Source organism: Dama dama, chromosome X (genome assembly GCF_033118175.1).
Source record: "Dama dama isolate Ldn47 chromosome X, ASM3311817v1, whole genome shotgun sequence".
In the NCBI taxonomy this organism is placed as follows: Eukaryota; Metazoa; Chordata; class Mammalia; order Artiodactyla; family Cervidae; genus Dama; species Dama dama.
The window spans coordinates 143,977,419-144,049,507 of record NC_083714.1 but is presented as its reverse complement, the minus strand read 5'-3'; the positions used below and the strand labels follow the sequence as shown (position 1 = coordinate 144,049,507).

The following is a 72,089-nucleotide window of genomic DNA, read 5'->3' as shown; positions in this document are numbered from 1 at the left end:
GCAGGTGGAGAAGGGGAAAACAGAGGATGAGATGGCTGGATGTCATCACTGACTCGATGAGCATGAGTTTGAGTAAGCTCCGGGAGTTTGTGATGGACAGGGAGGCCTGGCGTACTGCGATTCATGGGGTCACAAAAAGTCGGACACGACTGAGCAACTGAACCTTACAAAAGGCCCAATTAGAACAACATAAGGTATTTCAGGATTTTCCTACTAACCCTGCCCCGGTTTCTTCAAGTGCTCCTCCCCTGCTGGAAGGCACATATCCCAAAGTCTCTCCCTCGACAGAACCTAATGATTCTGACAACGACTCCCTTAAGACACCTTTTAGCATTAAAACCGACAACACCTTTCTGAATAACAATCACCTACCCACTTTGTGACAGAGGCTCTCTGAATTACTGGCTTTGCAATCAGAAGTCTCTGAAGCCGATGGTTTCTCTGCCTTTCCAGTTTTAAGAAATGTTGATGCTTAAGGGCAAATAACACCTAAATATGAAGGTATTAACCTTTTTCACATGCAACAAGTGAAAAAGGCCGTAAATTTGTATGGTCCACATTTGACTTTTACTAGAGAAATTCTAAATGCTATGGCATCTTCTATTGGAACCTTTATTTCCTATGACTGGCAAATTTTAATAAAAGCTCTCCTTAAACCAAGATAGTATCGTCAATGGACAATGTGGTTTCAAGATATAGCCAGAGATCATGCTAACAAAAACACTTGAGCTGGCATTCCCCAAAACCAAATTACTTTTGAAATGTTAACTGGCACCAGACAATTTGACGCCATAGAAGCTCAAATACGATGCCTTCTTTTGTTGCATGATCAATTACAAACAGTGACCTTTGAAGCTTGGGATCGAATTACTCCTCAAGGGGACCCTACAGGTGGCTACACTAAAATATTGCAGGGACCTAATGAAACATATGCTGATTTCTTAGCTAGATTAGAAACTTCTATTTCCCATACAGTAATTGGAGAAGAAGCTAAAAGGCAACTAGAGAAATTACTTGCTTATGAAAATGCAAATTGGAATGTCAAAGGGCTATAGCCCCAATTTGTGATACAGGGACTATTTTTGATTATTTGAAGGCTTGTCTCAATCTAGGAACAGAAACTCAAAAAAATGCGAATGCTAGTTGAGACAATGGCTGCTTGCTTTAAAAAGGGAAATGAAGGATGTTTACATGTGGAGATAAGAACCATTTAAAAAGGAACTGCCCTAAGAAAGTTAATAAAAAAACCTCCAAAAGTCTGTCCCCGCTGCCGTAGAGGAATGCATTGGGCCAAAGAATGTAAATCTAAATTTGATACTGAAGGAAAACCTATTTCAGGAAACTCCAAGCAGGGGACCCCCCAGGTCCCCTTTAACAAAAACCAGGGGCAAATTCCATCTTTTCCCTCAAACCCTCAAAATCCGGCAGTGCTGCCGTCGATATACCAGCCCTAAATGACTTTCTCCTTTACCCTCAAGCAGTCCCCTCTAGAATACCTACCGGACTTTTTGGACCCCTGCCCCCACAAACCTTTGGTCTTTTGCTCGGCCAATCTAGTTTGACTTCTAAAGGAATTACTGTTCACCCTGGAGTAATTGATTCAGATTATAAAGGGGAAATTCAAATAATGATGTCATCTCAGATTTTATGGCAATTTAAAAGGGGGGATAAAATCGCTCACTCATTCTGCCTTACATTTCTATTGATTCTTCTAATGATATACGGATGGGCGGATTCAGCAGTACAGATCAAAAACAGTCTTTATGGACATCATTGGTATCTGAATTTTCCCGACCAAATATAAATATCAAAATTAATGGTAAAAGATTTTCTGGTCTCCTCAATACTGGATCTGATATTACCATTATATCAAAACATTTATTGCCCAAATCCTGGCCTATACAAAAAATCTCTTGCCAAACTGCAGGGATTTCTCAAACCAAAGTACAAGAGGTTTATCAGAGTACTCAAATTTATCCACATGAGGGACCAGAAGGCCAACCTGCAACATTAAGCCCTTATGTGATAGATGCACCCCTTAATCTAATAGGAAGGGACTTACTTATGCAATGGCAAACTCAGATATACATTCCACATTTTTCCTCGGGGTCACTGCTCACTTAGCAAATAATACAATTATTAACTTGGAAGAATGACAAGCCTATTTGGACAGAGCAATGGCCCCTCACGAAAGAGAAATTACAGGTGGCTAAGGAACTCATAGGTATACAACTAGAATTAAAGCATATTGAGAAATTTTGTTCTCCTTGGAACTCTCCTATTTTTGTTATAAAAAAGAAATCTAATAAATGGGGTCTCCTAACAGATCTTAGAAGAGTTAATCCATCTATGAAACCTATGGGTGCACTACAACCAGGAATCCCATCACTTACCACTATTCCTCAAAATTGGCACTTATTGTTATTGATTTACAAGATTGCTTTTTTAATATACCTTTAGACCGAGAGAGATCTGCCTTCTCTCTCCCTTATCCTAATCATATTGGACCTCATAAACGACACCAATGGACTGTACTGCCACAAGGGATGATGAATTCTCCCACCATGTGCCAGTATTACGTAGCTAAAGCCCTTGAGCCTGTGAGAAAACAATTTCCTGACTTTCTTGTTATCCATTACATGGATGATATTTTGTTTTAAGCTCCATCCATTTTAGAAACACAACACATGTTTGATATAGCTCAACTATGCTTTCAAAACTCTGGATTAACCATTGCCCCTGAAAAAATTCAAACCTCTACACCTTACCATTACCTAGGGTCTGTTGTTAATAGACATCGTATTACTCCCCAAGTAACCCAGATCTGTACTGATAAATTATCAACCTTAAATGATTTTCAAAAGCTCTTAGGAGATATAAATTGGTTTAGACCTTCTTTAGGCATTGCTAATTATCAACTGAATAACCTATTTAATACTTTAAAAGGAGATCCTGATTTAAATAGCCCTCGTTCACTTTCTCAAGAGGGACAAGAGGAACTTTATTTGGTGCAAAATAAATTACAAAAATAATTTCTTACTCGCATCAAACTAGATTTGCCTCTAGTATTATTTATACTCCCCTCTCTTCATTCTCCCACAGGACTTCTTGCCCAACAAGAACACCCAGTAGAATGGATCTATACCCATTTTAGGGGAATAAAGTCACTTACACCCTACCTTGATTTAATTGCTCTAATTATTATAAATGGAAGAAATAGGACTAAAACTCTGATTGACTCAAATCCTCATAAAATTGTAATACCTATCAATAAATCTCAATTTAAGAACACATTACAAACTTCTACCAATTTTCAAATAGCTTTTCTGGAATATTTTGGAGAAATTTCATTTCATTATCCTTCTGGTAAGCTGTGGAATTTCTTCAAAAACACTGAATTTATTATTTCTTGCATTATCAGCTCACAGCCTGTACCACAAGCTGAGGTTTTATATCATCATATATATATATATAGATGGGACTAAAAATGCCAAAGTTTCTTTCTGGTCTCTTAGGGAATATAAAGTCTTTTATACTAAATTCCATTCTGCTCAGCAAAATGAATTATATGCTCTTATTCAAGTTATTTACCTACATCCTTACCCCATTAATACAGTCTCTGATTCTATATATTCAGTTTTTGTATTTAAAAAATATAGAAACCTCCACCATAAACTCCAATCAACCTACTATTCAACAACTCTTTTTTGAACTACAATCTGTTGTTAGAAACCACAATTCTCCCATTTATATTACACATAGTGCAGTGCATTCTTGTCTGCCCAGCCCCATGACCTATGGTAATGAGCAAGCTGATAAACTGGTCTCTTTTGCTACTCCGGAGGAACAACATGCTCTGTTGCAAAACAACGCTTGCTCCCTACACCAGCTATGGAAAATCCCATACCACCAGGCTAAATAAATCGTTAGTAATTGCTCAACTTGTAGACCCCCACATCTTCGACCTATCATACATGGTATTAATCCTCGCGGTTTGCAACCTGATGAACTATGGCAAATGGATGTAACTCATTGCTCTGAACTTTCTCCATCCTCTTTCCTACATGTCTGTATTGATACAAATTCCTCTTTTATCTGGGCCACGCCTCTTCGTGATGAGGTTACACAACATTTTATCACTCACTCGTTAGCTTATTTTGCTGTAATGGAAACACCTAGCTCTATTAAAACAGACAATGGCCCTGCCTATATTTCTAGACACTTTAAACAAGTTTTACAATCTCTTTCTATTAAACATATTACAGGTATTCCTTATAATCCACGGGCACAAGGCATAGTCCAACGAGCACAGCACACAATAAAGTTACAAATAAAAAAATTAAAAAAGGGGAATACACAGAACACTGCTGTCTTCCTTATCCAAAGCAGACTTTACTAGATTCCAACATAAGATATTTTCTAAATCCATAAGTATTGTTAATACAGCTTTATTTGTTTTAAATTTTTTAAACCTGCCACAGGGAAATATTTTAACAAGGGCAGAAAGGCATTTTGAGGAATTGAAGGACACTTCCCTTCCTCTGCCCATTTGGTACCAAAACGGGTTAACGAAACAGTGGAAATCTGGGAAACTAATCTTGTAGGGAAAGGGATATGCTTGTGTTTCCTCAGATGGATCCAACAAACTCACATGGCTTCCTCTCTGAAAGATTCGACCTAAGGGGGCCCCCAGCATTCAAAATGGGGACGAAACAACAAGAACCCCAGGAGGAAGAAATTCCAATACAGGCCATGACGGCTCTAAAGATCTCCAGGAAGTGCCACCTTTGGCGGCATCAACCCTATTATCTCCCCACTCGGGGACAAATAAAAACCCTTACTAATAAAGCTGAAGATTTGATCTCTCAACAGGGAATGCCTCGGAGTCCTGAATACATTTTCCTGGAAATGCTCAACTTGTTAGCCTGTGCCTCCCCCCATTCGAGCTCTGATTAATCGGACTCAACTGGACTGACTTACCCAACCCCTCTTTTTTGCAGGTCATAAAATAGGGGGAGAAAAGACTGATCCTATCAACTAATGACTCCACCCATATGCCCCCTCCCTGGAACCCTCACACCCTGGGGAGAAAGAAAAACTAATTAACATTTCTTTAGGTTATGAAGTCCTTCCTCTGTGTATGGGCCCAGCAGAATTATGCATAAACGTCAGCCAACAAACTTGGGCTTTCGTCTTGCCTCCAAAAGAAGACTTTCAGACATTGCTGCCCTTTCTGTTTGTGAACCATGTTTACTAATGAAACTTTAGGGAAAGAGTTAGGGAAAGAACAAAAACCATTTTGTAAAATGTTACTAACACTATGTTGAAACATTACCAAGACAAAGGACTTCATGGCTGGCTTCAGGGTGGAATGGCACCTCCTCCTCCGCCTCCTTGAATTGTCCTCAATAAACACATTGGGCCTGAACAATGAGACATTTGGAAACTCGCTGCCAGCACCGAAGAACTTGGGACTTAGACTCGACATTTCACAGGGACCAGTCGTGGTTATAGTAACTATTTCTTTTGCTCTAATCAGTCATATTTTATACAGGCCTGTGTCCCACTTCCTTCTGTTATAGCCATAAGAAATTTAAAATTTAATCTGTAACTTGTATTAATTGCCAATTTTGTGTTACTCCTATTCAATTCAATCATAGTACCTACAACTGGGAGCAAATCAAATTTCATTTACATGATAATGCCTCTCTGAATGGACAATTACTGCAAAAGGAAATCTTTGAAACTTTCTCTAAATGTCTGCCCTCTTCCACTAATTTGAAAACTTTTAGCTGGACAGTTCGCTGATTGATTGTCTGGCCTAGACCCACGAGGATGGTTTCAAAGTATTACCCACAGCATAGGGTCTGGAACTGTAACTTTGGTGATTGTCTTGATAATTATATTTGTTGTTTATTGTCGCCTTTCTATAAGGTTGATTAATACTAACCAAACTTTGGTCAGGACCTTTTTTAACAAATATAATAAAATAGAGGGAAGAGATTATTACCACAGAGACAGACTTATTACAGTAGGGAGTGGACTATGACAGTAGACAGGGACGTTTACTGTAGAGGGAGATTATAGCAATGGAGGACTTTTACTCTAGAAGGGGGATAGTATAGACAGACTATTATCATTTAAGTGTAGTACTCCAATCAAGGAGGACTATTATTGCAGAGAGGGGACTACGACAGTACTACTGTAGAAGGGGAACTTGACAATAGAGGAGGGACTATCACTATGTAGTAGGACTATGATATTAGTTAGGGGGGTTATTTCAGTAGAGGAGAGGTTTTTACTGCAGAGGGGGGACTATTACAATAGAAAGTGAAGTATGACAACAAAGACAGGACTATGAGTGTATGGGGTGGAGGACTATGACAATAAAGGAGCACTATTACTCTATTAGTTCTCTAATAGAGAATTGTTACCCTACAGGGGAAACTGTTACTATGACATTAGAGAGGAGCTAATATTGTAGAAGAGGAACTATTACTGTGGGGGGCAATGACAATAGAAGGGGAGTAATACAATTAAGGAGGACTATTATCACAGAGGGGGGACTATGGCAGTAGAGGAGCACAGTTACTGTAGAAGTGGAATTTTGAGAATAGAGGGCTATTACTCTAAACACTATGACATTAGTGCTGGTCGTTCAGTCGTGTCCAACTCTGTGACTCCATGGACTCACCACACGGAGCCCGCCAAGCTCCTCTGGCCATGGGATTCTCCAGGCAAGAATACTGGAGTGGGTTACCATGCCTTTCTCCAGCTATGATATTAGAGGGGGCTATTACTATAGAAGGGGAACTATTACTCTGGAGGGGCCAGTATGGCAATAGAAGGGAAGTATTACTGTAGAGGGGGGAACATGACAACAGAAAGGAACTATTACTATAGAGAGGGGACCTTGAGAATAGGGACAAACCCTGTCTGTGGAGAGCAATAAACACAAAAATAAAGGCTCAGGCATGTGTTCACCATGAAAGCAGGCTTGATGGCGCGTGGACCACAGGCCCTGACTCAGGAGGAGCTGTGAGGGGAGGCTTCTGAACAGGCAGGGACAGTGGCTGAAGATGGGGCTGGACAGGCAGAAGCAGTGGGTCATAGGCCCATGTTCTGACTGGTCCTGGGAATGACTGGGTCAGCCTCAACTGATGATTCTGGGGAGGGACTGGGCTGTGTGGCCAAGTCATGGAAGTGAGGATCTGAGTCTCTATAGGGAGGGGTCTTTGTAGAAGCTGTTTCCAGGACATGGTGGGTGAGGGAGGGTGGTTCCTAGACATCAGATCACCTTCAACACCATGAAGAGGGCTCTGGCCCCTCCCCCACATGGAAAGACAAGGCACAGAGGCTCGGGAGTGAGATCAGGGTCTGGGTGGGTGGACAAAAGTCCACAGCCGCCACTCAGAAGTCATAGTTCATGTCTCCAGGTGATTGTGTTTTAGATCATCTCCTTGCATGATGGGATGGCCATGCTTGGCCCCATGTGGGTAAAGTCTCTATAGTGTTTTTACTCATCTGTCCCCGCTCCACCAGGACACCCACCAGAACAGGTGAGAGGGGACACTCAGACCCTGACCAGAGGCATTCCCAGCTTCTTAGCTGCTCAGGTGGGTGCTTCATCCTGGGAGCCTGTCCAGTCACTTTTACTGCAGCAACACCCACCCGATGGAGAGAGCGCCTCTGGGGAGTGAAGGGGGTGTGACCTAGTGTCTGGGCTCCATCGCCCCTAGGATGGAAGCCCCCATACCTGGAGACCCCACAGGCTCAACTGGGCCCCTCTCAGCCCCAAGTGGAGGGGGCTGGTGCACAGCGTGAGGGTGGGGCACCCTCTGGAGGGACACGCCAGCTCTAGCCTCAGGGAGAACAGACTTGAGCTGCTGGGGTCTGTCTGTTGGTCCCTGTCTCCTCCCTCCCTTGCTCCCCCTCAAACCCTCACTTCACCTCCTGTGTCTCTCTCTCCCCTCGCCCTGCTTCTGTCTGTCTCTCTTCATGTCTCTGTCCATTTCTCTCTGTGTCTTAGTCTCTCTGTCTCTAGAGCTCTTCTCCCCTCTCCACCACCCAATCCTCCTTTCTCTTGGAGAGAAGTCCGCTGTTTCCCTTTTCTCAGAGCCACGCCTCCACGCCGCCATCACTGGGTCTTCTGCACGTCCTGATTTAATTATGCAAAGCCCCATTTCCTCCCCCAGATCTCCCAGGCTCGACCTCTGATGGGCTGGCAGGTGAGCTCTCCCAGCTCCTTCCTGTGCCACCAAGGCGAACGCGGACTGGATGTCAGCGCTGAGTTCTCAACTCTGGGATGTGCCCCTGCACCACCTCTCCATCCTAGGTGAGGCCCCGCAGGCTCGGCTCGGCGGGGATGCGGCTGCGAGACGGGTCCGAGTGTGGGAAGCCTCAAGGCCAAACATGCACCCATACAGGCACACTGAACACACACACACATCAAACACACATGCACACTGAACACACAAAGACACATGCACACACACACATACATGCACACCAAACACACAGCAAACACACACGCACACATACTGCACACACATACATACACACACCAGCACCTTCCCTTCTCTGTCCACTTTATCCCATTCAACCCGGAAGGTATGTGAACCTCTAAGAGCCTGTCTTGAGGACACATGCCAGCCACCCTGGGGGGGATTGTGCTTTCTCAGCCACTCTGTCCTACTCCTGGGGACCCCTCACCTTTCCACCCATCTTTTCCATCAGAGCTTGTGCTGTATCTTCTGCACTTGAGCCTGGAGGGCTGAAAGTTTAAGGTGTCCACCCACCCCCAAAAAACTCCATAAGTAGTACCAGAAGTATCTGATTAAAATGAGAAACCTTTGACTCCAGCCAGTTTGGTTGCAAAAAGTGCTGCAAAGCTCAGCCATGGGTGGGCATCTCGACATGGGAATGCCTTGTGGGGACCAGGTAGGCGGGCACTTCCAGGGTGACACTCCTATGCTCAGGTCATCAGATGGGCAGCCACCAGACACCATGGCCTGGGAGGGGAGGGTTCCTGCCAGACAGCACCACCCTGCTCACCTCCTCAAGGTGCAAGCGCACCCCATTCTCCACCAGCACTCCTCTGGCTATGTGGACACAGGGCCCTGCCCTGGCTCTGTGACCCTGGGCATTGCCCACTGGGAGTGCACATGGACAGCTGGACAAACAGGAAGTGCTGTTTTCTATGGAAGTCAGCTTTAGACTCTTTCTCACCCTCTTGATAGTTACAGGGTTCTATGTCGGCCACCCCACCCCTGGGAGGAGGGGCCCCCACACGGCCCTGCCCTTGAGGGTATGGAGCAGACAGGGAACCATGGACCTGGTCTCTCAGCCCTTCCGGGTGCTTCCCCATGGGGAAGGCTATGGGGTCCCCACATGGAGGAGGCTTCCACGTCTTCAGGCCTCCTCCATCCACAGAAGGGCCCTTGACCGCTCTCCTTCCCGTACCCCTTTCATAATAACCCTTGATGCTTCTCCCCCAAGCCCAGGCACCACTCATCTGCTTCTGTCTTTGTAAATTTGCCTATTCTGAACATCTCTTATAAGTGGACATGTAAAATGTGTCCTTCTGTGTCTGCTTCTCTCACTGATAGTTGTGTGTTCAAGGTCCATCCACAATGTAAGGTGTGTCAGAACTTCACTCCTTTTCATGGTGAGTCATACACCACTGTGTGCATGGACCACATACTACTGACCCACCCATCCGTCCATCCATCCACACACCCACCCACCCACTCACCAATCCGTCTAACCACCCACCCATCCATGCATAAATCCACCCATCCATCATCCATCCATCCATCCACCGACCAATCCATCATCCACCTATACACCGATCCAACCCCACTAACCCATCCATTGTCCATCCTTCCCTCTATCCATTTATTTATTCACCCATCCATCCACTTTTCTGTAACATCATCAAATCAAATTATATTATGAACTTGTAAATCCTCCTTCCCATCCCTTGACCCTGAGAATAAATAAGAAAAAAAAAGAGAGAGAGAGAGAAATAAATAAAGGTAGTCCAAACCTACGTTCAGAGATGGAAAGGAAGGATTTCTGGATTGTCCCTAGCTGACCACTAAAGTGTGAACCTTTCCACATTGTCTCTGAAACAGATCACACCGATTTAAAAGGAAAAGAATAAATGAAACTACACATGACCCACAACACTGGCATCATAAAGAGCCTGAAAACAATATAAATAACTTCAAAGTACTTGTAACTAGGGAGTGTCTGTCTGTGCTCAGTCGTGTCTGACTCTTTGCAACAATATGGACTGTACCCACCAGGCTCCTCTGTCCATGGGATTCTCCAGGCAAGAATACTGGAGTGGGTTGCCATGCCCTCCTCCAGGAGATGTTCTCCACCCAGAGAGCCTCCCAGAAAGGTAGGAAAGGACATGGCTTTACTGGGGAACCAGCCTGGAGTCAGAAGGGGGACCCATGGACTAAGAGCATCACAGCCTGAAGTCACAGAAGCTGGGGGAGCTGGGAGAGGAAGCGGAGGCTTGGTCTTGCCCTTTGTGCAGCTGAGCTGACACCAGAGCTCCTTCTTGGTCCCAGATAAGCAATAGTTGAGTTCCCATGTCCTCTGAGGTGGGTCTGTGTTTGCACCCCGGCACCTCCTCCAGGGAGACTTTCTTGGTGGCTCAGACAGTAAAGAATCAGCCCGCAATGCAGGTGGTGGGAGCACTAGGCTTCACTCTAATCAGACTATCTGCTCCCTGCATGAGGCTGATTCAGACACCAGCTTATACCGTTCACAGAAACCCAGTAATCAACCCACCACTGTCTCCACACAAACACCCCAATAACCAGCCCATCACTGGTCACAGGCACCCCCAATAATGCACCCTGCCCGGTCTCTACTCAGACACTCCTAAAATCCATCAACCACGCATCAAGATGCCCCAGTAATCCACCCGCCATTTCTTAGCACAGATTCCAATAATCCACCCACCTCTGTTTCCACTCAGGCACCCCAATAATTGACCCATCACTTCTCAAGACACCCAAGTAATCTACCCACCACTGTCTCCACTCAAACACCCCAAATATCTACCAATCACTGCTCAAGACACCCCATAACCCACCCATCACCATCTCCACTCAGACACCCCAGTAATTTACCCACTAGTGTCTCTATTCAGACATGCCATTATTCCACCCATGACTGTCTCTTCTCACAGAAAACCCAATAATCAGCCCATCACTGCTCATAGACCCCCCCCCCAACAATCCACACACCACTATAGATTCTGGGACACCCCCAATAACTGACACATTGTGTCACAAGGCACCCCAATAACCCCTGTGCACACGTCTCACGGGCACCTGGGTGATTCTCCCCCCAGGAGGTGCTGACTCTGCATCAGCTGTGGTCCTGGGGCCATCAGATCATCCTGTTGTACAAGGACAAGGCATCCATGAGTCAGCATGCAGAACTGTGGCCCAGTATCCCCTACTGGTGGGGGAACCAGGTGAAGCCCTGAGACCTAGTCCACTACCTGGAGCACATGAAGAGTGGCAGCCAGCCAGGTGAGTGCCACCTTCACACTGGGACACCTGGTCACACGCATGTCCTAGCGAATGGGGCTGGCTTTGGGTTCAAGAGGAGAAATGGAACAGGACATATTACAGGACGTTATTCTGTTCACCACATGGGGACCAGGGTGTGGACATTCTTGGGGATGTTACTGTGTCCACCACAGGGGGTCAGGATGTAGACAGGACATGGACATCCATACAGACATTATTGTGTCCACCACACAGGGTCAGGACATGGACATCTCTGGGGTCACTGTCAGGCAGAGGGCTGAGCCCGCCTGCCCTCTGTAACAGGAGAAATTCGTTAGTCAACACCCCTGTGAGCCCCCTGCTGTCTGAACCTTGGTCTCTGTCAGACATCTGAATCTCTGACCACTGCAGAGGCCAGAGTCTGGGTGGGTGATGGCACAGTGACTGTGTGGGCAGGTGACCCCAGGGGTTACTGGTCACATGGGCGAAAGACCCTGTGGGTTGGTGACCCGTGGGTGGGTGACCACGTGGGTTGGTGGCCACGTGGAGGGATCATTGCATAGGGTAGTGACCCCATGGGGGTTGACCATGTGAGTCGATGACCACATGGTTTGGTTGGCCACATGACTCTGTGGGTTAGTGACTGCACACGTGGGCGGCTGACCCCACAGCTGGCACCATGAAGAGCTGCCCCTCTCTTGTCCCAGGCAGGCTGTTCATGGCCAGCATCAACCTCACGGAGAACCTGGAGTTTGTCCTCGTCCACCCGGCCTGGTCCCTGGAGAAGCTGACCCAGTGCGGGCTCCCCTACCTTTGCACATGGGTGCGAGGTCAGTGACTGGGGTCAGCCGCCGGCTGTACCAACACCATCGCAGGTGACTTCATCTGGGCTGACGGGTTTGTTGGCGACGACATTAGGTTGAACCAGAAGCCGCTTTGGGGCTGATGGACGGCGCATGTGTGGAGCTGGGCATCGCGGAGGCTGCATCACAGTCACGTGCTGCGACGTTTCCGGCCTGAACCGGAACCAACCTCGGGGCTGACGGACGGCACACTGAGGGGCTGGGCATTGCGGAGGCCGCTCCTAGTTCGCATCCTGTGATGTCACTGGGCTGAACCGGAAGCTGCTTCGAGGCCTACGGACGGCGCATGGGTGGAGCTGGGTATCTCAGAGGCTGCATCTCAGCCACATCCTGTGACGTCACCAGCCTAAACCGGAAGCTGCCTCAGGGCTGACGGACGGCGCTTTCAGAAGCTGGGCATTGTGGAGGCTATTCTCAGCCCTGTCCTGTGGGGCTGGTCATCCGTCCGCCAGTCCACTGAATGTTGGTGACTGCAGAGGTGGGTCCAGGTGGCAGGGTCCGTGGTCTCCTCGGTCCTCCGTGTGTCTCTCGGCGAATGCAGTGTGTGAGATGATGATGAAAGGTGAGTGCATAATTTGTATGATCACATCCTCAGGGAGACACACCTGGTTCTCCGGTCTGTGGCTTCCCCATGGGAGAGCCTGGGGTGCCCCCTCCCCCTGGCCCTGAGAGCAGCAGACAGTGACCCCCAGCTGGGGAGGCGGGGGAGGCACTATGACAGTGTCCATAGGAGGGGACTGAGCGCTTTGCGATCCCGCTGAGAAATCCCTTTTATTAGATAAGGGACTTCCCTGGTGGCCCACCTAAGAAGGCCTTCTTATCTCTCCTTGCTAGTCTTTGGAACTCTGCCTTCAGGTGGCTACATCTTTCCGTGTCTGCTTTGTCTTTCTCTTCTCTTCTCATCTATTTGTAAGGCCTCCTCAGACAATCACTTTGCCTTTTTGCATTTATTTTCCTTGTGGATGGTTTTGATCACCACCTCCCGTGCAATGTTAGGAACCTCCATCCATAGGTCTTCTGGTACTGTGTGCCAGGCCTAACCCTTGAATCTATTTGTCACTTCCTATGTATACTCACAAGGGATTTGAATAAAGCAAAGAAACAGAGGAACACAATAGAATGGGAAAGACTAGAGATCTCTTCAAGAAAATTAGAAATGCCAAGGAACATTTCATGTAAAGACATGCACAATAAAGGACAGAACCATTATGGCCTACCTAAAACAGAAGAGATTATGAAGAGGTAGCAAGAATACACATAAGAACTGTAAAAAAAACAAAAAAACAAACAAAAAAAAACAGATAGCCAGCCCAGGTGGGATGCATGAGACAAGTGCTCGGGCCTGGTGCACTGGGAAGACCCAGAGGAATCGGGTGGAGAGGGAGGTGGGAGGGGGGATCGGGATGGGGAATACGTGTAAATCTATGGCTGATTCATATCAGTGTATGACAAAACCCACTGAAATGTTGTGAAGTAATTAGCCTCCAACTAATAAAAAAATTAAAAAAAAATAAATAAATAACCTGGATAACCACGATGGTGTGATCACTCATCTAGAGCCAGACATCCTGGAGTCCAAAGTCAAGTGGGCCAAAGTCAAGTGGGAAGCATCAGTATGAACAAACCTAGTGGAGGTGATTAAATTCCAGCCAAATACTTTCAAATCCTAAAAGATGGTGCTGTTATAGTGGTGCACTCTATATGCCAGCCAGTTTGGAAAACTTGGCAGTGGCCACAGGACTGGAAAAGGTCAGTTTTCATTTCAATCCCAAAGAAGGGCAATGCCAAACAATGTCTGGTCTGCCACACGGCTGCACTCATTTCACATGCTAGCAAGGTAATGCTCAAAGTCCTTCAAGCTAGGCTTCAACAGTATATGACCTGAGTACTTCACAGACCCCACATTCAATCAGTTGATTCTAAATGCACAGTGATACCACAAAGATGGTCAAGGTAAAGACACAAAATGTGATTTTATTTATGTCTAAGTCAGTGAATCAAAATATGTACTGCAAGGTACAAAGATTTTTAGCTTGAAAAATCTTATATTGGTATATAAAATATCCTCCTGAAATTGAAAAATATGTTTTAAAGTGAAATTCATTGTTAATTGTCAATTATTTTGAGCCTATGGAAAAAAGAGAATAAAATTACATTCAGTGGGACTGCTTCAGTTCAGTCGCTCAGTCGTGTCCAGCTCTTTTCATTGGGGGCTGCTTAAACTTTCACAGACATTTTTTCTTAAAAATTCCCTTATAGTTTTATAGTCTTAATTAGATATAAAATGATCAGTAGATTTTATACTATGTTTGTTTTCTGGATATTTTCATTTCCTTTAATTTATGAATGTAACTAGAATGCTTTTCTATTGAGTGAGTATTAAAAATTACTCCTCTCTCTTGAGTGGAACACACTGTTTACACTACTGTTGGGAGACATTTTATTGCCTAAAACCTTTTATAATTCAGCTCTACAATCTAGGTTTTTCCTTTGGTTTTTTTTTTGTTGTTGTTGTTTTTTTTTTTTTTTTTTTTTTGCTTTAGGGTGAGAATTTTCTCATCTATTTTTAGTATCTTCAGAGTTTCTGTTAGGAATATGTGTCTGCTGTTGTTTACTTGCACAGTCGTGTCCAGCTCTTTTCCACCCCATGGACTGTAAGCCCACCAGTCTCTTCTGTTCACGGGGATTCTCCAGGCAAGAATGCTGGAGTGGGTTGCCATGCTCTCCTGCCAGGGATCTTCCTGACCCAGAGATGGAATTGACATCTGCTACAGCTCCTGCATTGCAGGTGGATTTTTTACCACTGAGTGAAACTAGATCTTGTATACATGAAACACACTTTAATTATGAAGATTCATAATCAGTGAAAAGCAAAGATGGAGAAGCCCAAAGAAGCATTTATCTTTAACCAATTAATAATAAGAAAAAAACCTTTCATTTCAATTTGCCTTTATTTTTTCAATTAATTTTTCATTGAAGGATAATTGCTTTCCAGAATTTTGTTGCTTTCTGTCAAACTTCAACATAACAGTCTTTCTGAACTCATAGTTTCTCTTCAATATCATCTTATTCTGTGTAAATAACTCCTTAACATTTCTTACAGACAAGGTATCTGCTGAGAATGAATTCCCCAATTTTTTGTTCATATGAGAATATCTCCTTCTCCTTTGTTTTTGAAGGATGAAGGATAATATTCCTGGACGTAGAAGTTAGTTTCAGTATTTTTTTTTAATCATTTGATTTATTGACATGTTGTACCTCTACCATGAATTTACTAGTTAAGCTGTATAATTCATTGATTTGTAACTTATTCATAGGTTGAATAACCATTACCATAGCCTCATTCTAGAATATTTTCGTCACTCCAATGGGAAACACTCTCCAGTTGGCAGACACTTTCCGTTTCCCCCTTCATCTGGGCCCTTGAATTCACTACTCTATTTTTGGTCTTTAGAGAATTACCTAATCCTGGACATACACATTCACAAGAACAGAATAATTCAATACACAGCCTTTTCTTCCTGGCTTCTTTTAATTAACATAATCATTTCAGAGCTGTAGCATGTTACAGCTTATATAAGAACTGCATTCATTTGATGGCCAAATAATTTTGCATTGCGTGTTTTATTGATTTGATCACCGGTTGATGGACATTTGAGTTATTTCAACTTTTTTTCTTTTTTTAGTTTATTTCTTTTTACACTTTATTTATTTTTAATTTAAAAATTTTAAATTTAATGGCTTTTTCTTCATCTATGTAGATTATCATATTATTTTGCTTTCCTTTGGTTAATATGGTCTGTCACATTGATTGATTTGCAAATATTGAAGAATCCTTGCATCCCTGCAATAAACCCAACTTGATCATGGTTTTTCATGTGTTGTTGAATTCTGTTTGCTAAAAGTTTGCTGAGGATTTTTTGCGTCTATGTTCGTCAGTGATATTGGCCTGTAGGTTTCCTTTTTGGTCTTGTCTTTGTCTGGTTTTGGTATCAGGGTGATGGTAGCCTCATAGTATGAGTTTGGAAGTGTTCCTTCCTCTGCAATTTTTTGAAAGAGTTTTAGAATGATATGCATTTGCTCATCTCTGAATGTTTGATAGAATTCAACTGTGAACCCATCTGGTCTTGGGCTTTTGTGTTTTGAGAATTTTTTTTTTTTATCACAGCTTCGATTTGGAGCTTGTAATTGGGTGGTTCACAATTTCTATTTCTTCCTGGTTCTGTCTTGGAAGATTGAGTTTTTTCTAAGCATCTGTCCATTTCTTCCAGGTTATCCATTTGGTTGCCATAGAGTTATTCAAAATAATCTCTTATAATCCTTTGTATTTCTGCATTTCCTGTTGTAATCTCTCCTTTTTCATTTCTAAGTTTGTTGATTTGATTCTTCCCTCTATTTTTCTTGATGAGTGTGGCTAAAGGTTTGTAAATTTTGTTTATATTCTCAAGAACCAGCTTTTAGTTTATTAATCTTTGCTATTGTTTCCTTCATTTATTTTTCATTTATTTCTGCTCAGATCTTTATGATTTCTTTCCATGTACTAATTTTGGCTATTTTTTGTTCTTTTTTGTTGTTGTTGTTCTTCTTTATCAGTTGTTTTAGGAGACAATTGAGGTTGTCTATTCGATGCTTTTCTTGTTTCTAGATTTAGGATTGTATTGCTACAGACTTACCTCTTAAAACTGCTTTTCCTGCATCCCATAGGTTTTGAGTTGTCATGTTTTCATTGTCATTTTTTTTCTAGAAAATTTTCGATTTCTGTTTTGATTTCTTCAGTAACCTGTTATTTAGAAACATTTTGTTTAATCTCCATGTGTTTGGGTTTCTTACAGTTTTCTTTTTTTCTTCTAATTGATATTTAATCTCATAGTGTTGTGGTCAGAGAAGATACTTGATACAATTTCAGTTTTGTTAATTTTACAGAGGTTTGAGTTGGGCCCCAAGATGTGGTCTATCCTAGAGAATGTTCCCTGTGCACTTGAGAAGAAGGTGTATTCTCCATTTGGATGGCATGTTCTGAAGGTATCAATGAGATTCATCTCATCTCATGTATCATTTAAGACATGTGTTTCTGCATTACTTTTCTGTTTTGATAATCTGTCCATTGGTGTGAGTGGGGTGTTAGAGTTGACTATGGTTGTTTTACTGTCAATTTCTCTTTTGATGTCTGTTAGTGTTTGTCTTATGTATTGAGGTGCTCCTATGTTGGGGGCAAACATGTTTACAGTTGCTATGCCTTCATCTTGTATTGATCCCTTCATCACTATGTAGTGTCCTTCCTTATCTATTGTAATCTTCTTTAGTTTAAGGTATGATATGAGGATTGCTATTCTATCTTTCTTTTGATTCCCATTTGCATTGCAAATATTTTCCATCCTATCATGTTCAGCCTATATGTGTCTTTAGGTCTGAAGTGGGTTTTTTGTAGACAGCATCTACATGGGTCTTTTTCTTTTAAGTTAATGTATTTATTTTAATTGGAGTCTACTTACTTTGCAGTACTGTGGTGATTTCTGCCATATATTGAGTTGAATCAGCCATGGGTGTACATGTCTTCCCCATCCTGAAACCCCTACCACTTCTCTCCCCATCCCATCCCTCAGGGTTTTCCCAGTGCACTGGCTTTGATTGCCCTATGTCATGCATCAAAGTTGGACGGGGGATCTATTTCACATTTGTAATATACATGTTTCGATGCTAGTCTCTCAAATCATCTCACCGTGGCCTTGTCCCACGGAGTCCAAAAGTCTCTTCTTTATATCTGTGTCTCTTTTGCTGCCTTGCATATGTGGTCATCATTACCATCTTTCTAGTTGCCATATATATGCATTAATATACTCTATGGGTGTTTTTCCTTCTGACATACTTCACTCTGTATAATAGGCTCCAGGTTCACCCACCTCATTAAAAGTGATTCAAATATGTTCTTTTTAATAGCTGAGTCATATGTATCATGGTTTTCTTTTCCATGTGTATGCTGAAGGAAATCTAGGTTGCTTCCATATCCTAGCTATTACAAACAGTGCTGTGATGAGCATTGGGGTACATGTGTCTTTTTCAGATCTGGTTTCCTCAGTGTATTTGCCCAGCAGTGGATTTCTAGGTTGTACGGCAATTCTATTTCCAGTTTTTTAAGGAATCCCCACACTGTTCTCCATAGTGGCCATTCTAGTTTGCATTCCCACCAACGGTGTAAGAGGGTTCCCTTGTTCTCCATCTTCTCCAGCATTTATTGTTTGTAGACTTTTTGATAGCAGCCATTCTAACCAGGAGAAGATGATCCCTCATTGTGGTTATGATTTGCATTTCTCTGATAATGAGTCATGTTGAGCATATTTTCTTGTATTTGTTAGCAATTTGTATGTCTTCTTTGGAGAAAAGTCTCTTCAGTTCTTTGTCCCATTTTTTGATTGGGTCATTTATTTTTCTGGTGTGGAGCTGCTTGTACATTTTTTAGATTAATTCTTTGTCAGTTGCTTCATTTGCTATTATTTTCTCCCATTCTGAAGGCTGTCTTTTCACCTTGCTCATAGTTTCCTTTGTTGTGCAAAAGCTTTTAATTAGGTCCAGATTGTTTAATTTTGCTTGTATTTCCACTACTCTGGGAGGTGTGTCATCGAGGATCCTACTGTGATTTTTGTAAAGGAGTGTTTTGAATATGTTCTCCTCCAGGAATTTTATAGTTTCTAGTACTGCATTTGAATTTTTCATCCATTTTGAGTTTATTTTTGTGTATGGTGTTAGAAAGTGTTCTAGTTTCCTTCTTTTACATTTGGTAGACCCGTTTTCCCATCACCACTTCTTAAAGAGATTGTCTTTACTCCGTTGTATATTTTTGCATCCTTTGTTAAAAGATATGGTGTCCATAGGTGCGTAGATTTATCTCTGGGCTTTCTATTTTGCCACTGGTCTATATTTCTGTCTTTGTGCCAGTACCATACTGTCTTGATCACTGTAGCTCGTAGTATAGTCTGAAGGCAGGCAGATTGATTCCTCCTCTTCCATTCTTCTTTCTCAAGATTGCTTTGGCTATTCGAGGTTTTCTGCATTTCAGTACACATTGTGAAATTATTCTCGTTTTGTGAAAAATACCATTGATAGCTTGATAGGAATTGCATTGACTCTGTAGATTGTTTTGGGTAGTATACTATGTTCACTATATTGATTCTTCCTGTCCATGAACATGGTATATTTCTCCATCTATTTGTGTCATCTTTGATTTCTTTCCTCAGTGTTTTAATGTTTTCTATATATAGGTCTTTTGTTTCTTTAGGTAGCTTTATTCCTAAGTATTTCATTCTTTTCATTGCAATGCTGAAAGGGATTGTTTCTTAATTTCACTTTCTGTTTTCTCATTGTTAATGTATAGAAATGCAAGGGATTTCTGTGTATTAATTTTAATTCCTGCCAGTTTTCTATATTCATTGATTAGCTCTAGTAGTTTTCTGGTGGTGTCTTTAGGGCTTTTTGTGTAGAGGATTATGTCATCTGCAAACAGAATTTTACTTCTTCTTTTCCAATTTGGATTCCCTTTAATTTTTCTCTTCTATGATTGATATGGCTAAAGCTTCCAAAACTATGTTGAATAGTAATGGTGAGAGTGGGCACTCTTGTCTTGCTCCTGACTTTAGGAGAAATGCTTTAAATTTTTCGCCTTTGAGGATAAAGTTTGCTATGGTTTTTATCATACATGACTTTTATTATGTTGAGTTGTGTTCATTCTATGCCTGCTTTCTGGAGTGTTTTTATCATAAATGCATGCTGAATTTTGTCAAAGGCTTTCTCTGCATCTATGGAGATAATCTTATGGTTTTTAATTCAGTTTGTTAATGCAATTTATCACGTGATTGATTTGCAAATATTGAAGAATCCTTGCATCCCTGGGATAAACCCACTTGGTCAAGATGTCTGACTATTTGAATATGTTGATGGATTCGGTTTGCTAGAATTTGTGGAAAATTTTTCATCTATATTCATCAGTGATATTGGCAAAACAAAGAAAAGTAGTTTTCTTTGTTTGTGGCATCTTTGTCTGGTTTTGGGATTAGGCCAATGGGGGCCTCATAAAATGAGTTTGGGAGTTTACCTTGTGCAGTTTTTTGGAAGAGTTTGAGTAGGATAGGTGTTAGCTCTTTAACTGTTTGGTAGAATTCACCTGTGAAGCCAACTGGTCCTGGGATTTTGTTTGTTTGAAGATTTTTTATTACAGTTTCAATTTCCATGCTTTTGATGGGTCTGGTAAGATTTTTTATTTCTTGCTGGTTCAGTTTTGGAATGTTATACTTTCCTAAGAATTTGTCCATTTCTTTCAAACTGTCCATTTTATTTTAATATAGCACCTGATAGTAGTCTCCTGTGAACCTTTGTATTTCTGTGTTTGTTGTGATTTCTGCATTTTCATTTCTAATTTTGATTTGATTCTTCTCCCTTTCTTCCTGATGTGTCTGGCTAATGGTTTGTCTATTTTATTTATCTTCTCAAAAAATCAGATTTTAGTTTTGTTGATTTTTGCTATAGTCTGCTTTTTTTCCCCCTACTTCTTTCTGGCCTAGTTTTATGATTTCTTTCCTTCTACTAAATCTGGGGTACTTCATTTCTTTTTCTAGTTGCTTTAGGTGTATAGTTAGGTCATTTATTTGATGTTTCTCTTGTTTCTTGAGATAGGCTTTTATTGCTATCAACTTTCCCCTTAGCACTGCTTTACTGAATGGCATAGGATTTGGGTTCTCATGTTTTAATTTTCATTTGTTTCTATGCATATTTTGATTTCTTTTTTATTTCTTCTGTAATTTGTTGGTTATTCAGAAGCACATTGTTTAGCCTCCGTATGTTTTTATTTTTAATAGTTTTTTTTTCCTGAAGATGACATCTAATCTTACCTCATTGTGATCAGAAAAGATGCTTGAAATGATTTCGTTTTTTTTTTTTTTAATTTACTGAGGCTAGATTCATGCCCCAGAATGTGATCTATTCTGGAGAATGTTCCATGTGCACTTGAGAGAAAGGTGAATTTCATTGTCTTGGGGTGAAATGTCCTATAGATATCAATTAGGTCTAACTGGTCCATTGTATCATTTAAACTTTGTGTTTCCTTGCTAATTTTCTGTTTGGTTGATCTATCCATAGGCATGAGTGGCACATTAAAGTCTTCTCCTCTTATTGTGTTAGTTAATTTCCCCTTTCCTACTTGTTAGCATTTGCCTTACGTAAATTGAACTTCTCCTATGTTGGGTGCATATATATTTATATTTGTTATATCTTCTTCTTGCTTTGATCCTTTGATCATTATGTAGTGCCCTCCTTTGTCTCTTCTCACAGCCTTTCTTTCAAAGTCTATTTTATCTGATATGAGTATTGATACTCCTGCTTTCTTTTGTCTCCATTTGCATGAAATGCATTTTTCCAAATCTTTATGTTCACTCTGTATGTGTCCCTTGGTATGAGGTGGGTCTCTTGTAGACAGCATGTGTAGGGGTCTGCTTTTGTAATGATTGTACAATACTGACTTTGTCATGTATCTATCCATTTGCTGATGCCTCTGTCCAATCATCAATTAACCTTTTTCCTTGGTGCATTTTCTGGTAAATTGCAGACATCAGTATGCCTCTCTGTAAGTATTTCAGCAAGCCTTCCATTCAGTAGTGGGCCATGTTTGTTTACAGCAATTTTCTTTGGATATAAAATTTACATACAATGAAATATACCAATCTTTCCTTTTCCCAGTCATGTTACTTTTTAATTGAAGTATAGTTGATTTACAATGTTGTGTTCAGTTCAGTCGCTCAGTAATGACTGACTCTTTGCAACCCCATGAACCAGAGCATGCCAGGCCTCCCTGTCCATCAACAACTCCCAAAGTTTACCCAAACTCATGTCCATTGAGTTAGTGATGCCATCCAACCATCTCATCCTCTGTCGTCCTCTTCTCCTCCTGCTCTCAATCTTTCCCATGATCAGGGTCTTTACAAAGGAGTGAGCTCTTTGCAACAGGTGGCCAAAGTGTTGGAGTTTCGGCTTCAACATCAGTCCTTCTAATGAACACCCAGGACTGATCTCACTTAGGATGGACTGGTTGGATCTCCTGGCAGTACAAGGGACTCTCAAGAGTCTTCTCCAACACCACAGTTCAAAAGCATCAATTCTTCAGCACTCAACTTTCTTTATAGTCCAACTCTCACATCCATACATGACTCCTGGAAAAACCATAGCCTTGACTAGATGGACCTTTGTTAACAAAGTAATGTCTCTGCTTTTTAATGTGCTGTCTAGGTTGGTCATAACCTTTTTTCCAAGGAGTAAGCGTCTTTTAATTTCATGGCTGTAGTGACCATCTGCAGTGATTTTGGAGTCCCAAAAAAATAAAGTCAGCCACTGTTTCTCCATCTATTTGCCATGAAATGATGGGACCAGATACCATGATCTTAGTTTTCTAAATGTTGAGCTTTAAGCCAACTTTTCACTGTCCTTTTTCACTTTCACCAAGAGGCTCTTTAGCTCTTCTTCACTTTCTGCCATAAGGGTGGTGTTATCTGCATATCTGTGTTTATTGATATTTCTCCTGGCAGTAATGATTCCAGATTGCGCTTGTTCTAGCCCAGTGTTTCTCATGATGTACTCTGCATATAAGTAAAACAAGCAGGGTGACAATGTACAGCCTTGACGTACTCCTTTCCTGATTTGCAACCTGTCTGTTGTTCCATGTCCAGTTCTAACGGTTGCTTTTTGAACTTGCATACAAGTTTCTCAAGAGGCAGGTCAGGTGGTCTGGTATTCCCATCTTCTTCAGAATTTTCCACAGTTTACTGTGATCCACATAGTCAAAGGCCTTGACATAGTCAATAAAGCAGAAATAGATGTTTCTCTGGACTCTCTTGCTTTTTTGATGATCCAGTGGGTGTTCGCAATTTGATCTCTGGTTCCTCTGCCTTTTCTAAAACCAGCTTGAACATCTTGAAGTTTACAGTTCACATATTGCTGAAGCCTGACTTGGAGAATTTTGAGCATTACTTTACTAACATGTGAGATGAGTGTAATTGTGTGGTAGTTTAAGCATTCTTTGGGATTGCCTTTCTTAGGGATTGGAATGAAAACTGACCTTTCCCAGTCCTCTGGCCACTGCTGAGTTTTCTCAATTTGCTGACATATTGAGTGAAGCACTTGCACAGCATCATCTTTTAGGATTTGAAATAGCTCAACTGGAATTCCATCACCCCCACTAGCTTTGTTCACAGTGATGCTTCCTAAGGCCCGCTTGACTTCAGATTCCAGGATGTCTGGCTCTAGGATAGTGATCACACCATCGTGATTATCTGGGTTGTGTAGAGCTTGTTTGTAGATTTCTTCTGTGTATTCTTGCCATCTCTTCTTAATATCTTCTGCTTTTGTTAGGTTCATACCATTTCTGTCCTTTATTGACCCCATTTTGCATGAAATATTCCCTTGGTATCTCTCATTTTCTTGAAGAGATCTCTACTCTTTCCCATTGTATTGTTTTCCTCTATTTCTTTGCCTTGATCACTGAGGAAGGCTTTCTTATCTCTCCTTGCTATTATTTGGAACTCTACATTCAGATGGGTATATCTTTCATTTTCTCCTTTGCTTTTAGCTTCTCTTCTTTTCACAACTATTTGTAAGTCCTCCTCAGGAGCCATTTTGCTTTTTTTGCAGTTCTTTTTCTTGGAGATGGTGTTGCTCCCTGCCTCTTGTACAATGTCACAAACCTCCATCCATAGTTCATCAGGCACTCTGTCTATCAGATCTAGTCCCTTAAATCTATTTCTCATTTCCACTGTATAATCATAAGGGATTTGATTTAGGTCATACCTGAATGGTCTAGTGGTTTTCCCCACTTTCTTCAATTTAAGTCTGAATTTGGCAATAAGGAGTTCCCTAGTGTTCCTCACATTATTGACTGTGATCTGAGTCAAAGTCAGCTCTCAGTGATGTTTTTGCTGGTTGTATAGAGCTTCTCCATATTTGGCTGCAAAGAACACAATCAGTCTGATTTCAGTGTTGATCATATGATAATGTTCATGTGTAGAGTCTTCTCTTGTGTTGTTGGAAGAGGGTGTTTGCATGACCAGTGTGTTCTCTTGGGAAAACTCTAATAGCCTTTGCCCTGCTTCATTCTGTACTCCAAGGCCAAATCTCCCTGTTACTCCAGGTGTTTCTTGACTTCCTACTGTTGCATTCCAGTCTCCTATCATGAAAAGGATATCTGTTTAGGGTGTTAGTTCTCAACGGTCTTGTAGTTCTTCATAGTAGTATTCAAATTCAGCTTCTTCAGTGTTACTTGTCAGGGCATAGACTTGAATTACTGTGATATTAAATGGTTTGCATTGAAAACAAAGAAAGATCATTCTGTCGTTTTTGAGATTGCATCCAAGTACTGCATTTCGGACTCTTTTGTTGACTATGATGGCTACTCCATTTCTTCTAAGGGATTCTTGCCCACAGTAGTAGATTTAATGGTCATCTCATTTAAATTCACCCATTCTGGTCCATCTGTGTTCGCTGATTCCTAGACTGTCGACATTCACTCTTGCCATCTCCTGTTTGACCACTTCCAAACTGCCTTGATTCATGGACCTAACATTCCAGGTTGCTATGCAATATTTTTCTTTACAGCACCGGACCTTGCTTCTATTACCAGTCACATCCACACCTGTGTGTTGTTTTTGCTTTGGCTACATCCCTTCATTCTTTCTGGAGTTATTTCTCCACTGATCTCCAGTAGTATATCAGGCACCTACTGACCTGGGGAGTTCATCTTTCAGTGTCGTATATTTTTCCCTTTTCATACTGTTTATGAGGTTCTCAATGCAAGAATACTGAAGTGGTTTGCCATTTCCTTTCTGCTTTAAGCAAAGTGATTCAGTTATACACATGCTGCTGCTGCTGCTAGGTCATTTCAGTCGTGCCCGACTCTGTTCGACCCCACCCCTGGGATTCTCCAGGAATGTGTATATATACATTGTGTGTGTATGTGTATGTATGTATGTATGTATGTGTGTGTATATATATATATATACATTCTTTTATTTCATCTTTACATTTTTTTTCCTTTGACTACACTTTTAATCATGTGGGATTAGTTCCCTGACCAGGGATTGAACATGCATGCCCTGCAGTGGAAGTGTGGAGTTGTAACCACTGAACTGCCAGGGATGTCCCATATATATTCTTTTCCATCATGATTTATCATAGGATACTGAATATAGTTCTCTGTCCTCGACAGTAGGAACTTGTCAATCCATTCCATATACTCTAGTTTATATCTCTTAACCCTAATTTCATACTCCATTGCTCCCCCAATTCTCTCAGCCTTGGAAACCACAAGTCTGTTCTCTATGTCCACGAGTGTGTTTCTGTTTCATACATGTGCTCATTTGTGTTATATCTTAGATTCCACATTTAAGTGATATCATTTGTTGTTTGTCTTTCTCTGTATGCCTCCCTTGAGTTAGTATGATCGTCTCTCGGTCCATGCATGTTGACCTAAATGGCCTTATTGTTGTAGCTGTACAGATTCTTGTACCCTATAACCATACATAGAGGTATTCACCTGAGGTTATTTTCCCAGATATATTATGAAAACTTGTGTATTACACCACTCGTGGAATAGCACGTCCATTTTGAAGCTGTATTAGTATTTTATACGTTTGTGTCAGTCAGTTCAGTTCAGTCAGTCAGTCGTGTCTGACTCTTTGTGACCCCATGGATTGTAGGACACCAGGCTTCCCTATCCATCACCAACTCCTGGAGCCTGCTCAAACTCATGTCCATCGAGTGGGTGATGCCATCCAAACATCTCATCCTCTGTCTTCCCCCTCACCTCCTGCCTTCAGTCTTTCCCAGCATTAGGGACTTTTCCAGTGAGTCAGTTCTTCCCGTCAGTTGGACAAATTATTGGAATTTCAGCTTCAGCATCAGTCCTTCCAATGAATATTCAGGACTGATTTCCTTTAGGATGGACTTGTTTGATTTCCTTACAGTCAAAGGGACTCTCAAGAGTCTTCTCCAGCACCACAATTCAAAAGCATCAATTTTTCGGCACTCAGCTTTCTTCACAGTCCAACTATCACACCCGTACAGGCCCCTGGAGAAACGATAGCCCTGACTAGACAGACCTTTGTTGGCAAAGTAATGTCTCTGCTTTGTAATATGCTATCTAGGTTGGTCATAACTTTCCTTCCAAGGAGTAAGTGTCTTTTAATTTCATGGCTGAAATCACCATCTGCAGTGATTTTGGAGCACCCCAAAATAAAGTCTGACACTGTTTCCACTGTTTCTGCATCTATTTGCCATGGAGTGATGGGACCAGATGCCATGATCTTATTTTTCTGAATGTTAAGCTTAAGCCAACTTGTTCTCTCTCCTCTTTCACTCTCATCAAGAGGCTCTTTAGTTCTTTTTCACTTTCTGCCATAAGGGTGGTGTCATCTGCATATCTGAGGTTATTGATAATTCTCCTGGCAATCTTGATTCCAGCTTGTGCTTTTTCCATCCCAGCATTTCTCATCATGTACTCTGCATATAAGTTAAAAAAGCAGGGTGACAATATACAACCTTGACGTACTCCCAACCAGTCTGTTGTTCCATGTCCAGTTCTAACTGTTGCTTCCTGACCTGCATACAGGTTTCTCAAGAGGCAGGTCAAGTGGTCTGGTATTCCCATCTTCTTCAGAATTTTCCACAGTTTATTGTGATCTGCACAGTCGAAGGCTTTGGCATAGTCTATAAAGCAGAAATAGATGTTTTTCTGGAACTCTCTTGCTTTTTTGATGATCCAGTGGCTATTGGCAATTTGATCTCTGGTTCCTCTGCCTTTTCTAAAACCAGCTTGAACATCTGGAAGTTCTCGGTTCACGTATTGCTGAAGCCTGGCTTGGTGAATTTTGAGCATTACCTTATTAGTGTTTAAGATGAGTGCAATTGTGTGGTAGTTTGAGCATTCTTTGGGATTGCCTTTCTTAGGGACTGGAATGAAAACTGACCTTTTCTAGTCCTGTTGCCACTGCTGAGTTTTCCAAATTTGCTGGCATATTGAGTGCAGCACTTTGACAGCATCATCTTTCAGGATTTTAAATAGCTCAACTGGAATTCCATCACATCCACTAGCTTTGTTCATAGTGATGCCTTCTAAGGCCCACTTGACTTCACATTCCAGGATGTCTGGCTCTAGGTGAGTGATCAGACCGTTGTGATTATCTGGGTCATGAAGATCTTTTTTGTATAGTTCTTCTGTGTATTTTTGCCACCTCTTCTTAATATCTTCTGCCTCTGTTAGGTCCCTACCATTTCTGTCCTTTATTGAGCCCATTTTTGCACGAAATGTTCCCTTGCTATCTCTGATTTTCTTGGAGAGATCTCTAGTCTTTCCCATTCTGTTGTTTTCCTCTGTTTCTTTGCACTGATAGCTGAGGAAGGCTATTCTTTGGAACTCTACATTCAAATGGGAATATCTTTCATTTTTTCCTTTGCTTTTCGCTTCTCTTCTTTTCACAGCTATTTATAAGGCTTCCTCAGACAACCATTTTGCCTTTTTGCATTTCTTTTCCATGGGGATGGTCTTGATCCCTGTCTCCTGTACAATGTCATGAACATCCGTCCATAATTCATTAGGCTCTCTGTCTATCAGATCTAATCCCTTAAATCTATTTCTAACTTCCACTGTATAGTCATAAGGGATTTGATTTAGGTCATACCTGAATGATCTAGTGGTTATCCCTACTTTCTTCAGTTTAAGTCTGAATTTGGCAATAAGGAATTCGTGATCTGAGCCACGGTCAGCTCCTGGTTTTGTTTTTGCTGACTGCATAGTGCTTCTCCATCTTTGCCTGCAAAGAATATAATCAATCTGATTTGGGTGTTGACCATCTGGTGATGTCCATGTGTAGAGTCTTCTCTTGTGTTGTTGGAAGAGGGTGTTTGCTATGACCAGTGCGTTCTCTTGGCAAAACTCTGTTAGCCTTTGCCCTGCTTCATTCTGTACTCCAAGGCCAAATTTGCCTGTTACTCTAGGTGTTTCTTGACTTCCTACTTTTACATTCCAGTCCCCTATAATGAAAAGGACATCTTTTTTGGATGTTAGTTCTAAAAGGTCTTGTAGATCTTCAAAGAACTGTTCAACTTCTGCTTCTTCAGCATTACTGGTTGGGGCATAGGCTTGGATTACTGAGATATTGAATGATTTGCCTTGGAAATGAACAGAGGTCATTCTGTCATTTTTGAGATTGCATCCAAGTACTGCATTTTGGACTCTTTTGTTGACCGTGATGGCTACTCCATTTCTTCAAAGGGATTCCTGCCCACAGTAGTAGATATAATGGTCATCTGAGTTAAATTCACCCATTCCAGTCCATTTTAGTTTGCTGATTCCTAGAATGTCAACATTCACTCTTGCCATCTCCTGTTTGACCACTTCCAATTTGCCTTGATTCGTGGACCTAACATTCCAGGTTCCTATGCAATATTGATCTTTACAGCATCGGACCTTACTTCTATCACCAGTCCCATCCACAACTGGGCATTGTTTTTGCTGTGGCTCCATCCCTTCATTCTTTCTGGAGTTATTTCTCCACTGATCTCCAGTAGCATATTGAGCACCTACCCACCTGGGGAGTTCCTCTTTCAGTATCCTATCATTTTGCCTTCTCATTCTTATCATGGGGTTCTCAAGGCAAGAATACTGAAGTGGTTTGCCATTCCCTTCTCCAGTGGACCACATTCTGTCAGACCTCTCCACCATGACCCGAACGTCTTGGGTGGCCCCACATGGCATGACTTAGTTTCATTGAGTTAGACATGACTGTGGTCCTGTAATCAGATTGGCTAGTTTTCTGTGACTTTGGTTTTAGTGTGTCTGCCCTCTGATGCCCTCTCACAACACCTAACGTCTTACTTGGGTTTCTCTTACCTTGGACGTGAGGTATCTCTTCACGGCTGCTCCAGCAAAGCACAGCCACTCCTCCTTACATTGGAGGAGGGATATCTTCACAAGGCTGCCCCTCCTGACCTTGAACGTGGAGTAGCTCCTCTCGGCCCTCCTGCACCCGCCGCAGCAGCCGCTCCTTGGAGGTCAGGTAGCTCCTCTCGGGCGGGGCCCCTGACCTCCGGGGTGGGGTAGTTCCTCTTTGCCGCCGCCCCTGACCTCGGGCGTGTGGTATCTCTTGTCGACCCCTGCCCCTGACCTCGGGCATGGGGAAGCTCCTCTCAGCTGCTGCTCCTGCGCTGTCACAGCCTGGTGCTCTTGGTCGCTACCCCTGACTTTGGGCGAGGGGTAGCTCCTCATGGCCACACTTCTGGGTAGTCAGTGCTAACTGCAGGGTTTTAATCTGTTGCACCTGTCACTTCCAGAGCTGTTCCCTCTTTGTTTATTTTGGCTTCCTCTGTTTGCAAGTCTATTCAGTGTCTAATTTCCACCTTGACACAAGGTGGCAAAGGGGTCACTTATTTAGGCTTGCTTATTCAGTTGTATTGTGGGGAGGGAGATGAGTTCAGTTCATTTCAGTCGCTCAGTCATGTCCTACTCTTTGCGACCCCATGGACTGCAGCACGCCAAGGACTCCCTGTCCATCACCAGCTCCCGGAGTTTACTCAAACTCATGTCCTGTCCATTGAGTCTGTGATGCCATCCAACCATCTCATTCTCTGTCAGCCCCTACTGCTCCTGCCTTCAGTCTTTCCAGTATCAGGGTCTTTTCAGATGAGTCACTTATTTGTATCAGGTGGCCAAAGTATTGAAGTTTCAGTTTCAACATCAGTCCTTCCAATGAATATTCAGGACTGATTTCCTATAGGATGGACTAGATGGATCTCCTTACAGCCCGAGGGACTCTCAAGAGTCTTCTCCAACACCACAGTACAAAAGCAACAATTCTTCAATGCTTAGCTTGCTTTATAGTCCAACTTGCCCATCCATACATGACTACTGGAAAAATCATAGCTTTGACTTTACAGATCTTTGTCTGTAAAAGAATGTCTCTGCTTTTTAATATGCTGTCTATGTTAGTTATAGCTTTTCTTCCAAGGAGTAAGCATATTTTAATTTCATGGCTGCAGTCACCATCTGCAATGATTTTGGAGCCCGAGAAAATAGTCTCTCACTGCTTCTGTTGTTTCCCCATCTATTTGCCATGAAGTGATGGGATCGTATGCCATGATCTCAGTTTTTTGAATGTTGAGTTTAAAGTCAACTTTTTCACTCTCCTGTTTCACTTTCATCAAGAGGCTCTTTAGATCTTTGCTTTCTGCCATAAGAGTGGTGTCCATCTGCATATCTAAGGTTATTGATATTTTCCCAGCAATTTTGATTCCACCTTTTGAGTCATCCTGCCCAGCATTTCACATAATGTACTCTGCATATAAGTTAAATAAGCAGTGTGACAATTTGTGGCCTTGACATACTCCTTTCCCAATTTTGAACCAATCCATTTTTCCATGTCCAGTTCTAACTGTTGCTTCTTGACCTGCATACAGATTTCTCAGGAGGCATGTACAGTGGTCTGGTATTCCCATCCCTTTAAGAATTTTCCACAGTTTGTTGTGATCCACACAGTCAGAATCTTTGGCGTAGTCAGTAAAGTAGAAGTAGATGTTTTTTCTGGAATTCTTTTGCTTTTTCTGTGATCCAGTGGATGTTGGCAATTTGATGTCTGCTTCCTCTGCCTTCATCTTGAACATCTGGAAGTTCTTGGTTCGCATACTCTTGACCATGGCCTACGTGAGCTCCAGCATGTGGTCTTCTGTCCAGTGTGTGTGCAGGGCCCCACCTCACCCTGAGGACAGGGAATGGACAGCTGTTCACGGGCCTCTGACCTGGGGAAGGCTACCTGCATGCACAGCCCTGGGGCTGGGTCTCTCCTGTCCCTTGTGTGTGTGGCGGAGCAGGGCGGCCGCAGACGGGGATGGCTGGCGGCTGCCGTCCACCATTGCAGAGTCCTGTGCCTTCATGCAGGTGGGGTCTTGGCGTCCTCTGGACCCTTTGTTGGGAAACAGCAGCTGTGGGCGGGACGCTTGGGCAGGCTATATGGCCCGGGTAAGGCGGGGCATGGCGGGGCGTTGGGCTTACAGCAGGACTGTGGGGGTCAGCGGGACAGAACAGCATACATCTCCCACTCCAGTCCTTCTGCTCTGGAGCGAGTCAGCCACTCCAGGGTGTATATCTGCCCATGTCCATTCAGTAGCCTCTTCCATTTTACTTACTTACTCCGTTTCACGTTTTGGTGAAGAGGTCTCAAGTGTGAGTATGTTCACTTCAGTGAGCTGGCAGTGTGTATGCACATGGGGGGACCGTGGGTGTGCCTGAAACCTCCTGCTGTTGAGAGTTAGCCCACGGCATGGAGGGTGTGCTGCTGTGCTCTCTGAGGGGCCTGTGAGTTGAGGGCACAGCTATTGACACGACCTTGCCTGATCTCTGCTTCCAGGTCCTGCAGTCCCTCTCGGTGCCGATGAAGACGCTGGAGCAGCAGGTGAACCAAGGCCAGCAGGGCCCCTTGAGCATGGTGCTGCTCAGCAAGGCGAAGGTGGCCCTGGAGCCAGCCCCAGCCCAGCTCCCCATCCTGCACCTGCCACCCCAGCAGCTCCTGCAGTTCCAGCAGTGGCACCTGCTGCAGCAGCCCTACTCTCCACCCCCACTGTACCCATTCCAGCCACCACAGGCCCACCTGCACCAGTTCCCCCAGCAGCCCCAGCCACCCCTGCAGCAGCAGCTCGCCCGCTTGCAGCAGCAGATGCAGTTGACGCTGACGGTACAGCCACCAGGCCAGACTGCCCAGGCCCTGAAGACCCCGCCGCCCAGGCGCAGGCTCAGCCCCCGCTGTTTGGACATGACCCAGCAGTGGAGAGTTAGTAATATGCATCTCTGTCTTTCCCTCTCCTGAAACCCTTGTACCTTCTCTGAGAGCGTTTGAGGGCAGGCTAAGGATTCATGTCAGGGTAATACTTAGAAAATAGGAGCTATAGTTAGGAATTGTTAGGTTTCTTCAGTGGTTTGGGCCTCCGTCCCTATCCTGAAGTGAACACCGGTGTCCTTGGAATGGTGGGCTGTCTCAAGGATCACTCAGAGCACTCGGGACCCAGACATAAACTCTGGTGGTTCCCAGTTTTGAATTATGTAATATTGGTGATTGAGTAGCTCCATTTGTAGCAGCTGTATTTGTAGGACCTTGTGCAGAGGTCCTCAGACTACTGGTGGAGACATCATGGGAAAGCATGACTAACTTCATAAATTCACATCCAACTCTGAACTTTTTCATGTTTTGTGCACACATTCACAAAATGGGGGTTCTAATTCATTTTCCTTGTATAATTCTGTTCTAGTCCCAGAAGAAGGCTTCTTCCTGGGATGTGTATTTGCAATCGTGGATTATCCAGCGCAGGTGTCTGACAAGCAGCTGCTGACCACCTGGAAAAGGGTGAGGTCACTGAGATACATGTACCTGCACACACACATACACGTGTACCTACGCCTATAACCACTGGGTGGGCCAAGAAGCTCATTTGTTTTTACTGTAAGATGGCTTTGATAGCACTTAATTGACTTTAACTTCAGGCAAAACAATTTTATTAGATTGTTCTGTGACAGCTGTCTTATCAGTGTGCATTCTTTTAAACAGTTATCAAAATTGGTGAATTTCTATGTAGCCATTTTAATATTGAAGATGAAAGAAACAAAGGAATATTTCAGGCATATTATGCTTAATTAACTAAAGAAAGGTAAAAACACAACTGAAAAGAAAAAAAAGAGAGCTTTGTCCAGTGTATGGAGAAGGTGCTGTGACTGATCAAATGTGCCAGAAGTGCTTTGCAAAGCTTCCTGCTGGAGGTGTCTTGCTGGACGATGCCCCTCAGCTGGGTAGACCCGTTGAAGTTGATAGCGATCAAATTGAGATGTTAGCTGAGAACAGTCAACATTATACCACATGTGAGATAGCTGACATACTCAGAACATCCAAATCCGGCACTGAGAATGAATTGTACCAGCTTGGCTGTGTTCATTACTTTGATGTTTGGGTTTTACAAAAGAGAAGCAAAAAAAGCCTTCCTGACTATTTTTCCACATGTAGTTCTCTACTGAAACATAACAAAAAACGTTTTGTTTTTAAAACAAATTGAGACCAGCTATGAAAAGATACTGTAAAATAATGAACAGAAGAGATTTGGGATAAGTGAAATGAACTACCACCAACCACACCAAAGAAGGTGGTATTGTGTATATGGAGGGAATGGAAGGAAGTCCTCTGTTGTGAGCTCCTTCTGGAAAACCAAATGATTAATTCCAACAAGTACTCCTCCTGATTAGACCATCTGAAAGCAGCCCTCGATGAAAAGCACCCGGAATTAACCAACAGAAAACTCACACTCTTCCATCAAGATAACTCAAGACCGCATGTTTTGTTGATGTTTGATGACCAGGCAAAAACTGTTAAAGCTTGTCTGGAAAGTTCTGATTCATCCACCATATTCACCAAACATGGCAACTTTGAATTTCCATTTACTTTGGTCTTTACAAAATTCCCTTACTGGAAAAAAAAATTAATTGTCTGGAAGACTGTAAAAGGCACCTGGAACAGTTCTTTGCTCAGAAAGATAAAAAGTCTTGGGAAAATGGAATTATGAAGTTGCCTGAAAAATGGCAGACGGTAGTGGAACAAAACAGTGAATACCTTGTTCAGTAAAGTTCTTGGGGCAGATAAAAAATATGTCTTTTAGTTAAAAAAAATCAAAGGAACTTTTATGCCAACCCAAGAAGTTCTCACCCTTTTGGTAACGGTGTTCCCCTCAGTGCCACACGACCATGTAACCACTGCAGTTGGGATACAGGACAGTATCAAAAAATTCAGAAATTCAGAAACTGAATTTAACTTCATCTTGCTTTGCTTTCTTTTTTCTTTTTAGAATAAAGTTTCTTAAAGGCAGTGCTTCTGGCCCCAGGGACCAGTTGGCGATGTCTGACACCTTTCTCGCTGTCCCAGCAGGGGAAGTGCTCATGGCACCTGGGGTGGGGGTCGGGGTTCAGCCAGCCCCCTGAGATGTGGGACGCCCCACAGCTCAGATCAGCTGGTTTATCTAAAACGTCCACAGCACCCCGTCTTAGAAAGAGAGCATCCCACTCTTCTTCCAGAAGTTCAGATGAAACGGGGCTTAGAGTTCATTTTTGCTGTGTAGTGCTGGGTGGGAAAGCCCATAGATATAACTGATAGTTCATTCACACTTTGGGAAATACACTGTGTACATACATGGTGGGTCTCGTGAACTGCTGTCTGACTGGAGATCACAAGTCCCTCTTCCCTGGGCGTGGGAGCTGACTGACCATGGGTCTCATGTGTGTGCAGATCATTCAGACACATGGAGGAGCTGTGGACCCCACGTTCTCGAGCCGCTGCACCCACCTGCTCTGCGAGAGTCAGGTCAGAGGGCTGTTCACACAGGTGAGGGCTCAGCTCTTCTGGGACTGGGGAGCTCTGAGAGATGCTGGGACGGTCATTGCTTGGAAAGGTCTTTCTCCCACCTCTGAAGACAGGAAACCACTTCTCACTGGTTTCCATCCACCTTTGGCGTGTGGACACCTCTGTGGCCCCTGGCTTCTCTGTCTGTGAGGACTGGGGAGGAAAGGCAAGTTCTTAATGAGGGGGAGGTGGACACCGTCTGCCCCGGCAGAGCCACCCGAACATGGAGCGGTGGGAGCAGGGTCGCTCGGAGCTGCTGACCAGCAGCCCCACCCTCGGTGCGGCCTGCCCTCATCCCCTCAGGGCTCATTTCTGTTCTTCTCTGATGGGTTCTTGTTCATAGACTGACTGCCGTTAGTGTGTATGTGGTACATGGCCTCTGAGAAATGCCTGGTGAAGAGCACGTAGGGGTCATCCCACGGTTAACTTCAGGGGCAGTTATGTTTTTGTAACTCGCCGTGTTCTCACGGGGCAATTTGAATTCTGATGATCGGGAGTGTCATCTCTTTCCATGATTAAAGTCATTTCCTGAGCTGTCAGCTCTCCACCCCGTGGTCGGCTCTTGTTCCTGTGTTTCAGGTTGTATTCAAGTTAACCTGTGACACTGTGGTAGTTTATTAACTTAGTAAATTGAGTGCTAAGCTCCTGAAATTCCTATATTTATTGGACTTCCAGTAAAAATGACCTTGTAGTTACACAGTTCTGTATGTCACATGCAGTAAAGCCCCCAACAACCGGCCCGTATTGTTGTGTTTGCAGGCGATAAAGGAGAGGAAGAGGTGCATCACGGCGCACTGGCTGAACATGGTCCTGAAGAAGAAGAAGCTGGTGCCACCCCATCGGGCACTGCACTTTCCACTGGCCTTCCCGCTGGGGGACAAGCCATGCTCCCAGCATGTAAGGCTCTCCCTGCCTCCCTGAACAGAATCAGCATCTTGTTTCCTTCTCTGTCCCCCTGTAACAGTCACAGCTTCCTGACATTTAACAGGTTCCCCCAAGTCTTTGACACTGTTTAATAAATGCCTACGCCCTGGTGGCTCCTGCCTGCAATGCAGGAGACCTGGGTTCAATCCCTGGGTCGGGAAGATCCACTGGAAAAGGAAATGGCAACCCACTGCAGTATCCTTTTCTGGAAGATCCCATGGACAGAGGAGCCTGGAGGGCTACAGTTCATAGGGTCGCAGAGTCAGACATGACTGATCAACTTCACTTTCACTTTACAATTAAGCATCTGTCACTTTACAATTAAGCGTCTGACACCAGAAGTGGCCACAGCTGGGCAGACATCATCTCCTGTCGGTTCTCCCTGTCAGATGAGCCCAAAACCGGGATCAGAAAGAAGAACTGACCAATATTCATAGGCTTAGTAAAGTAACTTCATTAACATGATCGGAACAGTGTCATGCTAACACAGGAAGGCATTCTCCATTTGGTATGTTTGCTTTCCATCCCCCGTTGCTGTCTCATGTGCAGCATTGTCAGCAGTGACAGCATTCTCAGAGGTGATGTCGCCAAGTGCCCCTCAATGCCGGAGGAGGAATGGAAACACGTGTGTCTGTAGCACAACCAACAGGGAGAAGAAAGAGTCATACTAACTGGGTTAAACCATCATTACATCTTGACCTTACTGGACCTTTCCCCCCCAGATTATCTCCATGACTGGGTTCGTCGACAGCGACAGGGACGACCTGAAGCAAATGGTGTACCTGGCAGGTGCCAAGTACACGGGCTACCTGTGCCACAGCAACACCATCCTCATCTGCAGAGAGTAAACGCAGCCACCGCCACGTCTGCCCTCAGCCTGCTTGGCACCACTCTGGGTCCCTCAGTCAGCCAGGGTTCCATCTCTGCCCACACAGGGCCTCTAAGTGTCCTTCAGTCAGTCGGGGTTCTGTCTCGGCCCACATGGGACCTCTCGGGGTCCCTCAGTCAGCCAGGGTTCTGTCTTGGCCTCCACAGGGCCGCTCTGGGTCCCTCAGTCAGCCAGGGTTCCATCTCTGTCCGCACAGGGCCTCTAAGGGTCCCTCAGTCAGTCGGGGTTCTGTCTCGGCCCACATGGGGCCTCTCAGGGTCCCTCAGTCAGCCAGGATTCTGTCTTGGCCTGCACAGGGCCGCTCCGGGTCCCTCAGTCAGTCAGGGTTCTGTCTCGGCCCACACAGGGCCGCTCCGGGTCCCTCAGTCAGCCAGGGTTCCATCTCTGCCTGCACAGGGCCTCTGAGAGTCCCTCAGTCAGCTGAGGTTCTGTCTCGGCCTGCACAGGGCCATTCTGGATCTCTCAGTCTGTCAGAGTTCCATGGTGGACGTCAGTGTCTGTTGAAAGAATGGCAGTGATATTTGTCGTAATGTTAGCAGAAGAATGAAATCATATGATTAAGGAGGCTGCAGTCAAATTAGGTGACAGTGGTGAGGTGAAAGCAGGGTGGGCGATGACCTCATGATCACATGGACACCTCCTTACAGCCCGATCAGCTCTGCAGAACCGTCCCTGCCATGTCCAGTGTGAGCAAGTGTGGGCTGGTTTGTGTTAACAGAAGTAAAAATTTGAACACCGGTAACTCTAATGAATGTGTTTTCTCTCCCCCCGACCCCAACCATAAAAGACCAACTGGTTTAACGTACGAGAAAGCCAAAGAGTGGCAGATCCCGCGCATGAATGTCAAGTGGCTGGGGGACATCCTGCTGGGAAACTTCGAGGCCCTGCAGCAGACACAGTATGGCTGCTACACCGCCTTTGGCCTGCAAGACCCCTTCGCCCCGACCCCACACCTGATGGTGAACCTTCTGGGTAAGCAGGCCAACTCCCTGTGGCTGTGGGCTGGAGCTCCAGACACTGCTCTTGGCTTCAGGGTCACGTCGGTTTTTTATCTCCTCTCCTGTTTCCTCTCCATGCTGTCTCCCACTGCACTGAGCCCAGAAGTTTTGTTGGCTTGTATTTTTGTTTGCTTTTTTTAATGGACTCTCAGAAGTGGAAGGAACACTAGAAAGCCTTTTGATCTTGTCTTTCAAGCCAGCTCTCATTTAACTTGCTCTTTGAGAAACGGCACCCCCCACCCCCAATTTCTGCTGCACAGATCCCGAGGAAGGCCCACTGCCCTGACTGTACACCAGATGGTGCTTAACACCATTTACCCACCTGAGCGTCACTCCAGGAAGTGGTCGCTCGAACGCTGCTTTAACATGTGCTTCCATGAAGGAGCCTGTCCAGTTCTGGTCCTAAAGGTCTCAGTTGCAAGAAATCCCTTTCTGGTTTTGAGCCACAGCCAGCCTGCTTCCCTGGGACAGACCTGGCTATGACGTCCACTCTGAAGCCGTGGTGCAGACGCCAGGCCCTTCCTCGGTGGACACGTGTCCTTGAGGGCCCAGCTGGGCCACCGCCCCCACGTGCTGTGCTCCTCACAGTCAGTTTCTACGACGCCAGACCACGGGGCTCCCGGAAGTGTCTGGGGTTCAGCACATGCGGGTGGGCAGTGCCTGCACTGGGCCACAGGCTGCTGGTTTGCTCAGCTTTGTCTCATACGGAACACTTGGCCCCCGTCAGGCTTCCCTGTAAACTCAGGAATAGTCCTTACGGTCCCCTTGTTGGAGGCCATCACCCGAGCCACTGCGTGTCCAGGATGACCCACACCTGGAGAGGCTCCTCATTTCTGCTATTATTGATACACTTCCATTTTAATTTCTTTATTGGGATACGGTTGGTTTATAATGTGGTGCTAGTTTCAGGTGTGCAGCAAACTGAATCAGTCATACTTGTACATATGTCTACTTTTTTTAAATATTCTTTTCCCACGTAGCTATTACAGAGTATGGAGTAGAGTTCCCTGTGCTATATGGCAGGTCCTTATTGTTAACCTGTTTTATAATAGTGTGTGTGTGTCCTGAAAGGGCTTTTATATTGATAAGGGCTCCTTTATGTACATGTTGTTTCTGAAAAGTAACCTGTTTCTCTCTTCAGATGCTTGGAGAGTTCTGTTGAAAGTGTCAGCAGAGTTGTTGATAGTATGTCAAGTTAGTCACCTTACTTACTGTGTTACAAAGAAGTAGGGATATGTTTGTATCTGTAACTAATTCTGTTAGTAATTGGCCATCATGACCAATGAGAGCTGAATCTTCTTGCCTGTCATAAGCTGTTCAGTGCACCCTGTGTCTTTATCCTCTCCGTTGATGATATTGGGAGTTACTCATTCACGTGACACACGTTAGCTGCATGACTTCTTCAGAGAGCTACGTGAGTGCTTACAGAACCGCAAAGCAGAATACAGGGAGACCGTGTGTTTCCGTGGTGTTCAGGAGGTGGGAACTGGGGCGCCAGAGTGTCAGCCCTGACCGCAGCGCTTCACTGTGGCAGTGGACTTCCAGGCCACTGGCTGGGGTCTCTGATGGGCTGCCGTCAGGATGGGCTGTTCTGCACTGGAGTGCCAGGGGTTGGTTGGTAGGCAGCTCTGGTAGGGCTGCCTTTCACTTGGGGGGGAGGGTCATCTCCACCCTCATCTCAGATGGAGAGGTGGTTGCTCCCCATAGTAGAACATAAATGTGTGTGCTTGTGTAAGAAAGACTGGGTTAGAGGCAAGGAAGGGGTGAGGGGGCAGCAGCCACAGTGCGAGGCTGGCTGTGGGGGCCTCTAGGGGCACTGGCTCCCCAACGGGCTCCACATCTCTGCACGTCAGGGCCTCCAGCTGGTTTTAGGAGCATGGGCGCTGTGCCCGGGACACAGAGTGGCCGTCAGAGGCCTGCCTTCCCCTCCAGTGTCCTGTGACCCGACCGTCCTGCACCCTCATAGGGGAACCTCTGTCTTTCTGGAGGGGTGTAATTGCAATCATTGTGTTTTCCAGATTCCATTGAGACACAAAGTATTTGAAGTAAAAAGTATTTTGAAAAGTTCAAGGTTGAGGATTAAATCTATCACAAGTGCTAGGAGAGGAGTGAAGACATCTTAAGAACTGTTGGGTCTGGTGAATAGAGAGGGTGGCCAGCGCCAGGGCCTCCCTGGACAGTTGCATGTGCCCGTGGTCTCTGCCAGTTGTTCCTTGGGGAGTGTTTCTTGTGTGTGGTGAGATGGGTAGAAAGCACTCAGAAGCTGCTGTGTTACTGGGGTGGTTGACTAAGGTAAATCATCTGTTAATTACAGGGTGTAAGACTACCTCCCAAACCAAAGCAGAATGAAGTAACTAATATCCAGCCTTCTTCCAAAAGTGCCAGGTAGGAAGAATCACCTTGTTTTTTTGTTTGTTTGTTTTAATGGTTGATGATCTTTTACAGTCTGTTCTAGGAAATGGTGGCAGTTGGGGAAATTCCTAAGATTTTCACTTGGAACGGCTTTCCAGGTGACACTAGTGGTAAGGAACCCGCCTGCTAATTCAGATGACATGAGACATGGGTTCAGTCCCTGGTTCGGGAAGATCCCCTGGAAGAAGGCATGGCTACTCACTCCAGTATTCTTGCCCGGAGAATCCTTATGGACAGAGGAGTCGGGCGGGCTACAGTCCATGGGGTCACAAAGAGGTGGGCATGACTGAGAGACTAAACCACCAGGATCGCTGCTTGCATTGAAGCTGTATCATGACATATCTCGTTTCATCACTGGAGGTAAACGGGGAATAGCCAGTGTCTTTTCCTTTCTTATTAAAAAAAAGTCCAATCTTCTGTTTTATCTTTTTTCTATCTTGCCAGAACCCCCATTGTGTGAAACGAGCTGCTGTGGTGGGACGGGGGCAGGGGGACTGGAATCCGGCTCTAGGCATCCTCAGTGTGTGCCCGGGAGCCCACGTCCGACCCCTGACCCAGTTCAGGATGGGGGATGGAGCCCCCTCTGTGGGGATGGGGCGGGGGTGTTGTCAGACTTGTTCTGGTCTCACCTGGTGGAGGTAAGCCGGTGATTTAACTAGAGCCAAGAGACCCTCTGAGCTGCATTGAGTGAGGGTCTTTGTCTCTTCCCTGCTCCTCAGTCCCCTCCTTCCAGTCCCCACAGCCACCCAATCCGGGGATTGTTGGATTCTTTAGCAAAAGCCTAATTATGTGATTATATACACCATTAAAACACTACAGATTTTTTTTATTTCATAGACTGTCTCAAATATAAGCTAAAAATAGGGCTTCAACAAATTTAAGCAAAGAAGTTTAATATAGAGTGTGTGCTTGAGTCGACCAGCTTTGCTCTGCGTCAGAGCTTCTGGGGTGAGATGGGGCCTGTGGGATACGGTGGGGGACTGGGGACCACAGAGGGCCCTGGAAGCCCTCCCTTCCACCCTCACAGACCCCCAGGGACAGTGCAGGCTGGGGGGTGGGGGGTGGTGCCTTATCAGCCCTTCCCCTAGGGGTGCCAGGTGAGAGTCCTTTGGGGTGACTTTGTATAAATGGTGGGAAAGAAAAAGCAGGTGAGTCACTGCACTTCCCCTTTAAGAACAGAAAACCACACACGGGTAAAGCTCTCAGAGCTTCTTAATGCTGTTAAAATTAAAATACCTTATTTGGTAAAGAACATATTAGGGAAGTAATAGCCGTTCTTTTCTATGTGTGTTTCATAGAATCGAAGATATTCCACCTCCCTCCAAGAAGTTACCACCGGAACTGACCCCTTTTGTGCTTTTCACTGGATTTGAGTCTGTTCAAGTTCAAGAGTACATAAAGGTGAAATTTCCTTCTATTTTGCATAAAGATTTTAATGAATGTTCCTTTCTGTTTATACTTGCTTTAGGATAGCAGTTTTATTAGGTTAACATGTAATCAGGAATATCATGTTGTAACGTTGTTCATCATGTTTATTTATAAACTGCATCATCATTACATCATTGCTTTCCCGCCTCATTCTTGCTGCTACTTCCTCCTTAGATGCGTTCTTTCTTGTTAGGATGACTCAGGTGAGGAGACCAAAAGCAGTCTTGTAATCAAACATTAGCAAAGCTGCACAAAAAACATTTTCATAAGGACATTAGCTTACGAGAGTAGCTCTGCCCCTTCACGTTTCCTGAATGAACCCACCATCTTCTCAAGACTTGTTCTCTCTGGTGGGGCGGGCCCAGGGATCACAGGTGTATTTGTATTTATTTACATTAAACGCACTTCTGGAAGTAACACCAGGAGGGATTGTGGGCTTGTGTCTGGGGAGGGGATGGTTAAAATATAGTTGACCTGTGTCACAGGGATTCAAACATTTCCCTTTATTTTTTTAAGGAAAAGAAATAATTATAAATGCTACTATAAATTATTTTTTACTTTTAAAATTGGGTATAAAGAGATCATCTTTTACATGTCTATGTCTTAAGTCGATTTTTATGTCATCATTTCTTAGAGACTTCGTCTTAACGTGCCTTATCAATACTCACTTCAGCGTAGACAGCCTGGGAGGTTCACTCCTTGTATAGCGAGCTGCCTTGTTCTCAGAGCTTTCTACTTCTTCAAAGGGGTGTCCTCCTGGTGTCCAGTGGAGGTCCTGCTTTAATCTTGACTTGTGTGGCACGGATTAGGGAAATGTATATTGTCACTTCCGGTTTCCACTTTGCTCACATGGTGGCGTAGGTCTGGCTTCACTGCTTTCACCATTTTGTGCGGCTGAGAGCCCTATTCATGGTCTAGACAAGTCCCGGGCTGAGGGCGGGCAGGCGGCTCTGCAGACCAGATGGTCTCACCTCTGCTCTGTGTTCCCGGCCCCCAGAAACTCCACATCCTGGGTGGGGAGGTTGCTGAGTCTGCACAGAAGTGCACCCACCTCATCGCCAGCAAGGTGAAGCGGACCGTCAAGTTCCTAATGGCCGTTTCCGTGGTGAAGCACATCGTCACCCCAGAGTGGCTGGAGGAGTGCTTCAAGTGCCAGAAGTTCATCGGTAAGTGGCCAAGACGCACCCTGTGCACTGGATGCCCAGTTAGGAGGGTTTTTGCCTTCAAATTTATCTCCATTTTCATCCCAGCACACATCAAGTTCATTTTTTAACTCTGTGAATTTAAATGGATAAATAACAAATTATTTCATGTCCCAGTGAGGCATTTGATGTCTGTGCATTTTACTGTGAAATAAGAAGGTTGTGGTAATTCCGGAAGTATTGGGGAAGAGCTCTGTAGCCCTGCCTTGTTTCCTTGAGGATACATACATACAGGATGACACATTCCTGGAGGAGTCCCATGTAGTCAGCCCCCGTCGGCCACCCCTGCCTTCCCACCCCTGCTGCACACCGCCCCCGCCTGGGCTCTGACAGCTTTAAGACTGGATGCTTCCTATCATGGGGGAGGAGTATTTTGACATTTTGTATTTATATCTATATAGTTTGAGACACCAATTGTATAGGTTATTTCTTTCTGGAATACACATGCCCTTTACACTGCTCTGGAAAGTTTGACTCTTGCCACAACTCCTACCAAGTTAATGTAACTCAGCTTCTCCTCTTAGAAACCCAGGGTTGTTGTAGCTACTGTATTCATTTCAGTGTCATCTCTCACCTTAAACACAGACTGCTTCCTGTCCTCCCTCACAGCTCTTCAGCAGGCACAGCAACCTTCATTCTGCTGTAGAAACTAGCATTTCAGATACATCACTTCATTCAAGTATGTAACTTCATGCATGACAATACTTCTTTGTTCATTTCTTAACTTCATTTTTTAGACATTCTTCTCTTCTTTCATCTAGTGTAGTGCCTTCTTTTTCTGCTGGTGGCTGATGGACTTGCATTTCTAGCAGCTGTTAAATCTCAGTGTCTCCTGAGTGACCTGATGGAGTCAGCAACTATGCTCTCTGAGCTGAGAATGGTTTTCTCATTTTTAAGGTGTTGTTAAAAAAGAGAAGGGCAAGTGACATACCCAGCATGTGGCCTGTCAGCCCTACAGCCTGTCGTCTGACTCAGCCTGACCCTGGACTGTTGGTTTGGTTATGATGATGAAATGCTTTTCTGAATGAGGTATTCATAAGAAGATGAAAACATTTTGTGATCTTTACTTTTTGAAAAATTGGGTATTATTTTAAAATTCTTAGATCCTCAAAATATGGTAAAACCATTCTTTATAAAGTGATGTTCTTATACGTGTATAAAAGGAACTTGTTTTTGGTACATCTGTAAAATGTGGCTAATCGACTCTTAGTTGGAGTCCAGTGGTTCTGAAGTCACTGGTCCTTGTGAGCACAAGCTGGCCATGAACCTGGTTCCCAGTCTGTCCCTCCACATGGGCACTCTTCACCTGGGTCTGGATTGGGGTGCTCTGGCCCCCCAACAGTGTGAAGTTACAGCTGAGGGGGAGGTGGGGAGCTGCCCAGGGATGAGAGGAGGGTCCATGGACATCTTTCAGGACATTTGTTCCTAAAAGCTAAGAAACACTGATCCAGGAGGGAGGAAGAGTGTCTTTGGCCTGGCTGGCTGTTTTTTGGGAGGAAAGTAAATGAAATATAATCTGGGAGACTTACTCATTCACAGGTTTCACAGGTGGATGCCAGCACACGGCTCACTGGGGCACCTGGAGCCAGTCACATGCGGTGTACCCCAGTGCCAGGCACTTTCTGAGGCTGTACTGTCTTCCTTTTCAGATGAGCAGAACTACCGTCTCCGAGATGCAGAGGCCGAAATGCTTTTCTCCTTCAGTTTGGAGGAGTCCTTGAGGAGGGCCCACATTTCTCCGCTTTCCAAGGTACGCCTGGACTGGAGCTCAGATCAGCTGCTGCAGCTGGGCAACCATGACGGAGTGGGCGGCTTGCACCCAGAGAGCTGGGCTCTCCCCACTCCCCCTGTGCAGTCAGGCCTCCTCTAGGGTGTGTTCCGTGTCTAAGAGAATCAATATGGAGAGAGATGCATTACAAATAACCCGGGTTCAAAGAGTATGCTATGAATAGTATGTAAGAGATTTACATTTATATTTTTGCTTTTACCAACTTACATTAATACTATCCTCATAAAACATATATTCAGCTGGAAAATAGAGACCATTCTTGAGAAAATATTAACTGAATATGTGTCTAATAATTCTAGACTACAGTGTTTACATGTTTCTAAGATAGAACAGTTTGGAAAATTTTTTTTGTATCAAACAGTGGCTTAGTTAGATTAATAGAGGCAGGTTTTTTATTTGTTTGTTTGTTTTGCTCTTAAGGAGCCAACTTAGGAATCCAAAGAGATTTTCCGTACTGAGTTAAGAGTACGTTACCTAAGATAGTCTGTGTTTTTCTAAACGTTTGAGGAGTTTAAAACAAAATGGTGCTTTTGGTACATTTAAGAGTAAGGGTGTTAGAAAATTTTAACCATCAAAATCATTTTGTGCTCCATTTGAGCTTTAGAAATTGTGAAAAATGTTCTTATTCTTGCTCTTATCACAGAATACTTCATGTCTTACAGGAATTAAAGTTCTAGCCACTTTTTAATAATTATAGTTCACACCTAGCTTATGAGAGTGCTTATTTCTGAAATTCCATGTCTGGGTTCCACCAGGCCCACTTGAGGTTGGGGACTAGGGGGGTCTAGTACCGTGTAGCTCCATAAAATTAGTCATTTTGTCAAAATTCTTGGGTAGAATGAGAAATTATGCACACTGAAGATTCAGTTTGAAACCAGTACACATACTTTCACTTTTAGGCGAAATACTTTTACATCACTCCTGGGATCTGCCCAAGTCTGTCAACCATGAAAGCAATTGTGGAATGTGCAGGAGGCGAAGTGTTGTCTAAAAAACCATCTATCAGGAAACTCATGGAACATAAACAGGATAAGGTGCACAAGAAGTGAAACACTGTTGAATGCATCAATGTCTTGTATGAGGCTCAGTAACCAAGAATCTGCTTTTCTTTTCCTTAGAGTTTGTCAGAAATAATTTTAATAGCCTGTGAAAATGACCTTCACTTGTGTCAAAAGTATTTTGCCAGAGGAAATAGGTATGTTCATTTCTCTGCTGTGTGTTGGCATGCATGGGTGTGGGCAGGTGCGTCTGTTTGACAGGTTTTATCTTTGTTCCTTGCAGATGTTCACAATGTAGAGTTTGTTCTCACTGCAGTGCTCACTCAGACACTGGACTATGAGTCATATCCTTTCAGAAGGCGGTGGGTGGGCCCCTCTCATCTTTAGTGTCAGAGCTGCGTGTGCTCCATGAGCCCACAGGTTAGGGCACTATTGGCCAGGGTTAGTGATAGAATCCCTGAGAGGCCCATTTAATTTCATAGACTGTTCTTCTAGAGTAGGTGCTCTTACATCTTTCCAGGCTCTTTCCCACCCTACATGTTTAGATCTGAATGCCCGTTCTGCACTGCTTTTCCTTGTGGAAGGAAGACTTGATGTAACGCTTACCTGAGCCATCTGTGGGTGACCTCTTGGGCCTCTCCTCGCATCTGCAGCCTGAGAGCAGCCGTGTCGTCCTGCCACAGGCAGTGGCCTGGGCTGTAGGGCCTGGCATGTGCCCTGCAGAAGAAGGGAGGGGCTGGTTTTCTGTAGTGGGGCTTCGGGCACCTGGGGCTCTTAATCTGAGCTCGGGGACCTTGTTGGGTGTTGACACTGGTCCACACTGCTGTGGGAACTTGTTTTCCTCAACACGCCTACATATAAATTTAACTGATGCACCTGGGCTGGTGCCAGGAGCAGTGCGGGCTTGCCCTAGGCCCTGCTCCCTCAGATGCCCTTGTTTTTCAGCTGCTTTCTTTGAGACAAGCATTTTTATGCAGGAAGACAAATATATTAAATATGTTGCATCTTATTAAGATGTGTAATTTTATTCTGAAGAAACATAAATCATATTTTGTATTATACGACTTTTAAGAGCCCACATTGGTTTTATGATTCATTTGTCAAGTTTTTAAATGTTTTCACAACACTGTTAATGGAAGTTTAGCTGAAAATAAAATGATGCAAAAAAGACCTTGCTATCTCTAAATTATGGATGTTGAAGATTTGAAACGTTTTGTACATTTTTCTTATACTCTTTTATTTTATATCGAAATTTTTCCCACATTTTAAATTAATGTACTTTTGAACTTTACTTAGAATTGAGTGATCCTTTATTGTGACATATTTCCTGTATAGTTTATAGGGTTTTCATTAAGCTGGATCACATTTTAAGTAATTTCCAGGCAAAATATTTTCTAGTAGAATTTTTTCCTGTGGAAGTAATTTCTGGAAGGTAGCCATTTTCTATCCAGGTGAGACATAGACTCCTGAGCAGAGCTATGCTCAGAACATTAGCAGTTATTACCACAGGCACAGACCAGCCAAAGTCATTAATACCACAAAAACCCACATCTCTCCTGCTTTTGTTCCAGATATGGTTCTAATACACTTCCTGTCGGGTTGTAGGTACAAAAACATAAGTGGAGACCATCGTCTTACCAGTGACTACTGACATACGAGTGTGTTTAATATACTACAGGTATTAGTGTGCTCAAGACCAGTGCTGTCACAGAGGTTCAGCCCTGCCCCGATGTCACCGCCCATCAGTGTGCTCCTCAGACACTGAATTTGCCTCCACGGCAACTGCTGAGGTGTTTTCCTAAAGGGAGCTGTAATTGGCTCCAGTCTGTTCTCCAGTTATGTAATCTCTGCAGTTTAATTCCCGAATGCAGTTTAGGTGGAGCACGTGCATTAATCACCACAGGACTTCCACGTCACAGGAGTGGTCAGCATTGCCGTAAGGCTTCGGCATCACTTAGTTTATTAATCACCATAGGACTTCCACATCATAGGAGTGGTCAGCATTGCCGTAAGGCTTCGGCATCACTTAGTTTATTAATCACCATAGGACTTCCACGTCACAGGAGTGGTCAGCATTGCCGTAAGGCTTCGGCATCACTTGGTTACGTGGGATGTCCTCCCAGCTCTGACCTGGAGCCACATGGAGTGAGTCCTGCAAATCACCACTCAGTGTCACAGTTGTGAAGTGAGGCTCCACACCTGCGACCTCACCTGTGCTCTAGGCCCTGGACTGTGGTGACTTTCCCGTGACCCGTCTCTTACCATGTGGGCACCGTTAAGTCTCTCGGCACACAGGGATGACACGCTGATGGTCTCCTGGAAACATCAATCTAGAAAGCTCTTTACAACACACCCCGTTGGCACTTGTGTCTTTAACAGACTATCTCACAATGTGTGTCCTTTTCAGTTCCTATTTTTGTACCTAAGCAAACAAGCCTACCTATAGAACTGACTGTCTTCTCACGAACCACAAATGGAATGAATGTTAATGTGAATAGATTCAGTAACAGTAAGGTCCTGAAAGTAAAGAGGAGTTTCATGTGTTGACACAAAATGTTGATTGCACAGTATTCAGAGTATGGGCCTGCTTCTTATACCCTTGAAGAAAAGTGAACATGATAATGGCATAAAAGCCTCTGGGTAGAGTGTATGCATCTGTTTAGTCTTCAGTGAAGAAAGGGGTTTGTTTAAGCACCATGCAAGTCTGACTGACTTGATTAACCTTTCAGTGAGTGTTTTTTCAACAGCTGCCAAGAAATACTCCTTAAAAACTCCAAGGCCTGCATAGCTGCTGAACAGTGACTTGGAGGATCAGAGGAAATTACACATGAAGATTTAAGAAAAAGATAAAGTAAATCAACTTGTTAGGTCGATTAGGTTATAAAATTATTTCTCATAAGAAAGGAAGTCTTTTTTGTCCTGTTGTTTGGTCTGACTCAAGATTTAGTAGAAGTATAATGTTGACCACATATGTAATTTTAAAGTTTCTAGTAGCTCTTAGATTTTAGTTTCTACACATATCCGAAGTGCTATTTCATTAGTAAGTAATATATTTTAAATTTTTAAAAATATTTCAGATTTCACACCACTTACACTTCAAAAAGTAGATTTACATACCCAAGTTATTTTAAGTATAGGGCTTTTTTTAAAGTTAATGTTAACTATGATTGACGGTTGAGCCCATCTTTCACACCAGGCATATTTCCAGTGCACAGTGAGCTGGTGTGGCTGGTCTCCACCGTCTTACTTTGCAAACGGGTTGGAGAAACAGGGATGCCACTGAAGACGGCACACTTGGTATTAAAACAAGAGCAGGATCATATCATTCCTCTGTGTAGACAAGTATGAGACTTTGAATCCAGATGGCAGAAGGACATGGTACTCACCTCCTCCCACAAATACATCTGCACATGGAACAGTTCTCACAATACCTCCTGGTGGGAAATCTCAGGCAACAAAGAGCACTAGAAAGATCTCCATGTAACACAGTAGGATGAAAGGGGGGATAAAAAGGGGAGAAGGACAGGCCCAGCACCCTGGGAAGAAGCTCTGAGAGAGGACAGGTTCCGGCCCCATGGATAGGCCCTCTCCAAAGGGGACACCAGCTGGGACAGAGAGGGGGTCTTCAGAGAGTCGGAGGAGCACGTAGCAGGCAGAGCAGAGATCCCAGGAGAGCCAACTGGGGTGGCATGGAAGACACTCAGGCCATTGTAGAAGCAAAGACCTGAAGTTAAGGGGTGTGTGAAGGGCAGAGTGGGGCGCCCATTAGGCTCTACCTCTCTCATCCAGCACAGCACTGGCTCCACGAGCTCTGGGAGCACTCCAGCACCAGCAGGGCCCTCACCCGCAGAGGAACAGCTGAAATGAGCCTCCTGTGGCTGTGCCATGGGCTGATCTCTACCACTGCCTCTGGCTCTGTCCAAGTGGCACATTCAAAACATGCAAGTGGACAGCAGGGGCTCCGTGGCTGGGACAGGTTGAGCCTAGCAGTTGTGGGATTTCTGGGTGGACATGGGGGCCGGGGCAGGCCTGAGCTGCTCCCTGCATCCGTGGCAGGTCCAGGTGCACAAGTGCTGATTCCACAAGATCTCCACTGGTGGCTGTGTGAACACAGCACCTGAAGGACACCAGGGACACCTACCTGCACCCCCACAGAGGAAGGGGTCCCAGCAGACGTAAACAAAGATGAACAATGTGATGGACTTGAAGGGCCTCGAGGGAGCCTGAGGGCAGGTGGGTGGGGGCACTAGGCAGGCACGTGGGGGAGGGGGTTCCTATAACCTGGGTGCTGGCGTTCGGTTTGACCATTTGGAAAGGAAAAACACAAGATGCTGATGCCTGCATGGCAGGCAAGCTAAGGACCCTGAGAGATTGCACCTTCACCTTGTCCATCCTCCTGGTTGGTCCTGGCAGGTGCGGGAACTGGGTCCTCCCCAGTCCCGCTGCAAGCTGATGTTGTCCTTTCGGGACAACCGCGTCCTTCAGGAACACAGTGATCATTAAGGAGTACCACTCTGGCATTGCTGGTTCGACCTGGCTCCCAGGGTGGTGTGGGTGGGCGGGAGAGGGAGCAGATGCTCCTCCTACCTGAATCTTCTTCCCTGTCTCCCCGGTCCTCCTCCAGGATACAGGGCATGTATTCCCTCTCAAGTCCACTGGTTCTCTGACAACGGATGGGGAGCTCCCAGCCTCAGGTTGGACACCTGCAGCCTGAACGTTCTCAACTGGACCACAGCTCTGCGGGATGGAAGAGGATTAGGAGGTGGGGTCTCCCTGGGTGACCCCAGACAGGGAGACTGAGGTTGGCATTCTCGGCGGCCCCTGGGAGGGCTCGGGGCCCAGTTTGCCCCAATGGGAACTCCCTCGTGGGGCCAGCACGTCACTGGCCAGGGCCTGTGTGTCCATCTCCTGCAGCACTATCCCAGGCGGAAAGGTCCTGCCATGAGTGGGAAGTGACGAGGCACAGAGGTTGTGAGGGGATCAGATCATGAGGCCTGAAGGCAGATCCGTGGAGAGGCCAGGACCCTATCCTTTCCCCAGTGGGGAAGCTCAAGCTCATTCCACCTGGATCAGAGCCTGGCTTCAGGTCATTCGGGTAGGAGGTGACAGGCCGAGACTGGGGGCTTGGGGACGTCATGCGTCCTAGTCTCAATCAGAGGAGCTCTGCTTACAGAATGGGAGACCCAGGCGATGCTTACGGAGGCAGGCAGACTCAAATATCTTTGTCAGAATCCTCCGTCCCAGGGTCCTCCTACTCATGGAGACCCTGATTCGTCTTCGTGTTTAGCCCGAGCATTCAGCGTGCCAGGGCCCTGAGCCCTGCCTGCGTGGTGGGGTGTCGGGGAAGTTGCAGGCAGCAGGTGACCCAGCAGGCGAGGAGGCTGTGGAGGCAGGAGGAGCCTCCCCCTGGAGGAGGGAGAGGTGGTGGGGATCGTCGAGTGCTCCAGGGGCTGGTGGAAGTCATCATCGAGGAGGTGGAAGTGGTGGCAGCAGAAGAGCAAGAGAAGGTGTCCGTGCAGGAGCAGGAGGAGGTCCTGGAGGAACAGAGAGTAGGTGACCCACAAACACGTACCTGGGCGATGGGACAGTGTCTTTCTAGTACAGGACTGGTGTCCACAGGCATCAGACATTATTCCTCCCATCATATTGAACCCACCACCGTCACAGGCCTGTCCAAATGGGAAGATTAAGCATTTGTTGCACAATGACCCAGATTCTGATGGAACAGAAGTCCAGGTATGTGGAGACAGTAGGGCTCAGGAGTGGGCAGGTGACCTGTGCTGTGGGGAGAGTTGTGGAAACGACACCCACTGGGCAGGTGACCTGTATTGTGCGGAGGTCTCGTCTTTGAAGGGAAGACAGACACATAGCCACAGGTGTCTCCAGGATGGTGACACAGACACACCAAAGGAGCCCTATGTGGTGGGGCACACACATCCACAAGTGCTCCCCACTGTGCTGTGCTTGGGGTTCTGACATACTGTTTTGCTGTGTGTTCTACTTGCATCTCGTTGACTATTCAGATTAGAAAAGAGACTCTTATTCTGAAGGGTTATTGTGAAGGGGAAAGGGGACTATTACAGGAGGATGAGTTCTTCAGGGAGAGGGTCTATTACTCACGAGAGGGGATGATTACACAGAGGTAGGACATAATTTGCACAAGGGGCAATATTACTGTAGAGAGGGGACTAATATGATAGAGGAGTGGGGCTATGGCCATGTCGGGGGGGATGTTACTGTGGAGAAAGTGAATGTTGATCAGTCGTGTCTGACTCTATACAGGCCATGGAATTCTCCAGACCAGAATACTGGAGTGGGTAACCTTTCCCTTCTCCAGGAGATCTTCCCAACCCAGGGACTGAACCCAGGTCTCCCGCAATGCAGGCGGATTCTTTACCAGCTGAGCCACCAGGGAAGCCCTACTGTGGAGAGGGGACTCATAATCAAGGAGGACCCTTACTGTAGTGGGGGACTATTACCGTGGAGTGGGAAAGTTATAGTAGGGCGACTCTGATACCGTGGGCGCTGTTACAGTAGGGGAGGGACTATGACAACACAGAGAACTATCATAATCAAGGGAACTATTACAATAGAGGGGACCATTCTGTAGAGGGGGACTACTACAGAAGAGGCAGAACTATTTATGCAGGGAGGACTCTTACCATTTAGGGTGGCTATTACAATAGAGGAGGACTCTCACTGTTGAGAGAGGATTATTCCAGTATATGTGAGACTATTATAGTAGAGGGTGGTCTATCATTGTAGGGTGGGGACTGTTACTGAAAAGAGGGGGCTACCACAAAGAGAGAGGGACTATTATAATAGGAGAGCACGATTACCTTAGAGGGGACTATTATAATGAATGGGGGTCTATAACTGCAGACAGGGACTATTACAATAGAAAGGGACTACTGAAACTGAGGAAGACTATTACTATAGAGGGGGAACTATTATGATAGAGAAGGGACTATTAACATAGAGTAGGGACAACAGAAGGGGACTATTAGTGTAGAGGGGAAACTATGACAATAGAGGCAGGACTGTTACAGTAGAAGGGGGACTTTGACTGTGGAAGGGAAATAGTGACAACAGAGGGAGATTATTAGATGAGAGACTATTACCACAGAGACAGACTTCTTACAATATGGAGTGGACCATGACAGTAGACGGGGATTCTTACTGTAGAGGGAGATTATAGCAATGGAGGACTTTTACTCTAGAAGGGGGATATTAGAGGCAGACTGTTATCATTTAAGGGTACTACTACAATCAAGGAGGACTATTACTGCAGAGAGGGGACTATGACAGTACTACTGTAGAAGGGGAACTTTGACAACAGAGGGGGGACTATCACTATATAGTAGGACTATGACATTAGAGGGGGGTTATTTCAGTAAGGGAGAGGTTTTTACTGCAGAGGGGGGACTATGACAATAGAAAGTGAAGTATGACAATAGAGACAGGACTATGAGTGTATGGGGTGGAGGACTATGACAATAAAGGAGAACTATTACTCTATTAGTTCTCTAATAGAGAACTGTTACCCTACAGGGGAAACTGTTACTATACCATAGAGAAGAGCTAATATTGTAGAAGTGGTACTATCACTGTGGGGGGGGGGGCAATGACAACAGAAGAGGAGTAATACAATTAAGGAGGACTATTATTACAGAGGGGGGACTATGACAGTAGAGGAGCACAGTTACTGTAGAAGTGAAATTTTGAGAATAGAGAGCTATTACTCTAAACACTATGACTGATTCATATCAATGTATGACAAAACCCACTAAAATGTTGTGAAGTAATTAGCCTCCAACTAATAAAAAAAAAAAAAAAGAAATCAAGGTTGACACACACACAAAAGATAAAGTTGCTGCTCATAAGTAAAAAAAAATAAAAATAAAAACTATGACATTAGTGTTGGTCGTTCAGTTGTGTCTCACTCTTTGTGACTCCATGGATTCACCGCACGGAACCCGCCAAGCGCCTCTGGCCATGGGATTCTCCAGGCAAGAATACTGGAGTAGGTTGCCATGCCTTTCTCCAACTATGATATTATAGGGGGCTATTACTATAGAAGGGGAACTATTACTCTGGAGGGGCCAGTATGACAATAGAAGGGGAGTATTACTGTAGAGTGGGGACCATGGCAACAGAAGAGGAATATTATTGTAGAGGGGGGACCATGATAACAGAAGTGGACTATTACTGCAGAGGGGGGACTATGACAACAGAAGGGAACTATTACTATAGAGAGGGGACCTTAAGAATAGGGACAACCCCTGTCCCTGGAGAGCAGTAAACGCAAACATAAAGGCCCAGGGGTGTGGTTGCCATGACAGCAGGCCTGATGGCACATGGACCACAGGCCCTGACTCAGGAGGTGCTGTGAGGGGAGGCTTCTGCCCAGGCAGGGACAGTGGCTGCAGTCTGGGCTGGGTAGGCAGAACCAGTGGGTCACAGGCCCATGTTCTGTCTGGTCCTGGCAACGACAGGGTCAGCCCCGACTGATGATCCTGGGGAGGAACTGGTTTGTGTGGCTGGGTCAGGGAAGTGAGGATCTGAGTCTCTATAGGGAGGGGTCTTTGCAGAAGCTGTTTCCAAGACATGGTGGGTGAGGGAGGGGGTTCCTGGACCCTCAGATCACCTTCAACACCATGAAGAGGGCTCTGTCCCCTCTCCCACGTGGAAAGACAAGGCACAGAGGCTTGGGAGTGAGATCAGGATCTGGGTGGGTGGACAAAAGTCCGCAGCCGCCACTCAGAAGTCATGGTTCATGTCTCCAGGTGATTGTGTTTTAAATCATCTCCTTCATGATGGGATGGCCACGCCTGGCCCCACGTGGGTAAAGTCTCCATAGTGTTTTTACTCATCTGTCACCACTCCACCAGGACACCCACCCAGAACAGGAGAGAGGGGACACTCAGACCCTGACCGGAGGCAGTCCCAGCTTCTTAGCTGCTCAGGTGGGTGCTTCATCCTGGGAGCCTGTCCAGTCACTTTTACTGCAGCAACACCCACCAGATGGAGAGAGTGCCTCTGGGGAGTGAAGGGGGTGTGACCTAGCGCCTGGGCTCCATCGCCCCTAGGATGGAAGCCACCATACCTGGAGACCCCACAGGCTCAACTGGGCCCCTCTCAGCCCCAAGTGGAGGGGGCTGGTGCACAGCGTGAGGGTGGGGCACCCTCTGGAGGGACACGCCAGCTCTAGCCTCAGGGAGAACAGACTTGAGCTGCTGGGGTCTGTCTGTTGGTCCCTGTCTCCTCCCTCCCTTGCTCCCCCTCAAACCCTCACTTCACCTCCTGTGTCTCTCTCTCCCCTCGCTCTGCTTCTGTCTCTCTTCATGTCTCTGTCCATTTCTCTCTGTGTCTTTGTCTCGCTGTCTCTAGAGCTCTCCTCCCCTCTCCACCACCCAATCCTCCTTTCTCTTGGAAAGAAGTGTGCCATTTCTCGTTTGTCAGAATCATGCCTCCACGCCGCCATCACTGGGTCTTCTGCATGTCCTGATTTAATTATGCAAAGCCCCATTTCCTCCCCCAGATCTCCCAGGCTCGACCTCTGATGGGCTGGCAGGTGAGCTCTCCCAGCTCCTTCCTGTGCCACCAAGGCGAACGCGGACTGGATGTCAGCGCTGAGTTCTCAGCTCTGGGATGTGCCCCTGCACCACCTCTCCATCCCAGGTGAGGCCCCGCAGGCTCGGCTCGGCGGGGATGCAGCTGCGAGATGGGTCCGCTTGTGGGAAGCCTCAGGGCCAAACATGCACCCATGCAGGCACACACAGGCACACTGAACACACACACACACGTACACAGATACACCAAACACACATGCACACACACATGCACACCACACACACACATGCATGCACATACAGCAAACACACATGCACACATACTGCACACACATACATACACACACCAGCACCTTCCCTTCTCTGTCCACTTTATCCCATTCAACCCGGAAGGTGTGTGAACCTCCGAGAGCCTGCCTTGAGGACACATGCCAGCCACCCTGGGGAGGGGTTGTGCTTTCTCAGCCACTCTGTCCTACTCCTGGGGACCCCTCACCTTTCCACCCACCTTTTCCATCAGAGTTTGTGCAGCACCTTCTGCACTTGAGCCTGGAGGGCCCAAAGTTTAAGGTGTCCACCTGGCCCCAAAACAACTCAGTAAGTGGTACCGGAAATATCTAATTAAAGTGAGGAACCTTTGACTCCAGCCAGTTTGGTTGCAAAAAGTGCTGCAAAGCTCAGCCATGACTGGGCATCTTGACTCGGGGATGCCGGTGCTGACCAGGCAGGCGGGCACTTCCAGAATGACACTGCTGTGCCCAGGCCATTAGGGGGTGGCCACCAGACACCGTGGCCTGGGAGGGGAGGGTCCCTGCCAGACAGAAGGTTGCTCACCTCCTCAAGGTGCAAACGCAATCCATTCTCCACCAACACTCCTCTGGCCGTGCGGACACTGGGAACTGACCTGACTCTGTGACCATGGGCACTGCCCGCTGGGAGTGCACATGGACAGTTAGACAAACAGGAAGTGCTATTTTCTATGGAAGTCAGCTTTAGACTCTTTCTCACCCTCTCGACAGTTGCAGGGTTCTATGTCGGCCACCTCAACCCTGGGAGGAGGGGCCCCCACACGGCAATTCTCTTGAGGGTGTGGAGCAGTCATGGAAAGTGGACCTGGTCTCTCAACTGTTCCAGGTGCTTCCCCGTGGGGAAGGCTGTGGGGGCCCCACAAGGATGAGGCTTCCACATCTTCAGGCCTCCTCCATCCCCAGAGGGGCCCTTGGATGCTCTCCTTCCTGTACCCCTTACATAATAATTCATGATGCCTCTCCTCCAAGCCCAGGCACCACTCATCTGCTTCTGTCTTTGTAAATTTGCCTGTTCTGGACACCTCTTATAAATGGGCAAGTAAAATGTGTCCTTCTGTGTCTGCTTCTGTCACTGATCATCATGTGTTCAAGTTCCATCCACAATGTAAGGTGTGTCAGAACCTCACTCCTTTTCATGGTGAGTCATACACCACTGTGTGCATGGACCACATACTACTGACCCACCCATCCGTCCATCCACCCACACACCCACCCATCCACTCACCTATCCACCCACCCATCCATCCATAAATCCACCCACCCATCATGCATCCATCCATCCACTGACCAATCCATCATCCACCCATCCACTGATCCAACCCCACTGACCCATCCATTGTCCATCCTTCTCTCTATCCATCCATCCACCCACCCACCACCCATTCATCTATCCATCCATCCATCCATCCACTTATGTATTCACCCATCCATCCACTCTTCCATAATATCATCAACTCAAAGTATATTATGAACTTGTAAATCCTCCTTCCCATTCCTTGACCCTAGAGAATAAATATGAAAAAAGAGAGAGAAAGAAATAAAGCTAGTCCAAACCTATGTTCAGAGACAGAAAGGAAGGATTTCTGGATTGTCCCCAGGTGACCGCTAAAGTGTGAACCTCTCCACACTGTCTCTGAAACAGATGACACAGATTTAAAAGGAAAAGAATAAATGAAACTACACATGACCCACAACACTGGCATCATAAAGAGCCTGAAAATACTATGAAAGTACTTGTAAGTAGAGAGGGTCTGTCTGTGCTCAGTTGTGTCTGACTCTTTGCAACAACATGGACTGTACCCACCAGGCTCCTCTGTCCATGGGATTCTCCAGGCAAGAATACTGGAGTGGGTTGCCATGCCCTCCTCCAGGAGATCTTCCTCACCCAGAGAGCCTCCCAGAAAGGTAGGAAAGGACACGGCTTTACTCTGGAACCAGCCTGAAACCAGAAAGGGAACTCATGGACTAAGAGCATCACAGTCTGAAGTCACAGAGGCTGGGGGAACTGGGAGGGGAAGGGGGAGGCTGGGTCCCGCACTTTGTGCAGCTGAGCTGACACCAGAGCTCCTTCCTGGTCCCAGAGAAGCAACAGTTGTGTTCCCATGTCCTCTGAGGTGGGTTTGTGTTTGCACCCCGGCACCTCCTCCAGGGAGACTTTCTTGGTGGATCAGACAGTAAAGAATCAGCCTGCAATGCAGGAGACCTGGGTTCGATCCCTGGGCCAGGAAGTTCCCCTGGAGGAGAAAATGGTACCCCACTGGAGTATTCTCACCTGGGAAATCCCATGGACAGAGGAGCCTGGCAGGCTACAGTCCACGGGGTCACAGAGAGTCGAGACGACTGAAGCACCCACACCCCTCCCCTGTGGTGCTTCTCCTGGGTGGATCGGGCATTTTATGGGGTGGAGAGAAGTTGGGGTGGGAAGTAGTCATTGTGGAGGATGTAGAGGAGTCAATGCTGGGGGCCCTGTCTATGTGGAGTGGCCACCCAACTAACAGTGGTCCTGTCACTGGCACACATTAGTCAGGGGTTGGATGCTGGACTGGGTAGAGAACCCACCTGGGCCCAGGTGCTTGCAGGAGCAGGCACCCACCTGGAGGGACAGATGGCCCCTGCCTTCCTGTACCCGCACTTGAGGGGCACTCATATTCCTGGTTTTTCTATCCCAGCCTGGTACCCCCAAGAGGACAAGAGGCTGTCAAGCACAGCTCTTGCCTTGTGTAATTGCTTCCTCCTGGGAGATCTCTGGTTGCTAGAATCTTCCTCAGGGAATCTGACGGGCAGAGAGCCAGGGCTGGAATGTGGGCAAACCTCATTCCTGCTTGCATCAGGTGCCTGCAGCCTAGCCTTAAGAGCTCACACCCAGAGGAGGGACCGAGCAGGAGGGGGTCCACCAGAGCCCGGGAGTCCTGCAGGACTCGGGTCCTTCTGCTCTGAGGGTCCCTTGGTGTCAGGGTCCCTCTGTTCTGCGTTACTCCAGGGCAGGGTCCCTCCATCCTGGGGGGCTTGGTGCTGGGGTCTCAAGTGGTATGACTGTCAAGAGAACCGGGGTGAGTGCAGGGTGGGGGGCATGGGTGGTGGTATTTCAAGGGGTGTTGAAGGTCATTCTCTGCAGCAGCACTTAATTTAATCCTTGTAGAGGTGGATGGCAAGTGCCTGTGTGTAGCTGACAATATTCGTATGAGTCTTTTCTTTTTCTTTTAATTTGGATTGGGGGGGCACTGTGACTTCCTTTCCCATTTTTTATCATTATGTTTTTTTTCTTTTCTCATCATGACTCCCTGTAGAGGACACAGTACCGTTTTCAGCTACTAGTTTATGTTAATATTAGTTTTTTGCTTTTTCTTTTACTTTGGATGGAGAGAATCTATTATTTTCTTTCACATTTTTTATCCTTGTTTTTTTTTCTTTTTCCATTATGACTCCTTGTAGAGGACACAGTACATTTTCTGCTACCAATTTATATTAGGGCTTCCCTGGTGGCTCAGTTGGCAAAGAATCTCCTTGCAATGTGGGTGACATGGGTTTGATTCCGGGGTTGGGAAGATCTCCTGGAGAAGGGAATGGAAACCCACTCCAGTAATCTTGCCTGGATAATTCCATGGACAGAGGGGTCCGGTGGGCTACCGTCCATCAGGTCGAAAAGAGTTGGAAACAACTGAACAACTTTCACTTTTCAATTTATGTTAAAGTTATTTTTTGCTTTTTCCTGTCTTATTTGTGTGGTGGGCAGATGCTTCTTCCTTTCATTCTCCCCCCTTGATTCCTTCTTGCCTTTCCTAGAGCTGTTTGTGGGGTGGGCACAGACCTTTGTGGGTCTTGTGTGTCCTCATGTCCAAAGGTCCAACTTGGGTGTTTGGAGCCCAGGCTGTTGAACCCACAGGGAGCTTCCACCCAGGGACTGCCTGAGAAGAGAGTGAGGCTGGACTCTGCAGGAACACTCCCCCAGACCACAATCTGGACCCAGGCTCTGTGCTCCACGTGACCAGTGACCCTGGAGGCCCTGTTCCCAGAGGCAGGGCCTCAACCCCAGCAGCACCAACACTGTTGATTTTGCAGTGGACGATATGGCCAAGTCACTTACTGTTTCACTCTGGCCTTGGCCCTGGTGCCCCCACCACAGAACCTAATGATCCTTGGGGTCTGGAGGTTCCGGCCTGGGCCTCAGTGTGAATGTACCCTGCTGGCCTCGCACAGTCACTGCAGTACAGACTTCACACAATATTATAAGCAGTGCTATCTGCTGCTGTGCAAACACACACGCATGCATATCTGTGCACACACAGACCCTGAACACATGCACAGATGTGTGGTCACCTGTACCTACAGGAGCATGTACATATGCACACAAACAAACACATACACACACACACCAGAGCAATGCCACGGCTCCCCACTGCCACTCAGGAGAGGCTGGGTCCCATGGGACCAGGCACCATGCTTTATGTCTTTGTGTGTCAGGATCCCCCAACCCGTCTATAGAGGGGCTGTGCTGGGGGGAGTCCCCACCCACGCCCCTGTCTCTCACTACAAGGCCCCTCTCCTCCACCCCCGCCCAGAACACCCTCACAGAGATCTCAGCGTGGCTGGAGAACCAACCCCTGGAGGTGGTTATCCTGGCATACAGGAACTTCGAGGGCATGATGGAGGATCTGCATGAGTACCTGATGGGCTGCATCAAGAACATCTCTGGGGACATGCTGTGTCCCCGTGGGGTGAGCAGGGGCCAAAGGCTCCCCATGCTCTTGGCAGTGGGAGCACTAGGATTCACTGTAATCAGACTATCTGCTCACTGCATGAGGCTGATTCAGACACCTGATGACACCGTTCATGAGACCCCAGTAATCCACCCACGACTGTCTCCACTCAAACACCCCAGTAACCAGCCCATCACTGGTCCACAGGCACCCCCAATAATCCACCCTGCCTGGTCTCTATTCAGACACTCCCCAAATCGATCAATCACGCCTCGAGATGCCCCAATAATCCACGTGCTGTTTCCTATCAGGAATCCCAATAATCCATCCACACCTGTTTCCACTCAGGCACCCCAGTGATTGACCCATCACTGCTCAAGACACCCAAGTAATCTACCCACCACTGTCTCCACTCAAACACCCCAAAAATCTACCAATCACTGCTCAAGACACCCCAATAACCCACCCATCACCATCTCCACTCAGACACCCCAGTAATCTACCCACTAGTGTCTCTACTCAGACATGCCATTATTCCACCCATGACTGTCTCTTCTCACAGAGAACCCAATAACCAGCCCATCACTGCTCATAGACCCCCCAATAATCCACACACCACTGTAGCTTCTGGGACACCCCCAATAACTGACACATCGTGTCACAAGGCACCCCAATAACCCCTGTGAACACGTCTCATGGGTACCTGGATGATTCAACCCACAGGAGATGCCGACTCTGTGCTAGCTGTGGCCCCAGGAACAGCAGGTCATCCTGTCGTATAAGGACGAGGCATCCATGAGTCAGCATGAAGAACTGTGGCCCAGTATCCCCTACTGGTGGGGGAACCAGGTGAAGCCCCGAGACCTAGTCCACTACCTGGAGCACATGAAGAGCTGCAGCCACCCAGGTGAGTGCCGCCTTCACACCAGGACAACTGGTCACACGCAAGTCCTAGCGAATGGGGCTGGCTTTGGGTTCAAGAGGAGAAATGGAACAGGATGTATTAGGGGACATTATTCTGTTCACCACATGGGGACCAGGGCGTGGACATTCTTGGGGATGTTACTGTGTCCACCACAGGGGGTCAGGATGTAGACAGGATGTGAACATCCATGCAGACATTATTGTGTCCACCACACTGGGTCAGGATGTGGACATCTCCTGGGTCACTGTTCCGCCCGCCTGCCCTCTGTAACAGGAGAAATTCGTGAGTCAAAACCCCTGTGAGCCCCCGCTGTCTGAACTTTGGTCTCTGTCAGACATCTGAATCTCTGACTGCTGTGGAGGCCAGAGTCTGGGTGGGTGATGGCACAGCTTGGTGACTGGGTGGGCAGGTGACCCCATGGGTTACTGGTCACATGGGTGAAAGACCCTGTGGGTTGGTGACTACGTGGGTGGGTGACTGTGCGGGTGGGTGATGGTGTGAGTGGGTAATCATGTGGACAGGTGACCTCATGACCTCGCATGTTAGTGACCCCATGGGTGGGTGACCACGTGGGTTGGTGGCCACGTGGAGGGATCACTGCATGGGGTAGTGACCCCATGGGGGGTGACCATGTGAGTCGATGACCACATGGTTTGGTTGGCCACATGACTCTGTGGGTTAGGGACTGCACATGTGGGCGGCTGACCCCACAGCTGGCACCAAGAACAGCAGCCCCTCTCTTGTCCCAGGCAGGCTGTTCATGGCCGGCATCAACCTCATGGAGAACCTGGAGTTTGTCCTCTTCCACCTGGCCTGGTCCCTGGAGAAGCTGACCCAGAGGGGGCTCCCCTACCTTTGCGCATGGGTGTGGGGCCAGGGACTGGGGTCGGCCGCCGGCTGTACCAACACCATCGCAGGCGACTTCATCTGGGCCAACGGGTTTGTTGGCGACGACATCAGGTTGAACAGGAAGCTGCTTCGGGGCTGATGGACGGCGCATGTGTGGAGCTGGGCATCGCAGAGGATGCATCACAGTCACGCGCTGTGACGTTTCCGGCCTGAACCGGAACCAACCTCGGGGCTGACGGACAGCACACTGACGGGCTGAGCGTTGCGGAGGCCGCTCCTAGTTCGCATCCTGTGACGTCACTGGGCTGAACCGGAAGCTGCTTCGAGGCCTACGGACGGTGCGTGGGTGGAGCTGGGTATCTCGGAGGCTGCATCTCAGTCACGTCCTGTGACGTCACCAGCCTAAACTGGAAGCCGCCTAGGGGCTGACGGACGGCGCTTTTAGGAGCTGGGCATTGCGGAGGCTATTCTCAGCCCTGTCCTGTGGGGCTGGTCATCCGTCTGCCCTTCCAATGAATGTTGGTGACTGCAGAGGTGTGGCCAGGTGGCAGGGTCCATGGTCTCCTCGGTCCTCCGCGTGTCTCTCGGCGAATGCAGTGTGTGAGATGATGATGAAAGGTGAGTGTATAATTTGTATGATCACATCCTCAGGGAGACACACCTGGTTCTCTGGTCTGTGGCTTCCCCATGGGAGAGGCTGGGGTGCCCCCTCCCCCTGGCCCTGAGAGCAGCAGACGGTGACCCCCAGCTGGGGAGGCGGGGGAGGCACTATGACAGTGTCCATAGGAGGGGACTGAGCGCTTTGCGATCCCGCTGAGAAATCCCTTTTATTAGATAAGGGGCTTCCCTGGTGGCCCACCTAAGAAGGCCTCTTTATCTCTCCTTGCTAGTCTTTGGAACTCTGCCTTCAGGTGGCTACATCTTTCCGTGTCTGCTTTGTCTTTCTCTTCTCTTCTCATCTATTTGTAAGGCCTCCTCAGACAACCACTTTGCCTTTTTGCAATTCTTTTTTTGTGGATGGTTTTGATCACCACCTCCTGTACAATGTTAGGAACCTCCATCCATAGGTCTTCTGGTACTGTGTGCCAGGCCTAACCCTTGAATCTATTTGTCACTTCCTATGTATACTCACAAGGGATTTGAATAAAGCAAAGAAACAGAGGAACACAATAGAATGGGAAAGACTAGAGATCTCTTCATGAAAATCAGAAATGCCAAGGGAACATTTCATGCAAATACAGGCACAATGAAGGACAGAAACGTATGGGCCTACCTAAAACAGAAGAGATTATGAAGAGGTAGCAAGAATACGCAGAAGAACTATAAAAAAAAGAAAATCTTATTAACCTGGATAACCACGATGGTATGATCAATCACCCAGAGCCAGACATCCGGGAGTGCAAAGTCAAGTGGGCCTTAGAAAGCAGCAGTACGAACAAAGCTAGTGGAGGTGATGAAATTCCAGCTGAGAGCTTTCAAATCCTAAAAGATGGTGCTGTTAAAGTGGTGCACTCAATAGGCCAGCCATTTTGGAAAACTTGGCAGTGGCCTCAGGACTGAAAAAGGTCAGTTTTCATTTCAATCCCAAAGAAGGGCAATGCCACACAATGTCCAATCTACCACACAACTGCACGCATTTCACATGCTAGCAAGGTAATGCTCAAAATCCTTCAAGCTAGGCCTCAACAGTATGTGACCCTAGAACTTCACAGACCCCACATTCAAACAGTTGATTCTAAATGCACAGTGATACCACAAAGATGGTCAAGGTAAAGACATACAATGTGATTTTATTTATGTCTAACTCAGTGAAACAAAATATTCGCTGCAAGGTACAAACTTTTTTAGCTTGAAAAATCTTATATTTGAATAGAAAATATCCTGCTGAAATTGAAAAATATGTTTTAAAGTGAAATTCGTTCGTAATTGTCAATTACTTTGAGCCTATGGAAAAAAGAGAATAAAATTACATTCATTGGGACTGCTTCAGTTCAGTTCAGTCGCTCAGTCGTGTTCACCTCTTTTCATTGGGGGCTGCTTAAACTTTCACAGACATTTTTTTTCTTAAAAATTCCCTTACAGTTTTACAGTCTTAATTAGATATAAAATAATCAGTAGATTTTATACTATGTTTGTTTTCTGGACATTTTCATTGCCTTTAATTTATAAATGTAAATAGAATATTTTTCTATTGAGTGAATATTAAAAATTACTCCTCTCTCTTGTGTGGAACACGCTGTTTAAACTACTGTTGGGAGACATTTTAGTGCCTTTTATAATTCAGCTCTACAATTTAGGTTTTTTGTTTGTTTTGCTTTGCTTAGGCTGAGAATTTTCTCATCTGTTTTTAGTATCTTCAGAGTTTCTGTTAGGAATATGTGTCTGCTGTTGTTTACTTGCACAGTCGTGTCCAGCTCTTTGCCACCCCATGGACTGTAAGCCCACTAGTCTCTTCTGTTCACGGGGATTCTCCAGGCAAGAATGCTGGAGTGGGTTGCCATGCTCTCCTGCCAGGGATCTTCCTGACCCAGAGATGGAATTCGCATCTGCCACAGCTCCTGCATTGCAGGCAGATTCTTTACCACTGAGTGAAACTGGATCTTGTATACATGAAACCCACTTTAATTATGAAGATTCATAATCAGTGAAAAACAAAGATGGAGAAGCCCAAAGAAGCATTTATCTTTAACCAATTAATAATAAGAAAAAAAACCTTTCATTTCAATTTGCCTTCATTTTTTTTCAATTAATTTTTCACTGAAGGATAATTGCTTTCCAGAGTTTTGTTGTTTTCTGTCAAAATTCAACATAACAGACTTTCTTAACTCATAATTTCTCTTCAGTATCATCTTACTCTGTGTAAATAACTTCTTTTACCATTTCTTACAGACAAGGTATCTGCTGAGAATGAATTCCCCAATTTTTCGTTCATATGAGAATATCTCCTTCTCCTTTGTTTTTGAAGGATAATATTCCTGGATGTAGAAGTTAATTTCAGTAGTTTAAAAAAACTGATTTATTGACATGTTGTACCTGTACCATGAATTTACTAGTTAAGCCATATAATTCATTGATTTGTAACTTATTCATAGGTTAAATAACCATAACCACAGCCTCATTCTAGAATATTTTCATCACTCCAATGGGAAACACTCTCCAGTTGGCAAACATTTTCCACTTTCCCCTTCATGTGCGCCCTTGCACTCACTCCTCTTTTTTAGGTCTTTAGAGAATTACCTTATCTGAGACATACACATTCACAAGAACAGAATACTGCAATAGAAAGCCTTTTGTTCCTGGCTTTACTAATTAGTGTAATCATTTCTGAGCTCTACCATGTTATAGCTTATATAAGAACTCCATTCATTTGATGGCCAAATAATTTTGCATTGCATGTTTTATTTATTTGATCGCCAGTTGATGGACATTTGAGTTATTTCAACGTTTTTTTCCTTTTTTAGTTTATTTCTTTTTAAACTTTATTTATTTTTAATTTAATAATTTAAAATTTTTAAATCTATGTTCATCATCTATTCATCAGTGATATTGGCCTGTAGTTTTCTTATTTGATCTTGTCTTTGTCTGGTTTTGGTATCAGGGTGATGGTAGCCTCGTAGAATGAGTTTGGAAGTGTTCCTTCCTCTGCAGTTTTTTTGAAAGAGTTTTAGAAGGATATGCATTTGCTCATCTCTGAATGTTTGATATAATTCACCTGTGAAGCAATCTGGTCCTGAGCTTTTGTCTTTTGGGAATTTTTTGATCAAAGCTTCGATTTGCAGCTTGTAATTGGGTGGTTCATAGTTTCTGTTTCTTCCTGGTTCAGTCTTGGGAGATTGAGCTTTTCTAAGCCTCTGTGCATTTCTTCCAGATTATCCATTTTATTGCCATAGAGTTATTCATAATAGTCTCTTACAATTCTTTGTATGTCTGCATTTTCTGTTGTAATCTCTCCTTTTTCATTTCTAAGTTTATTGATTTGATTCTTCTCTCTATTTTTCTTGATGAGTTGGTTAAAGGTTTGTCAACTTTGTTTATCTTCTCAAAGAACCAGCTTTTAGTTTATTAATCTTTGCTATTGTTTCTTTATTTTTAATTTATTTCTGCTCAGATCTTTATGATTTCTTTCCACGTACTAATTTTGGCTTTTTTTTGTTGTTGTTCCTCTATACCAGGTATTTTAGGAGACAATTGAGGTGGTCTATTCGATGCTTTTCTTGTTTCTTAAGTTAGGATTCTATTGCTACAAACTTCCCTCTTATAACTTCTTTTCCTGTATCACATAGATTTTGAGTTGTCGTGTTTTCATTGTCATTTTATTCTAGAAAAATTTTGATTTCCATTTTGATTTCTTCAGTAACCTGTTGGTTATTTAGAAACGTGATGTTTAATCTCCATGTGTTTGTGTTTCTTACAGTTTTCTTTTTTCTTCTAATTAATATTTAGTCTCATAGTGTTGTGGTCAGAAAAGATGCTTGATACAATTTCAGTTTTGTTCATTTTACTGAGGTTTGATTTGGGACCCAAGATGTGGTCTATCCTGGAGACTGTTCCCTGTGCACTTGAGAAGAAGGTGTATTATTCTTCATTTGGATGGCATCTCCTGGAGATATCAATTAGATTCATCTCACCTCATGTATCATTTAAGGCATGTGTTTCTGCATTAGTTTTCTGTTTTGATGATCTGTCCATTGGTGTGAGTGGGGTGTTAAAGTTGACTCTTGTTCTTTTACTTCAATTTCTCTTTTAATGTCTCTTAGTGTTTGTCTTATGTATTGAGGTGCTCCTATGTTGGGGGCAAACATGTTTACAATTGCTATGCCTTCATCTTGTATTCATCCCTTCATCACTATGTGGTGTCCTTCCTTATCTATTGTAATCTTCTTTAGTTTAAGGTATGATATGAGGATTGCTATTCTATCTTTCTTTTGATTCCCATTTGCATTGCAAATATTTTCCATCCTATCATGTTCAGCCTATATGTGTCTTTAGGTCTGAAGTGGGTTTTTTGTAGACAGCATCTACATGGGTCTTTTTCTTTTAAGTTAATGTATTTATTTTAATTGGAGTCTACTTACTTTGCAGTACTGTGGTGATTTTTGCCATATATTGAGTTGAATCAGCCATGGGTGTACATGTCTCCCCCATCCTGAAACCCCTACCACTTCTCTCCCCATCCCATCCCTCAGGGTTTTCCCAGTGCACTGGCTTTGATTGCCCTATGTCATGCATCAAAGTTGGACGGGGGATCTATTTCACATTTGTAATATACATGTTTCGATGCTAGTCTCTCAAATCATCTCACCCTGACCTTCTCCCACAGAGTCTAAAAGTCTCTTCTTTATATTTGTGTCTCTTTTGCTGCCTTGCATATGTGGTCATCATTACTATCTTTCTAATTTCCATATGTATGTGTTAATATACTCTATGGGTGTTTTTCCTTTTGACATACTTCCCTCTGTATAATAAGCTCCAGTTTCATCCACCTCGTTAGAAGTGATTCAAATACGTTCTTTTTAATAGCTGAGTCATATGTATCACAGTTTTTTTTTTCTGTGTGTATACTGAAGGAAATCTAGGTTGCTTCCATATCTTAGCTATTGGAAACAGTGCTGTGATGAGCATTGGGGTACACATGTCTTTTTCAGCTCTGGTTTCCTCAGTGTGTATGCCCAGCAGTGGGATTTCTGGGTTGTTTGGCAATTCTATTTCCAGATTTTTAAGGAATCCCCACACTGTTCTCCATAGTGGCCATTCTAGTTTGCATTCCCACCAACAGTTTAAGAGGGTTCCCCTACTCTGCAGTCTCTGCAGCATTTATTGTTTGTAGACTTTTTGATAGCAGCCATTCTCACCAGCAGGAGATGATCTCTCATTGTGGTTATGATTTGCATTTCTCTGATAATGAGTGATGTTGGGCATCTTTTCATGTGCTTGTTAGCCATTTGTGTGTATTCTTTGGAGAAAAGTCTCTTCAGTTCTTTGTCCCATTTTTTGATCGGGTCATTTATTTTTCTGGTATGGAGTTGCTTGTATATTTTTAAGGTTAATTCTTTGTCAGTTGCTTCATTTGCTATTATTTTCTCCCATTCTGAAGGCTGTCTTTTCACTTTGCTCATAGTTTCCTTTGTTGTGTAGAAGCTTTTCAGTTTAATTAGATCTAAACAATTAGATTGTTTAATTTTGATTGTATTTCCATTACTCTGGGAGGTGTGTCATAGAGGATCCTGCAGTGATTTATGTAAGGGAGTATTTTGAATATGTTCTCCTCTAGGAATTTTATAGTTTCTAGTCCTGCACTTGAATCTTTCATCCACTTTGAGTTTATTTTTTGTGTATGGTGTTAGAAAGTGTTCTAGTTTCCTTCTTTTACATTTGGTAGACCCGTTTTCCCATCACCACTTGTTAAAGAGATTGTCTTTTCTCCATTCTATATTTTTGCATCCTTTGTTAAACATACGATGTCCATGGGTGCGTGGATTTATCTCTGAGCTTTCTGTTTTGTTCCATTGATCTATATTTCTCTTTGTGCCAGTACCGTACTGTCTTGATGACAGTAGCTTTGTAGTATAGTCTGAAGGCAGGCTGATTGATTCCTCCTCTTCCATTCTTCTTTCTCAAGATTGCTTTGGCTATTTGAGGTTTTCTATTTCAGTACACATTGTGAAATTATTTGTTCTTGTTCTGTGAAAAATACCATTGATAGCTTGATGGGGATTGCATTCAATCTACAACTGCTTGGGGTAGTATACTCATTATCACTATGTTGACTCTTCAGATCAATAAACAAGGTATATTTCTCCATCTATTTGTGTCATCTTTGATTTCTTTCCTCAGTGTTTTAACGTTTTCTATATATAGGCCTTTTGTTTCTTTAGGTAGTTTTATTCCTAAGTATTTCATTATTTTCATCCCAGTGCTGAAAGTGATTGTTTCTTAATTTCACTTTCTGTTTTCTCATTGTTAGTGTATCGAAATGCAAGGGATTTCTGGGTATTAATTTTATATCCTGCAAATTTTCTGTATTCACTGATTAGCTCTAGTAATTTTCTGGTGGTGTATTTAGGGCTTTCTGTGTAGAGGATCATGTTATCTGCAAACAGCGAGAATATTATTTCTTCTTTTCCAATTTGGATACCCTTTCATTTTTCTCTTCTCTAATTGCTATGGCTAAAGCTTCCAAAACTATGTTGAATAGTAGTAGTGAGAGTGGGCACTCTTATCTTTTTCCTGACTTTAGGGGAAATGCTTTAAATTTTTCACCTTTGAGGATAAAGTTTGCTATGGCTTTATCATATATGACTTTTATTATGTTGAGTTGTGTTCCTTCTATGCCTGCTTTCTGGAGCATTTTACTATAAATGCATTTGAACTTTGTCATAGGCTTTCTCTGTATCTATGGAGATAGGCATATGGTTTTTATCTCTCAGTTTGTTAATGCAATTTATTACATTGATTGATTTGCAAATATTGAAGAATCCTTGCATCCCTGGAATAAACCCACTTGGTCATGATGTTTGACCTTTTGAATATGTTGTTGGATTCTGTTTGCTAGAATTTGTTGAAGATTTTTCATGTATGTTTATCAGTGATATTGGCCTATAGTTTTCTTTGTGGCATCTTTCTCTGGTTTGGGGATTAGGGTGGTGGGGGCCTCATAAAATGAGTTTGTGAGTTTGCCTTGTGCAATTATTTGGAAGACTTTGAGTAGGATAGGTGTTAGCTCTTTAACTGTTTGGTGGAATTCACCTGTGAAGCCAACTGATCCTGGGCTTTTGTTTGTTTGAAGATTTTTTATTACAGTTTCAATTTCCGTGCTTTTGATGGGTCTGGTAAGATTTTCTATTTCTTCTTGGTTCAGTTTCGGAAGGTTATACTTTTCTAAGAATTCGTCCATTTCTTCCAAGTTGTCCATTTTATTTTCATATAGCTGCTGATAGTAGTCTCTTGTGATCCTTTGTATTTCTGTGTTGTCTGTTGTGATTTCTCCATCTCCATTTAATTTTATTGATTCGATTCTTCTCCGTTTTTTTCCTGATGTGTCTGACTAATGGTTCGTCTATCTTATTTATCCTCTCAAAGAACCAGCTTTTAGTTTTGTTGATTTTGCTATCGTCTGCTTTTTTTTTCACTTCTTTCTGCCCTAATTTTTATGATTTCTTTCCTTCTACTAACCCTGGGGTTCTTCATTTCTTCTTTTTCTAGTTGCTTTAGGTGTAAAGTTAGGTCATTTATTTTATGTTTCTTTTGTTTCTTGAGGTAACCTTTTATTGCTATCAACTAAGGAAATGACAACCCACTCCAAGATCCTTGCCTGGAAAATCCCATGGACTGAGGAGCCTGGTAGGCTACAGTCCATGTGGTCGCAAAGAGTCGGAGAGTCGAACATGACTGAGTGACTTCACTTCACTCACTTTCCCCTTAGCAGTGCTTTACTGAATGGCATAGGATTTGGTTTCTCGTGTTTTAATTTTCATTTGTTTCTATGCATATTTTGATTTCTTTTTTATTTCTTCTGTAATTTGTTGGCTATTCAGAAGCATGTTGCTTAGCCTCCATATGTTTTTATTTTTAATAGTTTAATAGTTTTTTTCCTGAAGTTGATTAGAGTCTTAACTCATTGTGATCAGAAAAGATGCTTGAAATGATTGCAATTTTTTTGACTTTACCAAGGCTAGATTCATGGCCCAGAATGTGATCTATTCTGGAGAATGTTCCGTGTGCACTTGAGAAAAAGGTGAATTTCATTTTTTTGGGGGGTGAAATGTCCTATAGATATCAACTAGTTCTAACTGGTCCATTGTATCATTTAAACTTTGTGTTTCCTTGCTAATTTTCTGGTTGGATGATCTATCCATAGGCGTGAATGGCATATTAAAGTCTTCTATTCTTATTGTGTTACTGTTAATTTCCCCTTTCCTACTTGTTAGCATTTGCATTACGTATATTGAGCTTCTCCTATGTTGGGTGCATATATATTTATAATTGTTATATCTTCTCCTTGGTTTGATCCTTTGATCCTTATGTAGTGTCCTTCTTTGTCCCTTTTCACAGCCTTTCTTTCAAAGTCTATTTTATCTGATATGAGTATTGATACTCCTGCTTTCTTTTGATCTCCATTTGCATGAAATACCTTTTTCCAAACCTTTATGTTCACTTTGTATGTGTCCCTTGGTATGAGGTGGGTACCTTATAGACAGCATATGTAAGGGTCTGCTTTTGTAACAATTGTACAATACTTCCTTTGTCATGTATCTATCCATTTACCGATGCCTCGGTCCAGTCATCAATTGACCTTTTTCCTTGGCACATTTTCTGGTAAATTGCAGACATCAGTATGTCTCTCTGTAAGTATTTCTGCAAGCCTGCCATTTAGTAGTGAGCCATGTTTGTTTACAGCAATTTTCTTTGGATATAAACTTTACATACAATGAAATATACAATGAAATAGGCACTCTATCAGATCTAGTCCCTTAAATCTGTTTCTCATTTCCACTGTATAATCATAAGGGATTTGATTTAGGTCATACCTGAATGGTCTAGTGGTTTTCCCCACTTTCTTCAATTTAAGTCTGAATTTGGCAGTAAGGAGTTCATTGTTGTTCATCACATTATTGACTGTGATCTGAGTCACAGTCAGCTCTCGGTCATGCTTTTGCTGGTTGTATAGAGCTTCTCCATCTTTGACTGCAAACAACACAATCAGTCTGATTTCAGTGTTGATCATATGGTGAAATCCATGAGTAGAATCTTCTCTTGTGTTATTGGAAGAGGGTGTTTGTATGACCAGTGGGTTCTCTTGGCAAAAGTCTATTGGTGTGTCCTGCTTCATTCTGTACTCCAAGGCAAAATTTGCCTGTCACTCCAGGTGTTCCTTGACTTCCTACTGTTGCATTCCAGTCCCCTATCATGAAAAGGACATCTATTTGGGCTGTTAGTTCTAAAAGGTCTTGTAGGTCTTCATAGTACCATTCAACTTCAGCTTCTTCAGTGTTACTTGTCAGGGCATAGACTTGGATTACTGTGATATTGAATGGTTTGCCTTGAAAATGAAGAGAGATCATTCTGTCATTTTTGAGATTGCATCCAAGTGCTGCATTTCAGACTCTTTTGTTGACTAGGATGGCTACTCCATTTCTTCTAAGGGTAGTAGATATAATGGTCATCTGAATTAAATTCACCCATTCCGGTCCATCTGTGTTCACTGATTCCTAGAATGTTGACGTTCACTCTTGCCATCTCCTGTTTGA

General features: G+C 44.8%; 1 protein-coding gene and 2 pseudogenes across 1 annotated transcript; all 3 read left to right on the top strand.

The window, feature by feature from the left end:
• Nucleotides 1-8,916: 8,916 nt before the first annotated feature.
• On the top strand, nucleotides 8,917-12,483 carry LOC133052907 (PI-PLC X domain-containing protein 1-like; annotated as a pseudogene).
• Nucleotides 12,484-31,115: 18,632 nt separating this feature from the next.
• On the top strand, nucleotides 31,116-57,017 carry LOC133052906 (PAX-interacting protein 1-like). The gene is given in 20 exon segments (XM_061137717.1): nucleotides 31,116-31,153; nucleotides 31,292-31,358; nucleotides 31,828-32,197; nucleotides 32,200-32,247; nucleotides 32,723-32,817; nucleotides 34,738-34,833; nucleotides 35,611-35,748; nucleotides 36,498-36,619; nucleotides 37,452-37,636; nucleotides 38,804-38,847; nucleotides 39,977-40,047; nucleotides 41,373-41,475; nucleotides 42,500-42,668; nucleotides 44,354-44,454; nucleotides 45,393-45,527; nucleotides 45,612-45,692; nucleotides 45,753-45,853; nucleotides 50,779-51,040; nucleotides 55,033-55,172; nucleotides 57,014-57,017. Coding segments are annotated over 20 exon segments (2,370 nt in total).
• A 959-nt stretch (nucleotides 57,018-57,976) lies between these two features.
• Nucleotides 57,977-61,981, top strand: LOC133052905 (PI-PLC X domain-containing protein 1-like; annotated as a pseudogene).
• Nucleotides 61,982-72,089: the final 10,108 nt, after the last annotated feature.